Below are 72,089 nucleotides of genomic sequence, written 5' to 3' on the forward strand. Positions count from 1 at the left end.
TGCTGCTGTGCTAGCAGTGGAGCTCGCAGGTTTAATTGCAGATGAATTTGACTGTCATGTACGCTGTGTGGCTGCAGCAGGTAGACCCCAAAATGCAGAACTCACAGGCAAACTTAACTGAAAGGGTGTTTATTATGAAAAGACAAAATTACAAAGCTACACTGTGATGGACGGGTGCCAGAACTAAATATAAGAAAATGAAATGGATGAAGGAATGAAACACACAGCAGCAGGAATCATAGACAACAATAGGACAAGGAACACAGACAGACTGAGCACTTAAATACACACACACACACTAATCAGGGAACAGGTGAGGGACAAAGCTGAAGGTAATAAACCAGACGAGACAAGGGGAAGCAAAACTAAACACAAAGCATCAAGAACACAGGACTATCAAAGTAAAACAGGAAACACACACAGACACAGGACAGAGACGCAGGGGAGACAGGAACTAAAGGAACTAAACCAAAACTATAACAAACTGAGGACCTATACAAAAGAAAACTAATAAACATAATCAGAGAGAACTTAAACAGAACCAAGAGAACACAAAACACTGGGTACAAAACACCATGACATTGACCTTGAACTAGATTACACTACATTCTATAGAGACAGTAAAGTAGTCCTAGGTTATACCTACATTGAGACTAGGAGATTTTATGTCTATGTTAGTAACCGTGTAACCAGAATCCAGAGATCTTCTCAGACAAGTCAGTGGCATTATGTAGCTTGCAGTCAGAACTCCACAGATCATGTCACTCGTTCTGTCCCTGCATACCAGCTGCCTCTTAGTAACTGGTTTGCTTTCCATGACTTTTTGCTCCATGTCCAAAGGCTCCCAAATGACTCTTACGATCTTGTGGACCCTAGCATGGACTCAGATGTTAGACTCTCAAAACCACAGCCCCATTCAGGCACCTTGGTTCTGATGGATTCAGTAAGTTTTCCACCTGGAGGTCAGTAATACGTCCTCTTTCTAGACCACTGCATGACATCCACAACAAATCATCGCTAAGCAAAAGCAATGACTGCTGTGGTTGGCATTAGTGTGACATGGGACTTACTGTGAACGAGTCTAAACAAGCTCCAAACATTGTGATTTAAGCAGTACAGCAGGATGTGTATTCTGAAGAGATCAGGTGTGTACAAAAGAATGAGAAGCTACCCAGAACCAGTCCTCTCAAGAACTTAGACCCTTATCTGGATAAAAATTGACTCCTTAGAGTAGGAGGTCACATCGCTGTCTCAAACTCAACTCAAGGTGAAAAGAACCCACTTTTAGTTACAGGCCACCACCATGTAGTGGTTGTTCTCATAAAGCACTATCATGATCAGGTTCACCATCAAGATAAGATAAGATTGCTTTATTGTCACGGTACATTCAGAGAAATTTCCATTGCAACCACGTGTTATATAAAAAATGTATATACACTATACATAACAATAAGTAAAATACACAGTAAGTTAAGTTGGGATGTGTGTGGCTGCAGTGGGGGGGGGGTGTCTTGGTGTTGCTGCTGTCTGAGTGTGAGTGACTGCAGGGTGATGAGGTGTGAGAGTTGTGTGTGGCGCTGCGGGGGGTGATGTCTGGGGGAGAAACTGTTCCTCAGTGTGTTGGTGGTAGTCCGTATGTTTCTGTACCGCTTTCCTGATGCAAACAGTCTGTGGCCCGGGTGGCTGGGGTCCGAAGCGATGGCTTTGACCCGGCCTTCGTATATAGAGTCCAGGTTGGGGGGGGCAGCCTACAATGCCCTGTGTTGTTCTTACCACCCGGGCCAGTTGTTTCCTGTCCAGCTGCCACACCACACTGTCACACTGAGGCAGAGCACGCTTTCAGTTGTGGCCCAGTAGAAGTTCAGGAGCAGCTGAGAGGAGAGTCCAGCCCGCTTCAGCTTCCTGAGGAAGAAGAGTCTTTGTGTGTCTTCTTCACCAGGTGGGAGGAGTTGGTAGACCAGGAAAGGTCAGATGTGATGTGGAGGCCCAGGAACTTGATGTTCTCCACACGCTCCACTGCCTCTCCGTCTATGAGGAGGGGGGTGTGAGCCACCTTCCTGGACCTCCTAAAGTCCACGATGACCTCCTTGGTTTTTCCTGTGTTCAGCACCAGGTTGTTGGCTGAACACCACTGGGTGAGCTGCTGGATCTGTGAACAGGGTGAAGAGGGCTGGACTGAGCACACAGCCCTGCAGCGTGCCTGTGTTAATAAAGCACCTCCACCCAAGTACTTCTTGTTTATCCACAAACACACCACACACTGTCTCTATACTATACTGTATGCAGTGCTTTGATGCAAATGTGTGTATATATATTTTTTGTATATACTGTTTGCTGTTTTATTTCATTTTATTTCATCCTTCTCTGTACTTTAGCTGCTGTCATATGCAAATGTTCACATTGTGTGATCATTAAAGTTTATCTTATACTGTATTTATATACCTTGATCAGCATAGATTTAGTTAATCTGGCTTTACAATACCTCTAATGGAGATCTTGACAGAATTGTATAATAAGGCTAAAAGATCTCCCAGCCAACATGAAATAGAACAGGAGGACTGCTGTACATCAAACGCACTCACACCTCTTAACCATAAAGCAGAACGTCTCCACCCAAAACAAAACTTGGCTAAATCCACTAATTAGCTGAGTTGCAAATACACCAACTAAACAATCCAGAAGGAGCTCCCAATTTGTCAAACCTGGCTCGTAACAGAAAGGGTGAACACACCATTTGTCAAATTTAAAAAAAAAAGGTTTTATTGAACAAACTTAAACAGAACTAAAGGCAGATGAGGTGTGAAAATCAGTCGTGTATGATGTGCATGTGTGTAGAGATGTTTGTAAGTGTTGTGAATGTAATAAATAAAACATGACTGCAGGCTGGTGCACAGCACCCAGGAGAAGTTCCAGCCTCTGATTTGTTCCCTGGGAACACAGGGCCCAGGTGTTCCCAGTTGGCACAGACGATCCCTGCCCACCAAAGACCTGAAGCACCTGGAGACTGAAAACAGGTCAGGGGTCGTCACACTTTGAAATTTGATGCTATTATTTTAACTGTTAGTATTAAACAAAACCAATGATAAATCTAATTGTTTAACAATGTAAGAGGGTGTGAACTTTACCATCTTTGTCCTTAAAACAGTGGTTTCAGGTACATGGCCTCTGCCCTGCCACTTCCTCATGTTAGTGATTTAACAGCATTTTATATGAGATTTTTATGTTTATACATTTAAGTGTTGTTTTTAGTTTGATGCTTCAGCTTCCATCAGGAAAGCACAGCAAGGTGACAGCACCATAAAACATATGAAAACTATTACACAGAGACAACCTGAGTGGGTATAAGCAAGAAAAAATGTAGAGCTGTAGGTCCAGCCTTGTAAGACACATGAAACTTTCTTCTGTGAGAATTAATTCATTTCCTTTTGTTTATGCTTTTCAGGGTGGGTGGGGGTGGGTGGCTGGAGCTCATACCAGCTGCCATACAGGTACAGGTGTGAATGAGGTGTGAATGTTCCAACACTTACCCACAGCCTCTGGGAAGTAATGCAGGGATCTGAACACCTGAGTTTTAGTGAAACAGCTGTCTCTGTCATGGCCCTGGGTCCTCTGACTTTTGTTTTCACCTGTGTCTCCTTGTGTCGTTGTGTTATGCTGTTCACCTGTGTTTCCCAAATGTGTCTTCTTCCCTCATCAGCACTTGTGTATTTAAGTCCTGTGGTTTCCCTGCTTGTTGTCGTGTCCTCGTCATAGTCGCCGTGTGTGTTCCTGTTTCTGAGTTTCTGCTCCTGCTTCGTCCAGTTCAGCCCTCCCTGTTTGCCATAAAGCTGAGTTCTTTTGAGTTTACATCGAGTCCAGTGTCCTGCTTTGGGTCCTCACCTGCCTGCCCAGCACACCGGTACAGTCTCTGTGCCGTCCACGCTGCTTTCTGTCCCACAAAATGAATCTTTCTAGATTCCCTTTTACTGTCTACAGTAAATGTGATTGCTCACACTTTGAACAGAGCAGCCACAACAACAGTTAAGGACAAAAATGAAGTCTGGAGAAATCTCAAATATCCATCCATCCATTCTCTCTGACTTACCTGGGACCAAGTAGGGAAGGGGGGGTGTCTAAGCAGAGAAGCCCAGACCTCCCTCTCCCCAGCAACCTGTACCACCTAATCCAGGGGGACCCCAAGGCACTCCCAGGCCATCTGAGAGATATAATATCTATTTAATACAGTAATAATTAATACCTCATTAAAGGGTCTACATACTTTCTTACTGGTTGAAATGGAGACCAAAGGTTCATTACCTTTACCTGTTTATATTCTTTTATGAAGGGTCGATATTTAAAATAAATAAATAAAAAATTAAACATTTATGGTTTGAGGATGTTTTATTGGGTTTATTGAGTTTGATATTTTTGGTGTTATTGTTAAAGTGACAGTTATGAAAGATGAAGAAATGGAGAACTGGCCGTCCTACCTGTGTAGAAAAGAAAACCTTAGAACTGTTCATAATTTATTATTTGTCGTGTAATCTTTGATTCTGTGCAGTATAAATATTTGGAGTATATTAATGTTAGCAGTACTCACCTTCTCCTTGGTGTCTCCTCAGCAGGATGTGGAGCTCAATCACCTGCTTATGAGTCCATGGAGCAAATCATAGTTCCAGGTTAGGGGAGGTTAGGTTAAAGTGTTAAATTTATATATATGTAAATTTTATTTCTTTTTTAAAATATTTTGATGGTGTGTGATTATTGGACGTTCACTGGGTTTCAGCACCCAGACTTGGATTAATCTGGATGCTCACCTGTGGCAGGTAAAGTATAAAAGGAAGTTGCTGTTAGAGGGGTTGTTGTTGGTGTCAGTGAAATAATCTTATTTGTATAATAAAAAACACGAGTTGGTGGATGAATTTTAATCCAGCCTCGTGCTTTTTGTTTAAACCCCTAAAGACCGTCAGCCAAACTGTCACTGATATTTCAGTTACAAACAATTATTTACCCGAATTATGTTTTACAAGATTTTTTTTTTAATCTGACCCTTAAAAAAATTTTTATTGATGTTTTTTTATTGTTATTATTAAATGAAAAATCTCCCTGAGCTCAGTCTGTGACTCTGAGATGGAGGTGAAATGTGTGAACCTGGGCTGTGGTTTGCTGCTCTCTTCTTGTCACAAACACTGTTTGACATCTGTTCATCTTTTTGTTCAGGCTGCACGGATCATTTCTCACTGTGGGGAGCAGATTTATAACAGGAGCAGTAGTAGGTGGCTGAATGATCGAGTTTAATTTGATCTATTTTCAAATGTACATAACTGTTCTCTCCCTTCAGAGCTGAGAAATCCTTTTTCTGAGGATGGCTGTAACCTGAATCAACTTGACCACTATTCTTATTAATATTAAGAATCACTCTGAATGTTTCTGTTTCTTTCTTCTGGTACCAGTATATATAGCTGACACTACACTGTTCAGTCCCTCCACAGCTGAAGGAGACTTTGTCTCCAACTCTCCTGGTCAATGTTAAATCGTCCTGAATCAGCTGTTCTGCTGCCATGGTAAGCAGTGCTGCAGAGACACAGACAGATAGATGAAGGTCAGTGTGACAGTGTTTGTTCCAGGTTGAGTTTGTTGGCTCCTGATTGGCTGCAAACACTCACCTGAACACAGACAGCACAGAGCAGCAGCTGGGAGGAAAAGCATTGTGTGCAGTGGTGTTTCCTCTGGTGAACCTGGGGAGAAGTGGCGCTCTGATGCAGCCGAGGCCAAACGAGGACGAGCTGCCAGATCAGACGAGGGCCACGTGCTTTCTAACGGCTCCTCAAAGCTCCCGTCGGCCCCTGCTGTGGGCGGCCCACAGATAAGACTGCTGCTGCTGATTGACAGCTCAGCTGAAGCTGCTGTGTGCTTTCATGGTCTTCATTTGAATCTGACAGCAGATCCAAAAATCTGGGTCACATGATGCAGAAAGACTAAAAACATTGATGTTCCCACAAACACATTCAGCTTGGAGCTGAATTTAGTAACACAGACTGTTACTGCTGAATCATCAGCTCATCCAGCAGACAATAGATTTCATTGTTCACACATTTGTTGCTCTTGTGTTATTGTTTCATACTTTATGTGTAGTGTGGCAGCTTTGAAATGCTTTAAGTGGAAGGTTGCAGGTACAAAATACATTTCACTGTGCATTGTACTGTGTATAACTGTGCATGTGACAAATAAACACTATCTTATCTTATCTATTAAAAAATACATTTGATTTCACATTATTGTTTGAGCTGATTTAACACTTCTATCTTTCTAATATTAGTTCTTAAAAATGGATCTCAGCTGAAAAGCCTCCAACATTTAGAGCTCACAGCACCGACTAAAAATAATCAAACTGTCAAATAAAAATAAATATAGTGTTCAACAATTTTAACTTTAATTTTTAAATAAAAATATTCATGAATTGATCTAAAAGTTGTGCTGTACCTTTGTTAACAATATCTTTAATAATATATCAAACTAAACATTTTAATATACAGCACCAACTACAAGTAATAAAAATATAAAATATGCAGAGTTTTTCTTTTCCATTTATATTCTATTTTATTTAATAATTTTATTTAACTACCTATTTTAATTAATATTTTCAATGACATATTACATTTTTTTTACATTTTTTTACATTTTTTTACATTTTTTTACATTTTTTTATTGGCTCTAATGTGTTCAACATTTATAACCTACATTTACTGTTTATTTTAGTTTGGATATATAAAGTGTATAATTCTATTTAATGCATGTAGATATTTAAAAATTCTGATTAATTTTTGGTTCCTAGTATTAATGATCATGAACAGTTTTTGTATCAGATTTGTCCTGATGTGTGATTATTATTTAATATTATAATAATGGTGTTCACCAACCTCACTGAAAACAATTCAGTTCATTTTTTGACTCCATCAAAGTTCATTTGTCAGCTCTGAGTTGAGGATTTGAGCTGTTTCTCTCACAGGTGAAGAACACAGATCCTTCCTGGAATCCTTCTTTAAGCAGAGTTCATGCTTGTAACTGTCATTGTGTTATTAAAGTGCAAAGCCACAGCTAACGGTGTGGAGGCTGCAGAGCAGAAACCCACACAGCCCGTCTGCTGCAGCACAGGAAGTTTGATCTTCTAATAACCGCTGACAACAGATTCATATCTGCAGCTCAAACCATTTTTCCACAACAGATTTTGTAATGCAGCTTTAAAATGTCATTTATATTTCAGTCTGAATTCAATGTGATCAAGTTTGACTGTCAAACAGCAATTAATGAGCCGTGTGGCACACCCACAGTTATGATAACTATTTATTAATATTTGTAATTGTAATTTACTACAAGCAGAAATTCAATCAATGACTTGTTTGTTTGTTAAGAAGGGTGGACTCAAGATACCTTTGAAAGTGAGGAAGACTATACATGAAGTACAAAAAAATTACACAAGACCATAAAAATCTAATATAATCTATGTGTGACTGAAGTTACTGTTTAGTACAAGTACATTTAATGTGAAAACACTCGACACTACAGACTCAGTAACACAAACATGTGGATATGAGCTGAGAGTAAGACAAAGATCTCAGATGTGTGAATGGTGATCAAAGTGATGAATGAGATGAATGGATGAGATTTGATGGTGAGAAAAGGCGAGCAGAAAACAGTCAGTCAGCATGTGTGCAGTTGGTGGACGCTCCCTTGTTTCTGAGGATCATCAGCAGAGAGAGTCCACAGCAGTACACCAGACTCTTCACTATCAGCACTGTGGACAGCAGGCAGAGCAGCTTCACCCTGCACTGAGACTGGAAGGACCCTGAAGGACACACACACACACACACACACACACACACACACACACACACACACACACACACACACACACACACACACACACACACACACACAGTGGGGTTATTCCTGTGAGATGAAGGAGAAAAAGTCCAAATAGAAACAGTCACAGCTTCTTCTTCAAGTGGATGAATGGATTGATTTGTGCTTGTGTCCACTTGGGGGCAGAAGAACTCCACAAGCAGCTAACAAACTGATCTCTGACATATTATGGTCTGTGTGCTGTTTGGTGCTGAGCAGCTAGTGTACAGTGGCTTTCTCAGAGCTTGTTTGATGAAGATATGAATGAGTGGAACAACTTTGAGACTGAGTCCCTAAAGTTGTTCCAGCTCCCTCATTGGACATTGGAGCTGTCCATGCAGAGAGGCAGCAGGTGATCTTACAGTCAGCTGGCTGCAGAGCTGGCAGGTCTGCTGGCTCTCTCTCTGGAGGACAGGAGGCTGCTGGAGCTGGAAGCTCTGAAACACAAAAGGAGTCAAATGTTTGGAGCTGCAGTGACAAATGTCAGTCCTCTGCTCCTCTGCTCTCTTTGACAGCATCTCCACATGAAGCTGAATCCCTGAAGCTGAACACAGTCAGCGAGCCTTCATTACCTTCTTGTGTTTGGGCCTCCACTGTGCCCCCCTCGTGCTTGACGGAGCAGCTGTATTTCCATGTGCTGTTCTGAGGGATCAGTAAGATGGAGGCTCTGCGTCCCGGCTCTCTGAGCTCCAGCTGCTCTCCCTCAGCAGGGGGCAGCTCCTCCAGCCCGCCGTTCTTCTTCTTCTGTCTTTTCCAGGAGAACTGGACCAGAGGAGGAAACATGGCTGAGGCCACACACAGCAGGGAGCTGCTCCCCTCCAGGTGGGCTCTGGATGCTGCTGGGTACACGCTCACCACGGGCTTCACTACCTGCTCATCTGAAGTTTGACAGCAGCAACAAGCAGCACAGACACACATTCACACAGTCAGCAGCAGCTTCCAGCACTGCACTGCATTCAGTCTGATCCTGGAAACTACATGGACTCTGATCACTAAACTACTCATCAACAGCTAACATTTAGCTGTTGTGGTCAAACAGCTAAATGTTATGTTAGCTAAATATAACATACTCGATAAGTTTCAGTCTGGATTTCGTAACCTGCACTCCACTGAAACTGCTCTCCTAAGAGTCTCTAACGATATTCTAATGAAAAGGGATGCAGGTGAATGCTCTGTTCTTGTACTCCTGGACTTATCGGCAGCATTTGACACAGTAGATCACAACATTTTAATTGACAGGTTAAGGACATGGGTGGGCATCTCTGGATCAGCCTTAGATTGGTTCCGCTCTTACCTCTCAGACAGAAGCTTCTCAGTGGCTGCTGATAGTTTTACATCCTCATCTGCTGCTCTGTCCTGTGGTGTGCCCCAAGGCTCTGTGTTGGGTCCTATCTTGTTCACTTTGTATTTACTACCTCTCAGAGACATTTTGGGCGCATTTAAAGAGGTCTCATATCATTGTTACGCTGATGATATTCAGCTGTATATCTCCTTTTCTCCACAGAATGTTAAAAAACTATCTATTCTTCAGAACTGTGTTGAGGCTGTAAGGAACTGGATGGCTGCTAACTACCTTTCACTTAATACCGGGAAAACTGAAGTTCTTGTCTGTGCACCCGATAGCTTTGTTCCCACTGTGATAAACAATCTTGGTTTTTTATCATCAATGGTTCAGTCAAATGTTCGAAACCTAGGAGTTACATTTGACCAAGCTCTTAGCTTTGAGAAACATGTTAATAGCCTTGTGCGATCCTGCTTTTTTCATTTGCGAAATGTTGCCCGCCTCAGTCGAATGGTGTCCAAGCCGGAATTGGAAATTATTGTTCATGCTTTTGTCTCCTCTCGGTTGGACTACTGTAATTCTTTATACATTGGTCTCAGCAAATCGTCTTTGAATCGCCTCCAGTTGGTCCAAAATGCTGCTGCCAGGCTACTTAAAGGATCCTCTAAGTGGTCTCATGTGACACCTATCTCGTCATCTCTGCACTGGCTTCCCATAAAGTTCAGATCCCAGTTTAAGATCTTGGTGATGACTTTCAGAGCTCTGCATGGTCAAATGCCTGAATACATTAGTGAGCTCTTACACCCATACATAACGCACAGACTGCTGAGGTCTTCTGACCAAAATCTGTTGGTGGTTCCTCGCTCTAGGCTAAAAACTAAGGGAGACTGTGCTTTCGAGGTTGCAGCTCCTAAATTGTGGAATGCACTACCATCACACCTGAGATCTGTGGACTCTATTGAATCATTTAAAGAACAGCTCAAGACTCATTTGTACAGGCTTGCTTTTAACTAGTGGTTTGTGTGTGTTTTATTGTGTATTATTGTTTTCTTTTAAATGCTGTAAAGCACTTTGTGATTTTATCTAGAAAAGTGCTATATAAATAAAATTTTACTTACTTACTTACTTACAGCACAAAGTTCACTACATACACTGGATTCAGCTTCAGATCAAACACAGTCAGCACCTCATGTCAGCACAGCTCACATGAGGAGTAAAAAACATGCTTTTAGAAACTCAAATAAAATATGTTTCAAATTTATTTCTTATGTGTTTGTTTTGTATTGAGCCAAAAAATGAATCAGCCCAAATTTAAAATATATTTTTCATGTAGATAGATTCAACTTTATTGTCATTGCTCAGTACAAGTACAGGACAACAAAATGTAGTTAGCATCTACCTGAAGTGCTAATATGAAAACTGTGCAGCTCTTATAAAAAATTATACATTCAGCTGTTGTCTAATATACTGCATTAAAAATGGAAAAATTAATAATTAAATCCAAACAATGAAATTTACATTCTTACATCAGTTTTTAAAATGTTCTTTTTGTTTATTATACTAAATGTCAAAGTTCAAACTCGCCTTCAAGACTTTTTGTTCTTAAATTTTTAGTGCAATGAATGAAAACTCCTACACTGATCTTTTGTCATTGTTATTATTTTATCTTTTATCATCGATTATTTTTTTAATGAAAATATTAAATTAAGCAACATTGAACATGAATTTTCAAGGAGAACAAACAGCTTTTTTGTCAGTATATGAGTTAATTTATCAAAATTTAAACCACAAAATCCACAGAATATAACAATGTATTTAAGACAAAATGTTTAATAAAAGATATTTGATAATTTTTTTATAGTTTTACTGTCATGAGCAGATTTTTATTCTCATATTAAACATTCAAGAAATTAAAATCAGAGTTTAACTTCATATATTATTCAAAATGTTATTAATATTTCACTTCCTATTTTCATGATCAGTATATTTATTATTACATTTACACTATAACACTTTTTGAACTAAACAACATAAATAATTGACTATTAAAATGATTTTTAAAATTTGTTCCTAAACATTAAAGCAGTTAGCTGTGTAAGAAAGCAGCAGATGGTGCAGAATTACTGAGATGATCAAATCCTAAATATCTGTAACATCACTAATATTTGCAGAAATAAAGAATAACTTTAGTTGTTCAGTGAGATTTAAACATGTTTTCAGAGATTATTGAGCTTTTCTTATGGAACAATGGCTGCAGATGAATTCTCTACTAATTATGAACAAACTAACATGTAAAGCCTGAAGCAGCACAAACTGACTTTAAACACATTTTCAACTTCTACAATAAAACAACTGAAGGAAAATAAATGTTTGTTCTTACCTGTTACACTCAGTTTGGTTCCAGAGCCAAAGATGGGGTATCCTCCTCCCACAGTGAGACAGACTGATACAAAAACCTGTCTGCTGCTGAATGTGTCAGCTGAGGTGAATGAGTCCAAATGATGAAGCAGGATCATATTTCAGCTCCATGATGAGTTTCTCTAATGTTCATATCAACATGACTGTCTCTGCTTCTCTTTTCTTTTAGCCACACTAGCAGCATGGCTCTGATGTTAATGTCAGTCTGTTGGTCAGTCCACTACTTTAGTCCACATGGATTGGATCTGGACTAAAGGATGATGGACTGATATGAAGCTTTTCTTGGTCTCCAGAGGATTCACTTCATTAATGACTTTGTTAATTGTGACTTTTTAATGTAGTGAAACCAGCAGGTCAACATTTCAGGTTCAGACTGAAATATCTGTTTATTGATTTTTATTTATAGTGATTCAGACGTTCCTGCTCCCCTCAGGATGAACTGGAACCACTTTAGTGATCCTCGGACCTTTCATCTAGCGCCACCATGAGGTCGACAGTATAATAAAGAATTATACATGTGCGTGTATCCGCTTGTAGTAAATAGAAGCAAAGGTATCAAAAACATTCATTCAGTAATTACAAGGGCCCGCCCAAACAAGCAGTTTGTTAATAACTGGGAATCCTGATGCCTCGCCTGCCTGGAAGCAGCAGTTGAGCCACCTGTTGATACTGGGATGAAACACGCTGAGCCACGGTCACGTGACCTGGGTGACTGGAACCGTTGGAGCAGCGTTTTGAAACGTCTCCATTTCGGAAGTGAAGGAATTGATTATTGCTGATCAGGGAAAGAAGGTTAACAAGTCTAAAGGGGAGTATTTCTCCCACTGCATACAGCTGACAGGGGAGCAGAGTGTCTGTGTAGGTTCTCAGTCATCCAGGTCATATCTCTGGAGCTTGAAAAAAGGCAACTGACATCTTTTTGTTTCTTGAAGACATTTCACCCATAATCTTAAAGGCTTCTTCAGTTCTCAAACCAAATGGTGGAGAGACCCAGGTATTTAAGCTCCAGTGGGTGTAGTCCCCTGGAGGTGGCTATGACCCTCTATTGTTCATGTGCATATCCATATCAAATCCATCAAGGTCTGAAAGTAGGTGCAGCTCATTACAATCAGTGGTTTCAGGTGAAACCAATTTGGGACTTCACCCCATTCTATCAAGGCACCTGGGGAGGGAGCTCAGGAAAGCACTGTAGGTGGGGGGAAGTTGGTGATGTCGAAATTTGGTGGCCTCCCCGCCAGTGAGTCATGTACGCAGTGGATATATTCCGCGGGTTCTGCGTACCTTGCCACGGTTACCTTCTACCACGAACCCAGCCCTGGTCTCCCTTAGGATGGCATTGTTAAATGTGCATTCCATTACAAACAAAACTTTTATTCTGAACAATTTCAGTCCAAAGACCTGGATTTGATGTTTATGACTGAAACCTGGCAGTCTGAACTGGACCATGCCCCTCTCACTGAACTGTGTCCTAAGGATCACTCATTCCTCAGCACACCTCGTTCTTCAGGATGGGGTGGAGGTCTTGCTGCAGTCTTTAAGAGCAGCTTCATTTGCCGACATTTGAACACAGACACCTTCTCTTCATTTGAGCTTCAGATCATTAAAGTCGGAAGAACTCATTCATTTTATTGTATTTTAATTTACCGCCCACCTGACGCTTGCTCCCTGTTTTTTCAGTGAGGTCACAGAATTCTTGACTTTGACCTTGAAATTGTCAAAAGTCCTTACTGTGGGTGATTTTAACTTCCACATTGATGATGCTACAGATAAATTCATCAGTCTGATTGAATCTTTTAACTTTATTTAGCATGTGTCAGCTCCCACTCACAATTATTAGTCATCGTATGATTTGTACTCGTACTTTTAATCATCTTTCTGCAGATAAATTTTCTGCTCTTCTTAACGAAGCTTCCTTCTCTAACACTGATGTAAAGTTTATATGGTGCATTATTTTAATGATCTTATCTGTTTGAGACAAAGTGGCTCCTTTTAAAATCAGAAATATTTCCTCTGCCAAATCTTTACCATGGATGAATGACAGTATTCGTTTCAAGCGTAGCTGTCGGGAAGTGGAACGCTTTTGGAAACACACAAAGCTCCAAGTTCATCTCTGTCACTTAAGAGAGCTATTGCATTCTTTTAATAATATGGTAAAAAATACAAGGGCAGCATATTTTGCAAATCTAATCCATAACAGCCGAGGGAATCCTAAGGTTTTATTTGACACAAGCAGCAATATTGTCACACCACTTGACATTTTACCAGCTTCAATGTTCAAAGAGGTGTTTTGCACCATTGGACCATGTGTTCTTAGGATAATTAACAATTCTTGAACTTCTGGCTGCATCCCGTCATATTTTAAACAGGCTCTTATTGACCCTCTTTTAAAAAAGCCCAACGCTGACCCGTCTCTCCTTCAGAATTTTAGGCCAATTTCAAAACTGCCTTTTATCTCAAAAAATGTAGAAAAAGTAGCGGCCAACCAGTTAGCAGAAGTTTTAGCTGTTCATAATGTTTTCGATAAATTTCAGTCTGGTTTTCACCAAATGCACTCTACTGAAACTGCTCTCCTTAAAGTCTCGAATGATATCTTAACGCGTAGAGATGCAGGTGAATATTCGGTCCTTGTTCTATTGGATCTCTCTGCTGCCTTTGATAGCACTGACCACGGTATCTTTATTCAGAAACTTAGAACCTGTGTGGGTATCTCTGCCTTAGCTCTTCACTGATTCTGATCTTATCTTTCTCAGAGGAGCTTTTTAGTTGCATGTCCTCCTCTGCTTCCCTATCCTGTGGTGTGCCCCAGGGCTCGGTTCTGGGACCAACTCTGTTTGCTCTGTATATGCTCCCTCTTGGACACATCCTGAATAATTTTGAGGGCATTTGTTATCATTGCTACGCAGATGATATTCAGTTGTACATGTCTTTCAAACCCCACGATGTTGCTAAATTATATGTTCTTCAATACTGCATTCATGCTATAAAGAACTGGAAGGCAGCAAATTATCTATCTCAGAATACAAAAAACCCTGAAGTTCTGATCTGTGCCACCAAAACCCCAAATCTTGGACCTCTCTCATCTTTCGTTTGCCACACGGCAAGAAATCTGGGTGTTATTTTTGATCAGGCATTCACTTTGGAGAAGCATGTTAGTTGTCTTGTGCGAACTTGTTTTTATCACCTGCGCAGCATTGCTCGTCTTAAATCTATTGTATCTCAAAGCGAAATGGAAATGGTTATAGATGCATTTATTTCATCTCATCTTGACTATTGTAATTCACCATTCCTCTGAACAAGTCATTTAGGGATCGCCTACAAATGGTCCAAAATGCTGCCGCGATGCTTCTCACCAGATCTCCTAAAAGGTCCCATGTAACACCGATTTTGGCTTCCTTACACTGGCTCCCAATAAGGTTGAGGATTCATTTTAAGGTTCTGGTGATCACTAGAGATCTGCTAATCAGTACTTGTTGGCTGTGCCTAAATCAAGGTTAAGGATAAAGGGTGACTGTGCTTTTGAGGTTGTGGCCCCTAAGTTGTGGAATTCACTCCCACTAGATTTAAGATCTGTAGACTCTGTTGATACTTTTAAAAAGAAAATGAAGACCCATATGTGCAGGTTGGTTTTTATTTAATTCCAATATTCCATTTTAAATGTTTAATTTTATTATGTATTGTAAAGCACTTTGTGAACTTTGTTCTTGTAAAGCACTATAGAAATAAACTTTACTTGCTTACCTACATAATCCACCTCCTCTGTTCAATGATGGTTGTTCACAGTGGACATAGATGCTTCTTTCACTCCTCTTTCAAACCATCTGTCTTCCCTGTCCAAAATGTGAACATTAACATCCTCAAAAGAGTGACCTTTGACCTTCAGATGCAGATGTACAGCTGAGTCTTGTCCTGTCGAGGTGGCTCTTCTATGTTGTGTGTCTGTGAAGAGGCTGTTTGGTTTCTCCAATGTAGAGGTCCGAGCACTCTTCACTGCACTGGACAGCAGACACTACATCGCTGATCTTGTGTTTGGGGGGGTTTGTCCTTGGGATGAACCAGTTTTTGCCTTGTGACTTGGTTTGAAGTATACTGAGATGTCATGCTTGGAGGAAATTCTTCTGAGTTTCTCTGGCAAGCCTGACACATATGGGATGACAATGTTGTTCCTCTTGTCCTTCTTATTCTCTGTAGTTTGTGTTTGACCTTCATTCCTGTGCTTCTTGGCTGATTTCATGAAAGCCCAGTTGGGATAACCACATGTTTTGAGGGCTTTCTTAATATGTGTGTGTGTTCCTTTTGTTTCCCTTCTGTCTCAGAGGGAACGCTTTCTGCAATTTCAAAGGTACCTGTACATACTGATACTAAGTACTGCAAAGAAAATGGGTGTTCCATGTAAACATCAAACCAATTCCACAATACCATTGATATAAAGATTTGTTTATGAAACTGTGCAGCTGTCAGTGATGGAGCAAAATTATAATTATAATTGAATGTCTTATAATGTTCAGCACATGATCGGTACAGGAATCTATTTAAACATGACAACATTTTGAACGTTTGGTTAAATTTTTTCCATTAAATAATCGTGTCTTGTTCATATGAGAATGGCTGAAAAGCATCTTTAATTATATGATACCAACAGTTCCCAGCACTGATGGCAAACCTCAAACTTGAGCTGCTTGAGGTGCTTTTCCACTTTAAGCTCCCTCGTCTCAGGGCTAAGATGCTGCGTTTTTCCTCCAGCTTTAAGAGCGGCTGCCTCCTCATGATATTTGTTCTTCTGCGCTTCTCCTAATGAGGACCATTTTTGCTTAATATCTTTAAGTTTGCTTAAAAATGAAAGATAAATAACTAAATAAGAGTGTCTGAGTTTTCTTCTTTCATATACAATACAATACTGAGACCATTATTAGACAAAGCCAAGTGGTTCACCCACAAGCTGCACTCACTATTATGAACAATGACCTAGTCACTGTGTTGTTTCATCAGTTTGACAAATTACAAAGGGCTCAATGTACTTTAAATCCATAACATAATATTAGATGTTTAGCCTAGAATGTTGTTATAAGCTTTTCACAGAGCATCCCTTTGTGATGAAGAATAAAGAGCAGAGATAAAAATAATGACCAATATGAATAATGACATGGGGATGTGCCCTGCAAAACTGAAAGCAATAAAGGAAGCTCATTCCAGGGTGCTTTTTTGGTTTGTACCATCATATGTCACAAATTAGGCAAATTAGGCAGATAAGCACCTCCCATAATTCCATAAGGTCTGAAATTGCACAATTTTCTTCTTAATGAGACCTTATTTTCTCAGTTATATTTACACAGCATAAACTGTAAAACATATTTAGTTATAGTCAGATTTGTTTGATACGGATGGTATAACAGATGGCTTGTTACTGAGGAAAGGAATGTCTAGTGTGACTAGAAAACAGGCTAAAAAGTAAAATACAGAGCAATACACATTATATACAATAATGTAACAAGCATGATAAGACTCTTAAGAGACTTAAAGAATTAATAACTTTAAGCTCTGATATCAGCCCTGTTATATGCATATGAGAATGTTTGATATATGATGCAATACCTGTCAACATGACAGCTGTAAGAAATATTCTCACCCTTGTTTCGCAGCAGATCCCTGCAGAAAAGATTGTAAGCTCAAAGACCACGACTGTGATGTTTGGTCTTTTGAGGTGTTGGTCCAGAGGGCTCTTTAAGAGACCTTCTGTGGTTGCCAATCCAGTTCTGAAAGACAGATAAAGATCAAGACAACATCCATGCATTTCTTTCCATGTATCCTTTTCAGGGTCGCGGGGGGCAGAAGCCTATCACAACATAATAAAGATAATATAATGTAACTGTGTTCCAGGCTGATGCTATTTTCATATCACAATAGTTCACTTGATATAAAATGTATTTGCAGTAATAACACACATGAATCTTACATTTATAAAGTTTGGTGCCAAACCAGTGGCCTCTGCTGCTGTGGGGATCATTGGAGAGCCAACACCCCTCATTCCTTGTTGGAACGCAGATTTGAGGATTTTCTGTTGCTCCTCTGTTATAACTGTTCTGTCTTCTCAATAAATGATAAACACAAAGCAAATCAGCACTGACAAAAACAACATTAAAGAGAAGCACTAATTTGATATCATTTTGCAATATAAAACACCAAAAAAGCAGCGACACATACCTCTGCTTGACATTAGGTCTAAAAGAAAGAGAGAAGCACTAACATGACTAAACAGAAGAAACAAACACAGGTTTTTCTGTTATATGCTGCATGTATATTTGTCAGATATGCTACTCCTTTTATGAAACAGGTATTAAAGTATAAGGGTAACCTACTATACAGATACTGGACAGCACGTGATGAAGCAATACACAAACACTGACAAGAAAAATTGATTAAATTGGGACCAGCCTTCCTGGTCTAGCTAAAGGTTAGCAGCAAGGACCTGATGAGACAGAGGATATTTTCTAGTGGTTAGCACTGCTGCCTCACAGCTCGTATAACATCTGGAAGGCCTGGGTTCGATTCCACCTTGACTCAGGCCTCTCCCTCTCTCTCTGTGGAGTTTGCATGTTCTCCCCGTGCTTGCGTGGGTTTCCTCCGGGTACTCCGGTTTCCTCCCACAGTCCAAAGACATGCACTTACTGGGGTTAGGTTAATTGGCTACTCTAAATTGCCCATAGGTGTGAAAGTGAGTGTGAAAGGTTGTTTGTCTCTCTGTGTTGGCCCTGCGACAGGCTGGCGACCTGTACAGGGTGTACCCTGCCTCTCGCCCCATGACAGCTGGGATAGGTTCCAGCCCCCCCCACGACCCTGAACAGGATAAGAGGAAGTGAATGGATGGATGGATGGATGGGTGGATGGATGGATGGATGGATGGATGGATGGATGGGAAGTAAAGTCTAACTGTACATTAGTGACGCTATTCATTTTAAAAGCATGTCATGCAACACTTTGACGTTAGCATCACTTAAAGTAATACAGCAAAAACAAACAATTTCCAGGTTACACTAGCATAAAAATACTAATGTTCTTTATGATAACCGTTTCTGTTAATGACAAAATAATGTTATAAGAGGCTAAATGCACATTTTGGTGGTTACCTGCCATGTCCCGGACCTTGTTCCGGTGTGACATGAACTGGAGTGGATGTCTGGAGTGGATCTGGATTCATCGTTGTCCCTCCCAGCAGCCAGCTACTGATGTAATTAGTGATAACGACCTACTGAGCCGGCTAGCAGGTGCAGGAGGGCCAGTCTGAACTACACTTACGGGACTGATAACTGATAATAACGTCCATTTAATGAACTGACAATATTCAAATCAGGTGAGCAGGCTGAGCACATGTGAGGGAACTGTGGAGAGGAGAGAGTGCGTTCAGATGTTTTAGACACATGTGTCTCCTGTAGAAGAACAACATCTGCCTTTAAGGCTTTTAACCAATTAAATATTTTTAGTCTCTTTTCCCTCGAACCAACTCTGTGTACATTCCATGAGACAAACCTCAGTGTGCTCATGTTTAAACTAACTGATAAACTGTTGTGTGCTCACTAAAGATGTGTGTGTGTGTTTGTGTGTATGTGCTGTATGTTGGTGCAGTAAATTGTCGCATTGCAAGTGATGTAAGCATATTACTGAGTGCAGAAAGAAAATACGTGAAAAAAGTGACATAAGGCCGAAATACCTAAACAACAAGAAGAGGTAAAAACAAACAAACAAATGATCACGGCACTATGCTGATTAATTGGCATGCAGGGACTTCTGAGTGGACCTGGAAAACTGCTGAGTCACTACAAACAGCAGCAGCTGGAAAAGCGCCGGTTCCTCCCAAAGATGCTTCACAAATACAACACCACACTTCAGAGTCACAGCCTGACTCTGGAGGAGGTTCAGCCTTCTGATTGGATATTAATTTCACCATCTGCTAAATTCGAAGTTTCAGTTAAGTTATTAAAATTAAGTCATCAATTTTCTAGATCCTGGGGTTTAACTGCAGAGAAACATTTGTTACAATTGTGGTGCTAATGCAAAGGTCACAAGGTCACTCTGTTAGGATTCATCCTCTGGGATCCACAAACATCCACAGGAAGCTGATGGAAATGTGTCCGACCAAATCAGCGTCCTAATGAGCCGCTGCTAGAAGCCCAAAATCCTGAGCTGACATCAGTCCAAGATTTGTCTTTCAAATGTAACAAAGTGAAAGTGTCTGCTTAAATGTGCTGAAAGGTGTTAAACAACAAGTGCTGCTGGAAGAGTTTCATTAAGAGAACATTAACACTGTGAATGAGGGATGGACTTTTCTTCACTTTGACACTTTGATCTGTTTTTCTTTGAATAAATGTTTTTGTGGGACTGAGGATACATTTGTTTAGATTTGGAGCTTTGATGTCATCTGTTCCTCTTGTTTGTGTCTGAAAACATGATGAAAAATCTGTGAGAAACAGAAATCAATAGAATTGAATTTCTGACAGCAGTCAATAAAAATGTCCCTGAGCTCAGTCTGTGACTCTGAGATGGAGGTGAAATGTGTGAACCTGGGCTGTGGTTTGCTGCTCTCTTCCTGTCACAAACACTGTTTGACATCTGTTCATCTTTTTGTTCAGGCTGCACGGATCATTTCTCACTGTGGGGAGCAGATTTATAACAGGAGCAGTAGTAGGTGGCTGAATGATCGAGTTTAACTTGATTTATTTTCAACTCACAGGCACTTTCTTTTTTCTCAGCAGAGAAATCATCTTTCTGAGGATGACCATAACCTTTAGTAAGGGTGCAACTACCACTACTCAGAGGTGTCCGCCCAATCACTCTGAATGTTTCTGTTTCTTTCTTCTGGTACCAGAACACATAGGGTATACTGCTCCAACACTGTTCAGTCCCTCCACAGCTGAAGGAGACTTTGTCTCCAACTCTCCTGGTCAATGTTAAATCGTCCTGAATCAGCTGTTCTGCTGCCATGGTAAGCAGTGCTGCAGAGACACAGACAGATAGATGAAGGTCAGTGTGACAGTGTTTGTTCCAGGTTGAGTTTGTTGGCTCCTGATTGGCTGCAAACACTCACCTGAACACAGACAGCACAGAGCAGCAGCTGGGAGGAAAAGCATTGTGTGCAGTGGTGTTTCCTCTGGTGAACCTGGGGAGAAGTGGCGCTCTGATGCAGCCGAGGCCAAACGAGGACGAGCTGCCAGATCAGACGAGGGCCACGTGCTTTCTAACGGCTCCTCAAAGCTCCCGTCGGCCCCTGCTGTGGGCGGCCCACAGATAAGACTGCTGCTGCTGATTGACAGCTCAGCTGAAGCTGCTGTGTGCTTTCATGGTCTTCATTTGAATCTGACAGCAGATCCAAAAATCTGGGTCACATGATGCAGAAAGACTAAAAACATTGATGTTCCCACAAACACATTCAGCTTGGAGCTGAATTTAGTAACACAGACTGTTACTGCTGAATCATCAGCTCATCCAGCAGACAATAGATTTCATTGTTCACACATTTGTTGCTCTTGTGTTATTGTTTCATACTTTATGTGTAGTGTGGCAGCTTTGAAATGCTTTAAGTGGAACAGCTTTTATTAAAAATACATTTGATTTCACATTATTGTTTGAGCTGATTTAACACTTCTATCTTTCTAATATTAGTTCTTAAAAGTGGATCTCAGCTGAAAAGCCTCCAACATTTAGAGCTCACAGCACCGACTAAAAATAATCAAACTGTCAAATAAAAATAAATATAGTGTTCAACAATTTTAACTTTAATTTTTTAATTACAAAGATTCATGAATTGATCTAAAAGTTGTTATCTTTAATAATATATCAAACCCAAAATTTTAATATACAGCACCAACTACAAGTAAAAAAATATAAAATATGCATTTTTTATTGTTTTCAATTTCTAATATTTTCTATTTTATTTATTATTTTTAACTATTTATTTGGATATTTTTCCATTTATTTTAATTAATAATATCCCATAATTTCAATTACATATTTAAAAATAAATAAAAATTAAATTAATACAGGTAAAAAATCTAAACACAGAATACATGAAAGACTTAATATATTAATGTAACTTATTTTTAGCTTTTAAAATTTTTATTGGCTCTAATCATAACCGACATTTACTGTTTATTTTAGTTTGGATATATAAAGTGTATGATTCTATTTAATGCTGGTAAATACTTAAAAATTCTGATTAATGTTTGGTTCCTAGTATTAATGATCATGAACAGTTTTTGCATCAAGTTTGTCCTGATGTGTGATTATTATTTAATATTATAACAATAGTGTTCACCAACCTCACTGAAAACTATTCAGTTCATTTTTTGACTCCATCAAAGTTCATTTGTCAGCTCTGAGTTGAGGATTTGAGCTGTTTCTCTCACAGGTGAAGAACACAGATCCTTCCTGGAATCCTTCTTTAAGCAGAGTTCATGCTTGTAACTGTCATTGTGTTATTAAAGTGCAAAGCCACAGCTAACGGTGTGGAGGCTGCAGAGCAGAAACCCACACAGCCCGTCTGCTGCAGCACAGGAAGTTTGGATACAGTCAGTTTGTGCTTCACTCACACAGCTTGTTGTTGATCACACAATCAAAGTAGAATCCAATTCAAAAGCTTCAAATCTTTATTATTTCAACTTAGAAACACAACTGCACTGTTATTGCTGTATGTTGGACTTTGATCACCTTTCTGCACAAATCAAAGAGAAACTGATGATAAAAATATGGCTGATACCTGATGATTTTTGTTCCTACAATAAAAGTCACAATAAGTCCAAAAAGAATTCTAACTCAGAGCAACAATACATGTAAAGATGATTGATTTCAGATGATCTTCTAACTATGGAATCAAAGCAACAATAAGCACAACACATCATAACTCAGATGTGTGAATGGTGATCAAAGTGATGAATGAGATGAATGGATGAGATTTGATGGTGAGAAAAGGCGAGCAGAAAACAGTCAGTCAGCATGTGTGCAGTTGGTGGACGCTCCCTTGTTTCTGAGGATCATCAGCAGAGAGAGTCCACAGCAGTACACCAGACTCTTCACTATCAGCACTGTGGACAGCAGGCAGAGCAGCTTCACCCTGCACTGAGACTGGAAGGACCCTGAAGGACACACACACACACACACACACACACACACACACACACACACACACACACACACACACACACACACACACACACACACACACACACACACACACACACACACAGTGGGGTTATTCCTGTGAGATGAAGGAGAAAAAGTCCAAATAGAAACAGTCACAGCTTCTTCTTCAAGTGGATGAATGGATTGATTTGTGTTTGTGTCCACTTGGGGGCAGAAGAACTCCACAAGCAGCTAACAAACTGATCTCTGACATATTATGGTCTGTGTGCTGTTTGGTGCTGAGCAGCTAGTGTACAGTGGCTTTCTCAGAGCTTGTTTGATGAAGATATGAATGAGTGGAACAACTTTGAGACTGAGTCCCTAAAGTAGTTCCAGCTCCCTCATTGGACATTGGAGCTGTCCATGCAGAGAGGCAGCAGGTGATCTTACAGTCAGCTGGCTGCAGAGCTGGCAGGTCTGCTGGCTCTCTCTCTGGAGGACAGGAGGCTGCTGGAGCTGGAAGCTCTGAAACACAAAAGGAGTCAAATGTTTGGAGCTGCAGTGACAAATGTCAGTCCTCTGCTCCTCTGCTCTCTTTGACAGCATCTCCACATGAAGCTGAATCCCTGAAGCTGAACACAGTCAGCGAGCCTTCATTACCTTCTTGTGTTTGGGCCTCCACTGTGCCCCCCTCGTGCTTGACGGAGCAGCTGTATTTCCATGTGCTGTTCTGAGGGATCAGTAAGATGGAGGCGCTGCGTCCCGGCTCTCTGAGCTCCAGCTGCTCTCCCTCAGCAGGGGGCAGCTCCTCCAGCCCGCCGTTCTTCTTCTGTCTTTTCCAGGAGAACTGGACCAGAGGAGGAAACATGGCTGAGGCCACACACAGCAGGGAGCTGCTCCCCTCCAGGTGGGCTCTGGATGCTGCTGGGTACACGCTCACCACGGGCTTCACTACCTGCTCATCTGAAGTTTGACAGCAGCAACAAGCAGCACAGACACACATTCACACAGTCAGCAGCAGCTTCCAGCACTGCACTGCATTCAGTCTGATCCTGGAAACTACATGGACTCTGATCACTAAACTACTCATCAATACAGCACAAAGTTCACTACATACACTGGATTCAGCTTCAGGTCAAACACAGTCAGAACCTCATGTCAGCACGGCTCACATGAGCAACACACAACATGCTTTTAGAAACTCAAATAAAATATGTTTCAACTTTATTTCTCGTGTTTAATTTTTTTTCAGTTTTGTATTGTTGTTCTTGAAAGTTCAAAATGATTCAGTACAATAAAAAATATCAACATTTACCTTCATAACACTGAAAATATATTTTCCATTTTAGTCTTTCTCTACATATTTTAACAAATTCTTCTTCCAAAGAATTAATGTCATTTTATAAAGTACTTTATTACACATAAAACAACATCATAGTTCAGCATTTGTTAAAATAGAATTCAGCATAATTTAAACACTGAAATTCACGTCCACAGATTGTTCAAAACACTGTTTTAATAACATGTACAATATTAATTTATGCTACATGTGAATAAACAGCTTTTTGGTTTTATTTTGTCATCAAAGGCTCCACAATCTGAATAATTGGAAGGAAATGGATGGATTTTTCTTTTCTTTTAAAAAGAAAAGTAATTTCAATGATAGAATTTTAACATTGTATCTATTTTTAATCACAGAGTTTATCATTCAAGATAAAATATTTCTGCCTTTCAAACAAAATTACAAAGATTACTGATATTTTTCATCTTTGTATTTCATATCATAAATCTCTAATCTTAAAACAATTACACTATCATATATATTTGCATGTAAATATTACTGAACACATGTTCACTGAAACTGATAACAAATAGACATCATGATAAACACATAAATAATGTGTTTGAACCTAATTTATCCATCAATATTTAAAGAAATCATGTGTCCATAAGTATTTTAATTTATTAAGTTTGTTCTGTTTCATGTTTTAACTCATGATAGCTCACAAAGATTTATGACCTACTTAAACAAATCTCTAAAACACATTTGCATATTTTACACTCTGCTAAACTTTCTGGACTATTTTCAAAAACTAAAAATTGTGCAGAAATAAAGAGATGATCAAATCCTAAATTATTGCAGTGTTGCCAAAACTAAACTTTTAGGACTCTTCAAACCTGTCCTTAATAACAGTGATTACAGATGAACTATCAACAAATTCTGAAAAATATGACATAAATCCAGGATCAACTTTTTACTTTAAACACAGTTTCTGCATTTTCTGCTTCTACAATAAATAACAGAAGGAAATTTTATATTTTTTCTTACCTGTTACGTACAGTTTAGTTCCAGAGCCAAAGATTTTATTCACAGTGAAACAGACTAATACAAAAACCTGCTGAATGTGTCAGCTGAGGTAAATTTCAGCTGTGGTTTCTCTGATAATCACATCAACATGACCGTCTCTGCTTCTCTTTTCTTTCAGCCTCACTAGCAGCACATGGATTGATCTGGATTAACAGACTGACACTAAACATCTCACAGACATTCTCTGCCCCGAGAGAAGAAACTTCATTAAATGACTTTGTTAATTTTATCTTGAAATTCTAGTTCCATCCAAATATCCATCTATCATCCATCTGCCAGTCTATCACAGAGAGAAACAACATTTACACCTACAAATGTTATAAATGCAATTTAAAATCACCAATTTAAATGATCCTAATCCATGCATGTGTTTGGATTGTGGGAGGAAGTGGGAGTTCTCAGAGAGAATCCATGGAAGCACGAGGAGAACATCAGAGTCACAAATACTTCATTGATCCACAGGAAATTTGTTTCACTGCACTCACAGATCAAATATTAAATAATACAAATTTTATTATAAAAATGTCAGATTTTATCCTAAATTTTATGGGATCATTTCAGTTTGAAATTTATGTGTGAATTCAGATATTAATATATTTCCAAAAAGACTTTATTACCCAACAAAGTTACAGTAACAGTCAGAGCTTTAGACACCGATTCATTTTAATGGGTAAGTTTAAACATTTGACTGTTGCTGAATGTTGGACCATAAAAAAAAAAAAATCTTTATTTCTTATTCAACATATTTAAAATGTATTTTTCCCAATTTTGATGGTGCAGAATTACTGAGATGATCAAATCCTAAATATCTGTAACATCACTAATATTTGCAGAAATAAAGAATAACTTTAGTTGTTCAGTGAGATTTAAACATGTTTTCAGAGATTATTGAGCTTTTCTTATGGAACAATGGCTGCAGATGAATTCTCTACTAATTATGAACAAACTAACATGTAAAGCCTGAAGCAGCACAAACTGACTTTAAACACATTTTCAACTTCTACAATAAAACAACTGAAGGAAAATAAATGTTTGTTCTTACCTGTTACACTCAGTTTGGTTCCAGAGCCAAAGATGAGGTAGTATCCTCCTCCCACAGTGAGACAGACTGATACAAAAACCTGTCTGCTGCTGAATGTGTCAGCTGAGGTGAATGAGTCCAAATGATGAAGCAGGATCATATTTCAGCTCCATGATGAGTTTCTCTAATGTTCATATCAACATGACTGTCTCTGCTTCTCTTTTCTTTTAGCCACACTAGCAGCATGGCTCTGATGTTAATGTCAGTCTGCTGGTCAGTCCACTACTTTAGTCCACATGGATTGGATCTGGACTAAAGGATGATGGACTGACTCCAGTTTTCTCCAATGCATCATCTGAGTGTGAGTGTGAGCCTGATAGAAAGAAGAAAATGCTTCAAGGCAGAGAATAAAGTGCTGTTTGAATGTGTGTGAATCTCTGAATGTGCCTTGTAGGAAAAACTGCTTTGAGTGCTCAGAGTAGCAAATCCCTCTATAAGTACCAGTCCATTGATCCATCAGTGATGCTCCCACACCTTTCTGATGTGGTTTTGTTGCAGCCTTCAAACCACAGCTGCTGTATTTAGAAGTGAACCATGTTGGTCTGCACAGGCTCTTCTATTCTGAACACTGACAGGATTTCCTTTGCTGTTTCTGCTGCTCTGCCCATTTGCCTCTGTTAGCTGCAGCTTGATGGAGCTTCTGTAAAAACAGACCCAGAGTTATTTTTAGTGGAGCAAAGAGATGCTTCAGGGATGCTTCTGAAATGTGCTGCGGCAGGTCTGCTGGAATCATCGGTGTTGTATTGAGTGTCCTCGATCAGCTCCGGCAGCCTAGTTGGAGCACAAAGCGCCCATGCCTGCTGTTAAAAATAGTGCTTTGGAACAACCAAGTCCAACAGAGTCCAACAAAAACTGTGAGAAAGAGCTGGAAGAGAGCAGTTCATGAGAGAAAATCCAACATGTCAGAATTAAAGCTGCTCTCAGTAAAAATGGAGTCAAATTCTTCCAAACTGATGAGCTGGACTGATTATCAGTTACTGCAGGTGCTCCAGCAGAGGAGGAGCGGGAACCACCAGAACTGCCAAACCCCACTGACACACATCACACACACCACAAATACCACACTCACAGACACACAGCTATAGAAAACAGAGGCAGGAAAGAAAATAAATGAATGTGGTCATAAGTTTAAAAAGCATGTGTTAGAGAGGAGTCCTAAACACCTGATCCAGATCCAGCAGTTCTGTCAGGAGGAACAGGACAAAATCCCAGAAACCCACTGTGAGAAGCTTCTGGAAGGCTACAAAACTGCTTTTAACCCAGGATCAATTATTTTAAAACTGATGCTGTTGCAGTGGCAGCGTTAGGCATCTGGGTTCCAATTTAAGATGTCAAAAGAGGTCCAACCCCCCATTTATAAAGAGAGAGAAGAAAAACAGAAAAAAGTTAGAAATTCAGTTCATTAAATATATATTTTTGGATTTCAATCCAAATGTGTTTTGTCCATTTTTGCACAACAGAAAAGAAAAAGAAATAATCTGATGAATTTGCTGAATTATAATCTGAAATAATGCTGTAATTGTAGCAGAATGAGGACAAACATGGATATTCTCAAAGTTCACAGAAGGAAATAAAGGTATCATCATCGAGTCCCTCAAACTAACAAAAGTAACATTTAATTGTGCTCAGGAATTAAACGTGAGTAAATGAGCACAGAAGAAATCTAAAGGAAAATTCATCCTGCAAGCAGCGATGATCGGGCCCACGCACATCGACCTGCGCTCTGCTTGGAGTGTTAGAGCCATTTTTTTTTTGTTTGAAATAAAGTGTTTATTTATGTACATAGATTTATATTTGGGAATAATATTTTGCAGAATTTTGGGCTTATTTGGACACTTGGGAATTGTCGTGTGCATGTTTAGTATTATACGAATTAATTTTGTATTTTTGAAGTTTTACCTAGATGCTAAATACTGTGGTGCATTTTGATTGGCTATTGGTTTAATATAAAACCGTCAGGACGCATGAAGAACGTCAGTGGAGAAGCCGCGAACCCTAGGAGCACCACAGTCTTTTGACCGTCACATTTCAGATAGATATTTAGATAGGAGTTTTGAATTCATCTTTTGTTTTGTATGATTTTCAGTTACTATAAAGAAAGACATCAAACTCAAGTTTTGGATTCAAGACTTTTATTTCTGTTTCGTGTCGCGTCCGAAAGTACTCAAGAGGTTCACGGCTAGTGAGTCTCCTGCACTCACATTCAAGTCAAAAGACTGCCCATCCACGAGGCTGCGTTACCGAGGCGAGTGGAGGACATGAGAAGTTGGATGCTGTCAGCTCAGTAGGAAGACAAAGCCAACTGAAATCGCCTTCCAGGTTTGAGAGGGACTGGAACAGTAAAAGAAATACTTCGACTGCAGTGCTGGCTAAAATAAGCTTTCCCTGGGTCAGGTATGATATTCTCTTCTCATTTTCGTTAGCCTGCTATGCTAGTTAGCGCGCTAGCTATCCTGCTAAGGTGACTGTGCAAAATCTCCAGTAAATGCCCAAAGGATTTCCAGCTCAGAAAGTCATTCATGTTCATGCCAAACGATCTTCCACAAGTAGTACCTCTTTTCACAAGTGTCTGTGAATGTGCTGGAAGAGTTTAGAAGCTGTGAGGAATTTCGAGAATAGTCACAGTTAATGTGTGAAGCTTTATCGGTGAAATAATATGGCTGAATTCAATGCTGAGTCAAACGCGGATGCGCTTGCGCTTAGTGACCAGAAGAGGGCACCAAAGCCCACGGAAAGGGCAGTGGAGGAGAAAATCAGGAGATTGAGAGATGAGAGAAGGGGAAAGTTGGCGCAGTTGACAAAGCAACGAAATGAGATTGAAACGTTGAAACAAGATGAAGGCAATGTTGAAAGCTTACAATGGGAAATTCTACCTAAGCTATAAAAATGTTGTGGAGAGTATAAACGTCTTAACGAAGAATTATGTGAGCTTATGAGTGAAGAGGAACGAAATACTGATCAAGAGACATTCCTAAGCAGATGTGAGGAATTAAATGCATACATAAACGAACTAAATGAGTGGATTGAAAATGTGCACACTTATTCTCATGAAGAGGAGGATAATGTTACAGCACAGGATAGTGTTTCGGAGACTTTCACAGTTAGGAGTCGTGCATCTCAGCGATCTAACACCAGTTCAGTGCGCTTGAGACTCACAGCAGAGCACGAAGCACTGCTGAAGCAAGCAGAAGCAATGGAAAAGAAAAAAGAGCTTGAGGAAGAAGAAATGCGTTTGAGAGCAGAACAAGCACGTTTGAAGGCAAAAAAGGATCAGTTAAAGCTTGAAACTGACATTGCTGCTTCACAAGCTAAATTAAAAATTTATGAAGAATATGAAGAAGTGCAGGAATCTGTTTATGATTTACTGGGCCCAGTAACAAAGCCTAAAGCTGAATCTAGGTGTTTGACAGAAAGTAAAGAGGAGTTTACTAGTCATGATTATGGACACATTGGAGGTGCAAAACCACGATATGATGTCAAGCCTAAATCAGCTGCGCCAGTTATCTCTTCACGGAGAGGGCAATCATCGGGAAGGCACATGACTGGCAACACTCAGAATGCCAATTCTGCTGATGACCTGTATCGGGTGCTACAGCGTCAAAATCAAGTGACTGAAATGCTCATCAAGCAACAGAGTCTGACTCAACTGCCTCACAGAGACATACCAGTATTTACAGGAGATCCCCTGACATACAGGTCTTTCATTAGAGATTTTGAGCACGCTATTGTTAGCAAGACGGACAGTCAGCAAGATCGCTTGTATTACCTGGAACAGTTTACGAGTGGGGAGCCACTTGAACTCATTCGCAGTTGCGAGCACATGAGACCAGACAAGGCTTACAAAGAAGCCAGAGCGTTACTCAACCGTCATTATGGTGACGAACTGACAATTGCAAATGCTTATATCAAGAAAGCAATGGATTGGCCACAGATAAAGCCAGATGACAGGAAAGGATTGAAAAATTATGCCTTGTTCCTGATTGGATGTAGTAACACAGTAAGTGACGTGGACTACATGGACGAGATGAACAATCCTAACACTATGAAGAGCATCTTGTCCAAGCTTCCATTTAAGCTGAAAGAGAAATGGAGGGGCCATGCCTACGATATTTATGAAAAACAGAGAAGAAGAGCCAGATTCCCCGACCTGGTGGACTTTGTGTATCATCAAGCCAAAGTCGTCAATGACCCACTGTTTGGTGATATCTTGGACACCACCGCAGGTAAACAGGTAGACACACGGAAGAAGTCAGGAAAAGGTGAGTCAAAGCGAAGCAGCTTCACTGTAAATGTGACTGCTACTGAGAAGAGCGCCCCCAAAGGCCAAGCTGAGAAGAAAGCAGGTAAGTCAGGCAGCGCTTTCCAAAGTCCCTGTTTGTTCTGCAAGAAGAACCATTCACTCAACTGCAATAAGATCAAAGAAAAACATCAGAATGAAAGAATTGACTTTTTGAAGTCACAAGGGCTTTGTTTTAGCTGTCTGACAGCAGGACACCTATCCAAGGATTGTAAGAAAATGAGCTCATGCCCTGAGTGTTCCTTTAAGCATCCTGCTATCCTGCACGTTGTGAAGGAAGAGTCCACACAAGAAAGGAATAGTGCAGATGACAGCGCATCGAGTGCAGCTGAAGAAACGAACGCTCTCGTGTCAGCAGGATGTGGAAGATGTGATCACATTGGGGCCGGGAACAACGCATGTATTCTTCCCATCGTACCTGTGCAGATAAGACACAAGAAGGGCTCAAGTGTAATCAAGACGTATGCGTTCCTGGATCAAGGAAGCACTGCAACTTTCTGTACTGAGGACTTGGCGAAGAAATTGAACGTCCGAGGAAGGAAGACAGCGTACATTCTTCACACCATGTCACAGGAACAGAAAGTCAGCAGCTATGTCCTAACAGATCTGGAGGTGAGTGGCTTAGATGGACAAGACTACATCAAGCTGCCCAACGTATACACACACCCTGACATACCTGCAAAGAGAACCAATATACCACAGAAGAAAGATTTGGAAAAGTGGTCTTACCTGAACCGAGTCCATCTTCCAAAACTGGAATCAGAGATCGGCCTACTCATCGGTTCCAATGCTCACAGGGCTATGGAGCCATGGGAGATCGTTAACAGCCGAAATGACGGTCCTTGGGCCGTGAAGACTGCGCTAGGGTGGGTGTTGAACGGACCTGTCAGCAGATGTCCAGAGAAAGAATCCGGTAGTGCTGAGGTACAGAGTTTCTCAGTGAATCGCATCTCTGTTCTGAGCATAGAAGACATGTTGATGAGGCACTATGAGGCTGACTTCCCCGAACGCCGGTGTGAGGACAAACAAGAGCCATCACAACATGACAAACAGTTTATGCACACTGTGTCGACATCAGCACATCTGACCGGTGGACATTACACCATCAAGCTGCCTCTCAAGGAAGACTCTGTGAGGATGCCATGCAACCGTGGTATAGCTGAGCAACGGCTCAACTCCTTGAAGCGAAAGTTTATCAGAAATGCAGACTTCTTTCAAGAGTATAACAGCTTCATGAACAACATCCTGGAGAAAGGCTACGCCACCAGAGTCCCAGATGAGCAGCTGAGTCGCAGTGATGGGAGAGTGTGGTTCATCCCACACCACGGGGTGTACCACCCGAAAAAGAAAAAGTTGAGGGTCGTGTTCGATTGCGCGGCAACAAACCAAGGAGTGTCGTTGAACGGCAGACTGCTACAAGGCCCGGACCTTACAAACACGCTAATTGGAGTGCTGCTGAGGTTCAGGCAGGAGCCTGTCGCACTGATGGCGGACATCGAATCCATGTTCTACCAGGTGCGGGTTCCAGATGAAGACACAGACCTGTTGCGCTTCCTTTGGTGGCCAGGCGGCAATCTGAACGAACCAGTGGAAGAGTACAGGATGTGCGTGCACCTATTTGGGGCCACGTCGTCCCCCAGTTGCGCTTCATATGCGCTCAGGAGAACAGCACAAGACGCAGCCACAACTACTTCACCAGAAGCGGCAGAGACAATCCTCAAGAACTTCTATGTGGACAACTGTTTGAAGTCAGTTGCCACTGAAGAGGAAGCTGTGCATCTTGTGAAGGAGCTGACGAAGTTGTGTGCCAGTGGCGGGTTCCACTTAACCAAGTGGGTAAGCAACAGTAGGGCCTTGCTGTGTTCCATTCCTGGCAACGAAAGAGCAGCTGAAGTTAAAGATCTGGACTTGCAGCAGGACGAACTACCAGTAGAACGAGCGTTAGGAGTGCAATGGTGCACAAATTCCGATAGCTTCAAGTTCAAGATTCAGCTGCCTGACAAGCCATGCACAAGACGAGGCATCCTTTCGGTTGTTAGTTCGGTGTATGACCCGATGGGTTTCTTGGCACCGCTACTCCTGCCCGTCAAGCTCATTCTGAGAAACCTTTGCAAAGACAAAACAGGGTGGGATGAGGAAATCCCGCAGAAGCCACAACAAACATGGAAGAAGTGGCTAGCAGACCTTGACAAGCTGTCGGAGCTCAGCGTGAGCAGATGTTTCAAGTCCAGCTCATTCGGACTAACCAAGGTTGCACAAATCCACCATTTTTCAGACGCAAGTCAAGATGGATATGGGGTTGTGTCATACCTCCTGCTGACGAATGAGCAGGAACAGAAACACATTTGCTTCTTGATGGGAAAGTCCCGAGTCGCTCCGCTCAAACAAGTTACGATCCCAAAAATGGACTTGACAGCTTCCATGGTCTCAGTCAAGGTTGACCGGGTGCTGAAAGAAGAACTCCAAGTTCCCTTGACACATTCCATCTTCTGGACAGATAGTACGACCGTACTAAGGTACATTGAAAATGACGCTCTTCGTTTCAAAACGTTTGTGGCTAACCGTGTCTCTTTCATTAGAGAAGCCACCACAAGAGCTCAGTGGAAGTATGTCAACACCTCCCAGAACCCAGCTGATCAAGCTTCAAGAGGCTTAAAGATCGAAAGTTTTATGTCAAGCGACAACTGGTTTCAAGGGCCTAGCTTCCTGAGCGATCCAGATGACTGGCCAGAGCAACCTGAGCATTCTACTTACCTGTCAGAAAGTGATGAAGAGGTGAAGACATTCGCTGCTGTATCATGCACGAATCCAGTGGTCGACAACACAGATCCAGTGAACCAACTTGTGGAGTATTACTCTAGCTGGTACAGACTAAAAAAGGCAACTGCTTGGATTCTGCACCTAAAAGAGATACTGCAACACCTGCGTGAGAAAAGAAAGGAATTAGAGAGCGCTGTGAAAGAATCTGAACATGACACAGGGAAACACAAACCAATGGTTGAAGAACAAATGAACATCTGTAAAAAGAACCTGGAAAAGCGAATGCTCACAGTTAAAGAGTTATCCAGAGCAGAAATGGAGCTGATCAAGTACAGCCAGAGACAGACTTACGCTGAAGAAATAAAAGCTCTACAGCAAGGAAACAAAAGTGTGAAAAGAACCAGCCCAATTTTTAAATTGGATCCATGCCTGCAAGATGGTGTTTTGAGAGTAGGGGGCCGTCTGAACAGATCAGCGATGCCTGAGGAGGCCAAGCATCCTGCCCTTCTGTCGAAACAGCACAGAGTAGCCTACCTCATTCTCCACCATACACACCTAGAAACCGGATGCGGCGGCAGAAATCTTGTCCTGGCAAGATTACGACAACGATACTGGATACCTAGAGCTAATGCAGCAGCCAGAACAGTGATCACAGAGTGCAACCTCTGCAAAAGACTGCATGCAAAGGCTGGGGAGCAGAAAATGGCAGACTTGCCACAAGATCGACTGCTACCTGACAAACCGCCTTTTACCAACACAGGCATGGACTACTTTGGTCCTTTCGAGATAAAAAGAGGACGAGCCAAGGTCAAACGATATGGAGTGCTCTTCACATGTCTGACAGTCAGAGCAGTGCATATAGAAGTTGCATACTCCCTCGACACGGACTCGTGTATCAACGCTCTGCGTCGGTTCCAAGCCAGACGAGGCCAAGTATCAATCATTCGTTCCGACAACGGCACTAACCTGGTCGGCGCAGAGAGGGAGTTGAGACAAGCCTTGAAAGAACTGGACCAGACCCGTATCAATGAAGCTATGATGCAGAAGTGAGTGCAATGGCTGTTCAACCCGCCTGCTGCATCTCATCATGGCGGCATTTGGGAGCATCAAATTCGTACCGTGAGATGAGTGGCCGCGGGTCTTCGTAGGTCTTGATGGTCTGCTGGTGGCCTGGGCTTCCTGGGATTCTCTTTGCCTGCCTCTGGGTTCTGATGGGCGGGGCTGCGGCTTTATGCCTTCATTGGTAAGTACATTTCATGACACAAACACATACACCCACATAATAACACAAAATGGTTGGTTTGTATCACTATTCTTCTTTTATTTTTATTTATTTATTTATTTTTTTTTTTTCCCCCACACAATCTTTAATTTTGCAGATATTGTCAATATCTTAAGTTTAACAAGTGGCTAACTATTTGGTTTACTTACTTGCACTCTTTCCTGTTTATTTTTTCTATTTTCTCTCCTTTTTTTCCCTTTCTTCTTCTTCCTCTTTCCCTTTCTCTTTTCTTTCTTTTCTCTTTTCTATTTCTTAAGCCTGTCATTTCTGGCACAATTTGATAAATAACATGTTAAAAATAATTCAAATAAAATAAAGGGTTACACAGTAACAAGAGGAGCCTATAGAGAACCTATAGAGCTCATCTTGAAATAGCAAATATGTTTGGCACAACAATGCATTCAGATCACAGTTCTGTTTGCAAGATCTGCCAGACATGACAGGCAAAAAAAAAAAAAAAAAAAAAAAAAAAATTTGTACCGTGAGGAAGGTCTTACGCTCTGTTGTGAGGCAACAATCATTAGACGATGAAGGACTACAGACCTTTCTGTGCGAAGTTGAGAGCATCATCAATGGGAGACCAATTACCACCAACACAGATGACCCCAACGACCTTGAGCCGTTAACCCCAAATCATCTACTCCTGTTGAAGGCGCAACCCAGCATGCCACCTGGTGTGTTCAGTAAAGATGACGTCTATGCGCGGCGGCGCTGGAGACAAATCCAGTATATGACGGATTTATTCTGGAGGAGGTGGACCCAGGAGTATCTGCCACTTCTGCAAGAGCGGCAAAAATGGCTTGGATTGAAGAGGAGCTTCAAGGTTGGAGACGTCGTCCTTGTCATGGATCCATCCCTGGCTAGGAATTGCTGGATGCTGGGCAGAATCACCAAAGTTATGCCTGACTCCAGAGGGGTGGTCCGAACTGCTGAAGTCCGGACGAAGACCAGCACCATCCAAAGACCAATAACCAAAATTTGTTTATTGCAGGGAGAAGAATAAAGAAAGAAGGGAAAGACTTACCTGAACAGACATATACTTACCTGTAGATAAAGAAGATTAGACTTACATGAAACCTGAAAAGAGAGAAGAAAGTTAATGATAAGTTAATGGTGTAAGATATGTTGTAGAAGAATGGTAATGGCTCTGAGTTTAAGTTTAAGTTGATAATTGCCATGCTAAGGCCTAGTCAATTAGGGGCCGGGATATGTTAGAGCCATTTTTTTTTTTGTTTGAAATAAAGTGTTTATTTATGTACATAGATTTATATTTGGGAATAATATTTTGCAGAATTTTGGGCTTATTTGGACACTTGGGAATTGTCGTGTGCATGTTTAGTATTATACGAATTAATTTTGTATTTTTGAAGTTTTACCTAGATGCTAAATACTGTGGTGCATTTTGATTGGCTATTGGTTTAATATAAAACCGTCAGGACGCATGAAGAACGTCAGTGGAGAAGCCGCGAACCCTAGGAGCACCACAGTCTTTTGACCGTCACATTTCAGATAGATATTTAGATAGGAGTTTTGAATTCATCTTTTGTTTTGTATGATTTTCAGTTACTATAAAGAAAGACATCAAACTCAAGTTTTGGATTCAAGACTTTTATTTCTGTTTCGTGTCGCGTCCGAAAGTACTCAAGAGGTTCACGGCTAGTGAGTCTCCTGCACTCACATGGAGGTTTTTTTGATCGTGATGCTGTACAGAATGTCTGTAACCAATTTCATACATTTACAGGAAACTAAATCTTTTGCTCTCCATATAAACCCAATGCCATATTTGGAGTGTGGTCACAGATGCGGCATGCAAAATGGGGATGGGTCTGATTGACTTTTTTGATCAGGATTGTCACGGCTAACAGCCGAGGGCAAAAGGAGGACCCACATGCAAACTAGGACAAGACAGCAGGAGGTAACTGCACAATGTTTATTTACAACATCAGAAAATAAAGTCAGAATGTCAGGTGAGGGGAGGGGGGGGGGATCCCAGGGGAGCTTCTGGTAGGGCGTTCATTCACTGGAAACAAGGAGGGAACACACAGGTGGGGAGAGGATGCCACTCTGGATAGAGAGAAGGATAAGTTAATGTTTGCCAGCAAGAAGTTTCACAGACAATTCCAGGATGATGCAGAGGATCTTACTTGTCAATCGGTCTTGTGAAATCTGTGGAAGAGATATGGAGTTGCTGCGGAAGCCTTGAGGTTCTCCAGGAGGGTGGGCAGGCAACGGGTAGTGATGAGGTAGATCCAAGTTGGGTGGGAATATTCCAAAACACAGAGTTGAACCTAGCTGCACTGGTGCTGGAAAAACACAGAGGCATGAGCAGAAGAGCAAAATCCACAAGGAGGCCTGGAGTTCCTACTCCCCAATCGCAGACACTCTGGCAAAGACTGGGAAACCAGGCTGAGCCGTAAATGCTGCTTTGATGGCCACCAAACAAGAAACAGGTGAGACAGCCCTGACCACCAGTCCCACCCTAGAGGGGCGGAGGAACTCCATGCTGCCTGCCTCCTGGAGGGAGTGCACCACAGCAACAACAATACCGCATCCTGACAAGGATGATGTCAAGAATGTTGAAATTAATTCTGTGGACCACCGTACAAATTTTCATTTGCTTCTGTAGGGGGAACTATTGCCTCTATAGCCTTGAATCTGTAGTTATGGGTTCAGCCTGGGTCTGTACATGAGTGATTACATGTCTGTGAAAAGCACTAAATAAACTTTATTTACAACAATCGCTCTATCACCTGAATCCTGCTGCTCCTATGTGAAAAGGTGATGCATTGACTTATGGTATATTGCAAATTTCATTTGGGCTACAACTATCAATTATTTTAGCAATCGAGTATTCTATCGATTATTCCATCGATTACCCGAGTGACTGGATAAAAAAATACTTTTTCCGTATTAACAGTTCATCTGCATATTTTAACTTCCATACTGCAGTTTTTCCCTGTGTGAAACAAACAGGGTGGATGGAACAGCTACAAAGTTCTCTTTTCTTCACTTACTGATCAGTTGATTGATGAAGGACCTCCAGCTGTTTCCCAGTGAAGGTTTAATGGAGGTTACAGGGGGTAAAGCTTCATCTGTACATTAGAAAAACATTTCGTCGGCTTCACCCAAGCTCACCGGCTCCGCCTCTTTGCCCTTGTGCAGACTGACTGCACGTAAATCAGCTGATTGCTGCTGTTGTGTTCAGTGTTGCCAAGTTCACTTATTATAAGCGACTTTGGGCTTGTTTTTTTCTAAAGTCGCTTGCAAATCTCGTGAGTCGCGGGTTGCGGTTTTTTGGGCTTATTTTTGAACGTCAAGTTGCTTATTTGGGCTTGACTTTCTTTCCGAGTGAAACTCCTTGATATAGTAGTTTTTTGCCCAATAATAAAGCAAAAGATGAGTGGTAGGCAGTTTGTCCCTTCCAAGCCCCCGTTACCTGTTTATCCCTCCCGTACAAGTTGACCGAGCGCAGACTCAAACACTCATAACACCCCAGAGTGAGGAGGCAACGTAAGAATGAGCTCCAGTAAGTGGGGAAAATATAGAAAAATGCCACGGATGGCCGCTGCGCAGAGAAATGTTACAAACTTTGTTGTTACACTACATTGCACACTACACTTTATTTTATTTTATTATTTATTAGATTTTGGATATTGTATAATTCTTAAATTACACTGCAACTTCCCTTCCCAGACCTTTATTGTATATTGTGTATTGTATATTGTGTATTGTATATTGTGTAGCATTTAAGTTAAATTATAGGACACTGTATAATACTAGAGAGACACCATCAACCGGAACCAAATTCCTTGTGTGTGTAAACATACTTGGCCAAAATAAACCTGATTCTGATTCTGATTCTGATTCTGATAGGAAGGAGGACCCCAATATGCAGATTCAGTACGGGTGTAGTACTCTCACACACGTACAAAACAAAACCAAACCACAAGAGTCCAAACAGGAGTCAAAAACAGGTCGGGGCCTACTGGGACAGGAACACGGGTCCCAAAACAAAACAAAACCAAAAACAGTGGCACAGAGCCGGAAAAAACAGTCCAAACAGTCCATAATGTTCAGGGGGCCGCTCAGGCCGAAGGCCAGAACCAACAAGCAGGGGAACTCCGGGTCCATCAGGGGCCCAACCGCGCTCCCAGCGGCGGCGGCGGCGACGAGGAGACCAGACGGGAGGCTGACTGTGCTCCCAGCGGCGGCAGCGACATGGAGACAGAAGAGGAGACGAGACTGGAGGCTTGGACTGAGCACATGTTGCAGGACCCTCGGGCACAGGACGGGGCTCGGACTGAGCGATCACCAAAGGACCCTCAGGCACAGGACGAGGTGCAGGACGGGGCTCAGGCTGAGCGGGACCGTCCGGATGCTCGGACTGAGGAAGTGCAGGCAGGGGCTGCTTTGCGGATTGTTCAGGTGAGTCAGATGATGGTGAGGATGATGGAGACGGGGGCACTGACTGGGAGGCTGCTACAGCTAGCTGGGGCACTGACTGGGAGGCTGCTGACTGAGGTGGAACTGGAATCGGGGAAGCTGACACTAGGGAAGCTAAGGGGACCGAAGCTGACACCGGGGAAGCTGACACTGGGGGAGCAGGAACTGAAGGGACTGGGACCGGGGAAGCAGGAGCCGAGGGGACTGGGACCAAGACCGAAGGGGCTAAGATAGGAACCGAGGGGACCAAAACCGAGGGAGCTGAGACAGGAACTGAGGGGACTGAGACTGAACTAACCGGTGGAACAAAGGGGGTTAAGGAGCTAACTGTGACCCTGACCCTGCTGCAGCTACATCTAACTGTGACGGGGACACTGTGGAGCTTAGCTGAGGCTTGAGACCTGCTGCGTCAGGCGACGCTGAAGACAGTGGTTGAAGAGGCACTGCAGATACCAAAAACTGGCGTGGAGACTTGGATCTGGCTGCCCCCACCAGCGGAACAGGAACGGGTGCAGAGGTCAGCCCGTCCGTGGCTGCCCCCACCCGCGGCAGAGGAACAGGTGTAGATGTCAGCCCGTCCGTGACTGCCCCCACCCACGGAACAGGAACGGGTGCAGGGAGCTTCACACGATCATAGCTTGCCAATGTATCAGCAGTAATTGTTTTATCGGTTTTGGAAGGAAAAGGGAGTTCAACCCAACTCAGTATTTGCTCAACATAGCTGTTAGTTAATGGTGGTAATGAGTCTGTAAGCCAGGGATATTCTGTCATTAGTCCATGAAGTCTGTGTGCTATGTCCTTCCCCTGCTTGTCACAGGGTTGCCGAAACCACTGAATGCATAATTCCAAAAGCCACTTATTGGTGACCTGCTTAAACCCCTCACTGGGCTGTTTAAGCGGTTGTTTACAGAGGTCTGGAACAATGTCAACAAACTCACTTACTGCATTAACAGGCATAGCAAGAGTGTCACTCACGGAACCTGTAGACTGTGCATGAAGCGGTGACAGCTGTGTGGAAACCTGAAGCTGTGGTGGCTGACTCCGCTGCTTTATACCGCTCGGCTTCTGAGGAGAACTCCTCCGCTGCTGTCGGGAGCTTGGCCTCCCTCCCTCAGAAGCAGGTAGCGGTGAAGCGGAAGCGCTAGGAGTCCAGGGACCCCTGTGTCCCAAGAACTGAAAAAAACGACTCCTCCTGAGTCATTCCGGGTGTCAGCTCCGGGGATATGTCTCTTTGCTTCCTCCGGGATCTCGTCCTCCGTGGCTGCGGCGTGGAAACCGCGGCGTTATACTGCACGGCGCCGGGGATGAATCACGCTGCTGCTGCCGGGGACTCCTCTTCCTCCATGGCTGCGGCGACTGCTGAGGAAGGGAGGGGCCAGCGAGCGGAGTGGCAGGTGAGCGAGCGGCTGGAGACAAAAATTCCACCAGTCCGAACAGTCTGCGGCTCAGGCAGAGGAGGTGAGTGGTGTCGCCGGGGATTGTTCCAAACAGCTGGTCCCCCCAGCACCAGGCGAGTGCCACTGTAGTGGTCAGAGTCTGCGGGATCCGTTCGTGGTTGCGTCATTCTTACACGGATTGCCGCTGCACAGGTAGGAAGCAGGACCCCAATACGCAGACTCGGTATGGGTGTAGTACTCTCACCAGGCAGTCCGCAGGGGCCGATGCTGTTGGATTTTTTTATCCTTCCCTTTTTTTTTCCCTAAGAGACCGGCCCACAATTTTGAGGGGGCGGCCCATTGGCCCATCTTCAATATAGACAGTGGGTGGAACCAATCAGGATATAGGATGAAAGCGGCCCCACCCCTTTTCTGCGTGGTGCCCTGTAACTCCCGCTAGTAGTTTCAGTGTTGAGCGCTTGTGTTAAAGGAGAGGCAACACGGAGAAACAAAAGCAGCAGAAAGAGGATGTGGAGAAGTTACGTGCGAAGAATTTTAGTGTCTCTGTAGATGCTACAAAATGTACAAAGATCACAGACATGTTTGCTGCTGTAGCCTCCACGTCCTCTGCAACAGCAATGCTCCAGCAACAGCAGGCTGTAGGCAGCGGCCCGAGGCATAGGCGACATATGCGGCTGCATAGGGACCTCTGACCACCAGGGGGCCCCCAAGCTCACCCACATTTGTCATGAAACTTTTTTGGTTTGTTTTAATTTTTTACAAATGCCAATTTCCTAAAAGAAAGAAGAGACTATTCTGTCTATATTTGTACACTTGTAACAACAGTAATTTAATCAGTAGGCTACACTCTAATATTTCTGTCTCAGAGAGATGCTGAAAAGCTAATTCATGCATTTATTACTTCTAGGCTGGACTATTGTAATTCATTATTATCAGGCTGTCCTAAAAGCTCCCCGAAAAGCCTTCCTCTGATCCAAGAGTAGAGGACTGACAGGGACTAGAAAGAGAGAGCAGATTTCTCCCATATTGGCTTCTCATCATTGTCTCATAATACCGTATCACCCGAACAGAGCACTTTGCTCTCAGACTGCTGGCTTACTTGTGGTTCCTAGGATATTTAAGAGTAGAATGGGAGGCAGAGCCTTCAGCTTTCAGGCCCTCTTCTGTGGAACCAGCTCCCAGCTTGGATTCAGGAGACAGACACCCTCTCTATTTTTAAGATTAGGATGACTGTTGGGTTTTCTCTGTAATTATTGTGGGGTCTTTACCTCACAGTATAAAGTGCCTTGAGGCGCCTGTTTGTTGTGAGTTGGCGCTGTATAAATAAAATTGAACAGAAAAATGTAATTGAAAAGCCTGAAACAGTAATGCATCCTAAAAAAATTAGTAATCAACTTTAACCCTCCAGCATTAATAACAGTTAAGTTCAGGGGACAATGAAGTGGTATGAAGGGGGTCCCAAATCAAATCTTGCTTAGGGCCCCTTCAAGGCTTGGGCCGGCTCTGCTGTAGGTGAAGACGGGGAGAGGAGCAGCCAGAGATGCAGGCTTTGGAAACTGAGGGACAGAGTGAGCGGTAAAATGTAGTATGTAAGCAGGATAATAGAGGGACTTTGAGGTGATGGAGGTAACATTAGCTTTATTACGTGAGAATGATGAGCAATGTCGATTGATTAATATCAGTATTTATTGGTATTTGCATACTTCCCAAAATCTGGCAGCCACGGCACCTTAATCTGATAAAATAGCAAACGGTCAAGGCTGAGAAGTGTTGGATGAGCAGCAAGTGCCCATTTTAGGCTACATCATAGCATTTTAGATAATTAGGCTAAAGGTGTGTTGAAAGGCTGCACAGTAGTTTGAATTTGTAGCCTCTATGCTGGTTAAACATGTTTTTAAAAGCAATCAAACAGGGAAAATAACAGATTTTAAAACTGCTAAATGATAAGTAAAAACTTTGCAATTTAAGCATTACTAAAGTAAGTGTAAAAAAGTATAAAAGTATTATTAGTAAAAGGTATGCTCACATTGAATAAGGATCTAATTCCTTCATTGTTATGCTCTTCAGTGCCAACACAGTGCAGAGCAGCTACCTAAACTCTGCTCCCAGTGAGGTCGATTATCTCGTCAATAGTTTTACATCCGCACTGCGTATAACTTTGGATACTGTGGCTCCTCTGAAAAGGAAAGCTTCAAATCAGAAGTGCCTGACTCCGTGGTATAATTCACAAACGCACAGCTTAAAGCAGATAACCCGAAAGCTGGAGAGGGAATGGCGTCTCACTAAATTAGAAGATGCTCATTTAGCCTGGAAAAAGAGTTTGTTGCTCTATAAAAAAGCCCTCCGTAAAGCTAGGACATCTTACTATTCATCATTAATTGAAGAAAATAAGAACAACCCCAGGTTTCTTTTCAGCACTGTAGCCAGGCTGACAAAGAGTCAGAGCTCTGTAGAGCCGAGTATTCCTTTCACGTTAACTAGTAGTGACTTCATGGATTTCTTTACAAATAAAATTTTAGACATTAGAGAAAAAATTATTCATAACCATCTCAAAGATTATTCTTCATGTTCGGCTGCTTTCAGCACTGCTGGTATTTGTTTAGACTCTTTGGCTCCAGTTGATCTTTTAGAGTTAACTTCAATAGTTACTTCCTCCAAACCAGCAACATGTTTGTTAGATCCCATTCCTACTAGACTGTTCAAAGAAGTCTTTCCAATTATTGATGCTTCAATCTTAAAAATGATCAATCAGTCTTTATTAGTTGGCTATGTACCACAGACCTTCAAGGTGGCTGTAATTAAACCTCTACTTAAAAAGCCATCAGTGACCCAGCTGTCTTAGCTAATTATAGGCCAATCTCCAACCTTCCTTTTCTCTCAAAGATTCTTGAAAGAGTAGTTGTAAAACAGCTAACTGATCATCTGCAGAGGAACGGTTTATTTGAAGAGTTTCAGTCAGGTTTCAGAATTCATCACAGTACAGAAACAGCATTAGTGAAGGTTACAAATGATCTTCTTAGAGCCTCTGACAGTGGACTCATCTCTGTTCTTGTCCTGTTGGACCTCAGTGCAGCTTTGATACTGTTGACCATAACATTTTATTACAGAGATTAGAGCTTGCTATAGGTATTAAAGGTACTGCACTGCAGTGGTTTGAATCATATTTATCTCATAGACTCCAATTTGTTCATGTAAATGGGGAGTCTTCTTCAGACAGTAAGGTTAATTATGGAGTTCCACAGGGTTCTGTGCTAGGACCAATTTTATTTACATTATACATGCTTCCCTTAGGCAGTATTATTAGAAAGCACTGCATCAATTTTCATTGTTATGCAGATGATACTCAGCTTTACCTATCAATGAAGCCAGATGACACACATCAATGAGTTAAACTGCAGGAATGTCTTAAAGATATTAAGGCCTGGATGACCTCTAATTTCCTGCTTCTAAATTCAGATAAAACTGAAATTCTTGTTCTCGGCCCCACAAATCTTACAAACATGGTGTCTAACCAGATACTTACTCTGGATGGCATTACTTTGGCCTCCAGTAACACTGTGAGAAATCTTGGAGTCATTTTTGACCAGGATATGTCCTTCAATGCACATATTAAACAAATATGTAGGACCGCTTTTTTGCATTTGCGCAATATTTCTAAAATTAGAAACATCCTTTCTCAGAGTGATGCTGAAAAGCTCATTCATGCATTTATTACTTCTAGGCTGGATTATTGTAATTCATTATTATCAGGCTGCCCTAAAAGCTCCCTGAAAAGCCTTCAGCTGATCCAAAATGCTGCAGCTAGAGTACTGACAGGGACTAGAAAGAGAGAGCAGATTTCTCCCATATTGGCTTCTCTTCATTGGCTCCCTGTTAAATCTAGAATAGAATTTAAAATTCTTCTCCTCACATACAAGGTCTTGAATAATCAGGCACCATCTTATCTCAAAGACCTCATAGTACCATATCACCCCAACAGAGCACTTCGCTCTCAGACTGCTGGCTTACTTGTGGTTCCTAGGATACTTAAGAGTAGAATGGGAGGCAGAGCCTTCAGCTTTCAGGCGCCTCTTCTGTGGAACCAGCTTCCAGCTTGGATTCAGGAGACAGACACCCTCTCTATTTTTAAGATTAGGCTTAAAACTTTCCTTTATGATAAAGCTTATAGTTAGGGCTGGATCAGGTGACCCTGAACCATCCCTTAGTTATGCTGCTATAGGCCTAGTCTGCTGGGGGGTTCACATAATGCACTGTTTCTCATTCACCTTATTTACTTTGTTTATACTCCACTCTGCATTTAATCATTAATTGATATTAATCTCTGGCTCTCTTCCACAGCATGTCTTTCTCTCCCCTCAGCCCAACCGGTCGCGGCAGATGACTGCCCCTCCCTGAGCCTGGTTCTGCTGGAGGTTTCTTCCTGTTAAAAGGGAGTTTTTCCTTTCCACTGTCGCCAAGTGCTGCTCATAGGGGGTCGTTTTGACTGTTGGGTTTTCTCTGTATTATTGTAGGGTCTTTACCCACAATACAAAGCGCCTTGAGGCGACAGTTTGTTGTGATTTGGCGCTATATAAATAAAATTAAATTGAATTGAATTGAATAAGAGTAAGACAGTGTCAAATGCTTTTAAGACATAGTTGTGGGCCGGTCTAAGCCAAAAATGCCAGGGCTGATTTTTTGTCCCAGTCCAGCCCTGCCTCTCACACACGTTTATTTACAAAATCTTACAAAAGTCATAACCATGAGCTCTCCCCGGAAAAACACCAGATGGGGGAGAGACGCGAAACCGACCAGACTTCATACACAAACAGCACAGCGGACAAAAACCATCAATGAAGCAACAACAAGTATGTAAAACACAAGACTTATATACACACGCAAGGTGATGGACAAATAGGAAACAGCTGGGAGGGAAACATAGGAAGTAAAACTAAACTCAAAGCACAATGACCACAGACCTACCAAAATAAAACAGGACATAACCTAACGTGGTACACACTGGCTTGACACCCGGAGATACTGACACAGGGGGATAACAGGAACAGAACACAGGGAGACAGAAACAGAGACCCCACAACAAAACAGAACCATACAAGAACACAAAACACTGGGCCACCGGCCCAGGGCCATGACAGAACAATATAATAAGGACTGGGAGAAAGAGAGCGCACTTAAAGAATGGATCCGAGCTCAGATGGGAGACGGGTGCGAGAAGTGGGTATGCACTATTTGCAATGCATAGGAGTGCCTCACAAGAGGGGGGTGCCAAAACGATGCTGCGAAATTATTTTTCTAGTTGGCATTTTCTGTATTTAACAGCTGTGCATATGATATTATCAATAACAGAGGCATGGCGCTGATTAGGCGCCCCTGTGCTCCTTTACCTCCCCTCCTCCTGTCGGCCCCCCCCCCCCCCCCCACCCCACCCTTATACACACACGCACACACACATTTTTTTTTTTTTATTTTGGATTGATGGAAAATAAACGCCTATAATAGAAGTCTTGTATTTTATAAGTCCATGAATAAGTGAGATCTGCACGCATGAACAGAAATCACAATGAGACAAAACAAAGAAATGGGCTATACTGCAATAGAACTATAATGTTCCAAAGCGGGCTAAGGTTTACAAATGTTGTGGGTTGCCAGTTGGGCTTTTTTTGGGCTTGTTTTCATAGAGCTGGTTGCTTGTGTCTGTCATGAGATCTGGCAACACTGGTTGTGTTATCAGTGTTTATGTTGAAAAACTGGGGGCTGTGTGAGCGTAATCTTGTAATGCTTTATATTCACAAGCATTCTCCTAAAGACGTTTCAACTGCAGGTCTATATTTAGTCACTAATCAGGGATTAAAATATCAAAAATATTTTGATGGGGAAGGGGTCCTTCCGGTACTGGGCAGTCACCAGTGCTAATAGTGGTGCTCGCTTGCAGTATGTCAGGGAGCTGAAGTAGAGAAAAAAATTACTGCTGAAACTTTCAGCACAGCGAGCACAACACACGAACACGCAGAGAGTGGAGGCGTGGTAAAACATGTCAGCGATCATCCACTCAGTGTTAAAGGGAATCCGTGGCAGCGACGGAGAACTTTATAGAATCTGAGGAGGGTTTTTTCTAACTCCTGATCCCCCACTCCGTTCCAGTAGGTGGTGGTAATGAGGCTCTAAGCTGGTTTGGTCAACCGCACACCCACAAGAAGAAGATGATGACCGAGAACGTCAATGCAGCTAATGTTGGTCCGATTAGATCAGATTACATTTTTTATTTCTTTCCGATATCCAATCAAGTAAATTAGGCCAGGATTGGACCGATACCGATACTGAATATCGGATCGGAGCATCCTTACTCTGTGTATCTAATAATGACAATAATAATGCATTAGTCTTATATAGCGCTTTTTCTAGACACTTAAAGACGCTTTACAATTTCATGCACACCTCAATCATACCTGGTGGTGTTAAGCTACTAATGTAGCCACAGCTGCCCTGGGTCAGTCTGACAGAGGCGTGGCTACCAATTTGCGCCTACGGCCCCTCCATTCACCACCAAACACACAACCACATTCACACTTAAGCAATGTGGGTTAAGTGTCTTGCCCAGGGACGACAGCTCAGACAGGGACTCGAACCAGCAACCCTTTGGTTGCAAGGTGAGCACCTGCCCACTGCACCACTGCCACCCACAAAATTTTGCAGGCTCAAGTAACATCCTAGGATGTACAAAAAAGTCTCTTGGACCCAAACCTGAAACCCAACAGGAAGCCAGGCATCTTCAAATTAAGGTGTCATTTTTGCAGCATTTTTCACCATTTTCAGGTCTGCTATTTGAATCATCTTCTCCTAGAGCATTTCATCCACTGATACAAAAATGGCTCCAGATCATCTACACAAGTAGCCCATCAAATGTTGTTGCCATGGAAACAACCACAGGTCACCAGATTGCCACATCTCAAATATACATTGTCCAATCTGTCCCAAACGTCACATGCTTCACGAGAGGGTGAGTGACACAGGACACACACATTTACCTGCTTTGTTTCACACATGCAATGCCACCTAGTGGCAACAGGAAATCAGCAGTACACTGATAATCATCATCCTATGATCATTACAATTGATTGATTACATTGATTGGGTGCAGGCATTACATACAGTATCATGACAGTTTAATCAGTGGGCGTTCACCCACACCACCTAGTTGACATGGGAGACGTTCGGTGGCCAAACTATGCGAGGTACGGGTAGCGTGCTGGGCTGACAGCATCTTGGTGAGCTCGCTATTCTCCCGTGCCCGACAACCTCTGGGTGCATTATGGGTCGAGTGCGCCAAGGGTCGACGCACATCAGCTGCGAGGGCCTGATCCTCACTGCTTGCGGTTTTAAGTTACATTTGGATTCCCCCTGGTGTGTAGATTAGAGAAAACAAATATGAAGCTGATAACATCCAAAACCTCAGAGTTCTTAGAGAAAGTATGAGGGTAGGAAATCGCTAAAATTTATTTCAAAATGACAGACTTCCTGTTGGGCTCAGGATATTGAACACAGTGGTCATTTTTGTTTGTCTGGACATGTTACATATTTATACCAAATTTCATAAATGTATGTGAAACACAGCAGTGGGAATTGCACTAAAGGTGGTGCTGTAGAGCCATTTTGAAAGGACCATGCCTGAAACCATTAAAATGCTTAAATTTTTTACCAGACTTGACATGTGTGCAAAATTTTGAGCATGTTTATACCCTCAAAAAAAGCAATTCATTTGCCTAAATTATCAAAAGCAGATACAATAGAGCCTTCACACAGGTCATGCTCAGGCCCTAATTACAGGTAATTTACTCCAAACAGTGATTTATGTTTGTTCAGCACCATGGACAGCTCACCAAAGGCCTAAAGAACAAACAGCACAGAGACAGAGAGGGAGCTGAGTCACACACTGATATTGGATTGATGAAGATATAAGTGGCCTTCTATCTAATACACACTGAGTAAAATAAGTCATTTATTCATTATTAATATTATCATCAGTCATGATATTTATGCTAAATGACTCACCATTTATTCAGTCTCATCAGGTCTCCCTGTGTAGAGCTTCACCCTCTGATATTTGGGTGCTCAGAGATCATTGATCAGCTTTTGGTATGATAAACTTCTCTCTCCACTTGCTACAATCATTGGTACTGACACCATGAGTTGTTCAGCGATGCTGAGTTAGTTTTACATGTGAAGCTAAATCATTGCTGCAAATGTAGTTCAGAATCTGCAGGTCTGTGATTTCTTTCACAGACACAGATCTGAACTCAGCCACTGAGTGTAAACTGTCCTCAGTATCCAGATCACCAAGTGTTCTCTTCATGTTTCCATGGCTGCCTTTCACTCTGTGATGCAGATATTTACCTTTAAAAACATGTCGTCCCCTCTGAATTACAAGGTTCTACATTCTGACCAGATTTGAGATATTAAGCTTTAATGTTTTTGCACTCTGTATAGCAAAAGTGACACATGGAATAAGTGTTGTTCACAAATGATTATGTCACACATCCTATATGTATTCTAAATCAGTAATATCAAAATCCTTTTAAATGTTCAAATGTTTTTCTTTGAACAAGTAAAATGCAGATAGAACCTTATAATTGTAATTGTAAAAATTTGTTTTTGTTTGGAAGTATAAGGTTCTATCTGCAAAATGTGACAACTACTACTGATTTTCAAGGTATGAAAAATAGCTGACTTATTATAGATATAACAGAGTGTCCACAAGTATGGTTAAATCAAATTTAATTCAATTCAATTCAGTTCAATTCAATTCAATTCAATTCAATTTATATAGCGCCAAATCAATACAAACAGTCGCCTCAAGGTGCTTTGTATTGTGGGTAAAGACCCTACAATAATACAGAGAAAACCCAACAGTCAAAACGACCCCCTATGAGCAGCACTTGGTGACAGTGGAAAGGAAAAACTCCCTTTAACAGGAAGAAACCTCCAGCAGAACCAGGCTCAGGGAGGGGGGGTCATCTTCCGCGACAGTTTGGGCTGAGGGGAGAGAAAAGACATGCTGTGGAAGAGAGCCAGAGAGTAATAAAATTAATGAATTCTGTTAGATTTTTTTAAGTTTCTTCTTTCATGGCAAACTGTTTTTACGCACATACTTCCCTTCCCTTTACTTGAAGAAGATGACGCTTGACAAAGTTTCAATGCTACAACATCTCCATCCATCCTCTTCTGCTTATCCTGTTCAGGGTCGGGGGGGTGGAGCCCAGCTATGGGGCGAGAAGCACGGTACATCCTGTACAGGTTGCCAGGGCTAACACAGAGAGACAGACAATCATTCACACCTATGTGCAATATAGAGTGACCAATTAACCTAACCCCACTAACTGCATGTCTTTAGACTGTGGGAGGAAACCCACACAGAGAGGACCGGGCCAGGGTGGAATCAAACCCAGACCTAGATGTCAATCTAGCTGTGAGACAGTGCTGCTAACCACCACACCGCCGTGCTGCACAACATCTATTACACAATTTTAAAATTGTACAATTTAAAAAAAAAAAAAAAAAAAATCAAACATTTCATTAAACTCATGTTGGCAGACTGAGCCCTCATTTTTTCCCATCCTTTATTTTTCCCATGTTTTCTTTAGATAACTCAACATAGAATTATATGAAAACCAACAAGTAAAAATAAAATTTAAAATAAAAAATAGAAAAATAATATACACATAAATAAACTCAGATTTTCATTAATTTGTACAGAGAGTCAAACAAATTCTGGATATTTTGCCACAATGGTTTTTCCCATTAAACCCAGATCCTTTTAAATTTTACAAGCTGCAATCTACCTGAAAAAGTCATTTTTTAAAATACCGAATAAACATTTAGACTCTGAGTCCATCCAAATCCAAATAAAAACTCATTACACTTAAAGGTAGACTTTTAAACTTGAATCTTTAATCAAAATCATTCTGATATAAACATGTCACTGACAATGAAGCTTGATCATAAAGGAAAGTTTTAAGCCTAAAACTTAAACTCAGTACTTTGTAACATAACCTTTGTTGGTAATAGAGGTCAAAGGTTTCTTGTGAGTCTTCAGCAGGTTTGCACACACTGTAGCTGGTATTTTGGCCCCTTCCTCCATGCAGATCTCCTCTACTTCACTGATGTTTTGTCGCTGGGCAACACGGACTTTCAACTCTCTTCACAAATGTTCTGTGGGGTTGAGGTCTGGAGACTTGCTAGGCCAATCCAGGACCTTGAAATGCTTCTTATGGATCCACTCCTTCATTGCCCGAGCGGTGTGTTTGGGATCATTGTGATGCTGGAAGACCAAGCCACGTCCCATCTTCAATGCTCTCACTGATGGAAGGAGGTTTTGGCTTAAAATCACGTGATACATGACCCTGTTCATTCTTCCCTTAACACGGATCAGTCGTCCTGTCCCCTTTGCAGAAAAACAGCCCCAAAGCATGATGTTCCCACCCCCATGCTTCACAGTAAATATGGTGGTGTTGGGATGCTTGGGGGGGGGGGGGGGGGGGGGGGGGGGGGGGGGGGGGGGTTGGGCTACTGTGGGGCTGACTCAAACTCCCTCCTCAGCTAACAGTTCTGATAAGATGTAGAGTTCATCAGCAGCTGGGTCAGGGAGATCAGTCCAACACAGGTCAGAAGAAGACAGGACAGCGGGGGGGTAGAGCATCTGTTTACAAACATCCAGGAGACAATTTGATAAGCGGCAGTCCAAGAACATCAGGGAGCCAAATTCCTGATTCTACCACTTGTTTTGGTACAGACTGTACTGATTCATTTGTTGACAGCCTTCAGTCTTTCTGGCACCTCTCTGTGGAGAAAAATCCAATTCATCTGAATCTTCTTGGTTCGTTCCTTCGCCGTGCAGAAACAGATACATACATCTCCAAGATCTTACCCCTCAGAATCAGCTCCAGATATACAGAGTCTGACCAGATCCATAATTATAAATTCCATTTCGGAAGTTGTGTGAAGGGAGGCTCTAAAGCAGCAAAGCAGCAAAGCAGAGGAGAAAGAAAGGGCTGGGGAGAGAAGAAAAGTGCGACCGTCTCCGCTGAGAGCTGAAGAAAAAAAACCCAAAAAAACTCATCAGGTCCCTCCATGTAGTTCAGGGATTTTTGCTTACTGTTCTCATGATCATTTTGACCCCATGGGATGAGATCTTGTGTGGGGCCCCACATCGAGGGAGATTATCAATGGTCTTGTATGTCTTCCATTTCCTTACAATTGCTCCCACAGTTGATTTATTCAAACCAACCTACCTGCCTCTTGTAGATTCACTCTTCCCAGCCTGGTGCAGATCCACAATGTTCTTCCTGGTGTTCTTCCTCTTTGGTCTTGGCCATGGTTGAATTTGTGGTCTGACTGTTTGAGGCTGTGGACATGTGTCTTTTATACAGATGACGAGGTCAAACAGGTGCCATTAATACGGGTAACAAGTGGAGGACAGACGAGCTTCATAAAGAAGAAGTTACAGGTCTGTGAGAGCCAGAAATCTTGATTGTTGTGTACCTATTGTACCTATGGCTACATTCACACTGCAGCCTGAAGTGACCCAAATCCAATTTTTTTGCCTTCATGCGACCTGTAGCCGATCTTTTCATGCCAGTCTGAACAACACAGATCTGATTTATTCAAATGTGACCTCTGTATGTACGGCCAGGTTGCATTTATCCGACCTGCACGTCAATGATACTTGACAATCGTCACTATTCTGCGTCCCGTTACGTGGACGTAGGAAGGAAAACGTGTGACTTCTGCAAACACTGAGCACGCTCGCTACATGTGACGTTATCATGTCCTCTACTGCGCATGCAGGACACTTTCAGGTTTGTATCCTGTTCACACACAGATCACATCCAATGTGAAATGTGAGTGACCACGCAAAAAAAAATTGGGTTTCACAAAAAATTGGAATTGGGTCACTTCAGGCTGCAGTGTGAACGTAGCCTATGATGGGAATTACAGACCTCTCTCATCTTTCTGTGTAGGAGAACTTGCACAATCAGTGGCTGACTAAATACTTTTCGCCCCACTGTATAAACAGTTACTGTTGGTGAATCAGTGTCTTTGTCTATTAAAATACTCACACAAAATTCACACAAACATACAATTCATATGTCTGACAGCTCATCTGCTATTTGTATGAGGACTAAAAAGTCTGATGGCTGTGAGTACAAATGTGTGGGTACATCTAGTACTGATGTTTTTTCCATAAAGATGTTATAAAGCAGATGATCAGAGTTGTTCAGCTTCTAATGTCTTTATTGAGCATTTTTCCATTTTTCCAAACTTTCTCGCTGGTTGTAATGAAGAACAAGGAACACACATTGATGGTTTGAGAATTTTTTATTCATGTTAAGTTTTTATTTATTTTTGGTGTTATTGTTAAAGCGACAGTTATGAAAGATGAAGAAATGGAGGACTGGCCGTCCTCCCTGTGTAGAAAAGAAAACCTTAGAAGTGTTCACAGTTTATTGTTTGTCGTGTAATCTTTGATTCTGTGTAGTATAAATATTTGGAGTATCTTAATGTTAGCAGTACTCACCTTCTCCTTGGTGTGTCCTCAGCAGGATGTGGAGCTCAATCACCTGCTTATGAGTCCATGGAGCAAACCAAAGTGCCAGGAGAGAGCAGTTTAGGCTAAAGTGTTTCTAATAGAGATATAAAAAATAAATAAGTTTAAAAAATCACGTTATTGGATTATTTATAGGATTTTTTATTTATATGTAATTTTTCCTTCTTTGTGTTATGTTTTGTTGGGTGTTGGTGAATATGATTATTTAGTTTTAACTTGGTTTCTACACCCAGGCTTGGATTAATCTGGATACTCACCTGTGGCAGGTAGAGTATAAAAGGAAGCTGGTTCCTGTTAGAGGGGTTGTTGTTGATAACAGTGAAATAATCTTACTCGTATAATAAAGTCCTCAAATTTGTGGATGATTTTGATTCCAGCCTCGTGCTTTTTGTTTAAACCCAAGAGAACGCCAGTCAAACTGACACTGATATTTCAGTTCTGAACAATTATTTACCTGAATTATATTTTATAAGATTTTTTTAAATTTGATCTTAAAGAAAAAATTTTATTCACATTTATTATTTTTATTAAATGAAAAATGTCCCTGAGCTCAGTCTGTGACTCTGAGATGGAGGTGAAATGTGTGAACCTGGGCTGTGGTTTGCTGCTCTCTTCCTGTCACAAACACTGTTTGACATCTGTTCATCTTTTTGTTCAGGCTGCACGGATCATTTCTCACTGTGGGGACCAATCTTCACACAGGAGCAGTAGTAGGTGGCTGAATGATTGAGTTTAACTTGATTTATTTTCAACTCACAGGCACTTTCTTTTTTCTCAGCAGAGAAATCATCTTCCTGAGGATGACCATAACCTTTGGAAAATGTACAACTGCCACTGCTCTTGGGTGTGTACCCAATCACTCTGAAAGTTTGTGTTTCTTTCTTCTGGTACCAGAGTATATAGCTGTCAGCACACTGTTCAGTCCCTCCACAGCTGAAGGAGACTTTGTCTCCAACTCTCCTGGTCAATGTTAAATCATCCTGAATCAGCTGTTCTGCTGCCATGGTAAGCAGTGCTGCAGAGACACAGACAGATAGATGAAGGTCAGTGTGACAGTGTTTGTTCCAGGTTGAGTTTGTTGGCTCCTGATTGGCTGCAAACACTCACCTGAACACAGACAGCACAGAGCAGCAGCTGGGAGGAAAAGCATTGTGTGCAGTGGTGTTTCCTCTGGTGAACCTGGGGAGAAGTGGCGCTCTGATGCAGCCGAGGCCAAACGAGGACGAGCTGCCAGATCAGACGAGGGCCACGTGCTTTCTAACGGCTCCTCAAAGCTCCCGTCGGCCCCTGCTGTGGGCGGCCCACAGATAAGACTGCTGCTGCTGATTGACAGCTCAGCTGAAGCTGCTGTGTGCTTTCATGGTCTTCATTTGAATCTGACAGCAGATCCAAAAATCTGGGTCACATGATGCAGAAAGACTAAAAACATTGATGTTCCCACAAACACATTCAGCTTGGAGCTGAATTTAGTAACACAGACTGTTACTGCTGAATCATCAGCTCATCCAGCAGACAATAGATTTCATTGTTCACACATTTGTTGCTCTTGTGTTATTGTTTCATACTTTATGTGTAGTGTGGCAGCTTTGAAATGCTTTAAGTGGAACAGCTTTTATTAAAAAATACATTTGATTTCACATTATTGTTTGAGCTGATTTAACACTTCTATCTTTCTAATATTAGTTCTTAAAAATGGATCTCAGCTGAAAAGCCTCCAACATTTAGAGCTCACAGCACCGACTAAAAATAATCAAACTGTCAAATAAAAATAAATATAGTGTTCAACAATTTTAGCTTTAATTTTTTTAGATAAAAATATTCATGAATTGATTTAAAATTTGTCCTGTACCTTTGTTATATGTTTAATAATATATCAAACTAAACATTTTAATATACAGCACCAACTACAGGTAATAAAAATATAAAATGCTGATTTTTTTCTTTTCCATTTATATTCTATTTATTTTAACCATTTACTTTAATTAATATTTTCAGTGACATTTAACATTAAATAAAATATAAAATAATTAAATTAAAAATATAAATATAAAACAAATAATATTAATAGCTTAATATAAATTAATATTTATATTAAGCTAAAAATATTATTTTGTATTTTATATTTACATTTTTTCTTGTATAATTATGAAATTTATTTAATAACTTTTAGGTTTTTACATTTTTTTATTGGCTCTACTGTGTTCCACAATCATAACCTACATTTACTGTTTATTTTAGTGTGAATATATAAAGTGTGTAATTCTATTTAGAGGAGAGAGAAATTCATGCCTTCATCACAGTCGTCTGGACTATTGTAACTCTTTATGTGGGATGTGAACAGCGTCTTTCCGATCGCCTACAACTAGTTCAAAATGCAGCAGCGCGGCTGTTGACAGGCACTAAACGGTGTTTCCACATTTCACCCATTTTAGCCTCTACACTGGCTTCCTATTTCTTTTCAAATCCAGTTTAAATACTATTTCTGGTTTTTAAGAGTATAAATGGATTAGTTCCTGTTTATTTAACTGAATTGTTGAGGCTCTACATCCTGATTAGAGATACTGAGGTCCTCCGATCAAAAGCTATTGATCAGATATAAATCTAATTGAAGAGTAGAGGAGTTAAAGCCTTTGCTGTGGTTGCCCCTAAACTCTGGAATGACCTTCCTCTCCACATGAGAGAAGTTCATTCAACTACTTTTAAAAAACTTCTTAAAACTTATTTATTTTCATGTGCATTTCTGACTGGTTGATAGATCTTAGATAGAATAGAATAGAATGCCTTTATTGTCATTATACAGGATGGACAATGAGATTGGAGGGCCACTCCTGTTAGTGCCATGTAACAGAAAATCAAACTCTCTAAAATATAAATATTAGAAAAATATTATAATCTAGTATGATCAATATAATCAAGAGATATACAGAAATAAACAATGTGTAAAATATACAAAAAATAGTATAAAAAATGTATAAAAATATATATTATATTATCTTCTTGGCATTACTATTACGGTCCTTCATTGTTTATTGCATTGATTATGGTTTTATTGTGTTTTTATTTTTGTTTTATGTTCTTATGTTTTATATTATTTTATTTGTTGTTTTATTTGTTTTGTGCCCTGTGAAGCACTTTGGTCAACGGCTGTTATTTAAATGTGCTATAAAAATAACTGATTGATTGATTGATTGATTTAATGCTTGTAGATATTTAAAAATTCTGATTAATTTTGGTTCCTAGTATTAATGATCATGAACAGTTTTTGTATCAAGTTTGTCCTGATGTGTGATTATTATTTCATATTATAACAATGGTGTTCACCAACCTCACTGAAAACAATTCAGTTCATTTTTTGACTCCATCAAAGTTCATTTGTCAGCTCTGAGTTGAGGATTTGAGCTGTTTCTCTCACAGGTGAAGAACACAGATCCTTCCTGGAATCCTTCTTTAAGCAGAGTTCATGCTTGTAACTGTCATTGTGTTATTAAAGTGCAAAGCCACAGCTAACGGTGTGGAGGCTGCAGAGCAGAAACCCACACAGCCCGTCTGCTGCAGCACAGGAAGTTTGATCTTCTAATAACCGCTGACAACAGATTCATATCTGCAGCTCAAACCATTTTTCCACAACATATTTTGTAATGCAGCTTTAAAATGTCATTTATATTTCAGTCTGAATTCAATGTGATCAAGTTTGACTGTCAAACAGTAATTAATGAGCCGTGTGGCACACCCACAGTTATGATAACTATTTATTAATTTTTGTAATTGTAATTTACTACAAGCAGAAAATTCAATCAATGACTTGTTTGTTTGTTAAGAAGGGTGGACTCAAGATACCTTTGAAAATGAGGAAGACTATACATGAAGTACAAAAAAATTACACAAGAGCATAAAAATCTAATATAATCTATGTGTGACTGAAGTTACTGTTTAGTACAAGTAAATTTAATGTGAAAACACTCGACACTACAGACTCAGTAACACAAACATGTGGATATGAGCTGAGAGTAAGACAAAGATCTCAGATGTGTGAATGGTGATCAAAGTGATGAATGAGATGAATGGATGAGATTTGATGGTGAGAAAAGGCGAGCAGAAAACAGTCAGTCAGCATGTGTGCAGTTGGTGGACGCTCCCTTGTTTCTGAGGATCATCAGCAGAGAGAGTCCACAGCAGTACACCAGACTCTTCACTATCAGCACTGTGGACAGCAGGCAGAGCAGCTTCACCCTGCACTGAGACTGGAAGGACCCTGAAGGACACACACACACACACACACACACAGTGGGGTTATTCCTGTGAGATGAAGGAGAAAAAGTCCAAATAGAAACAGTCACAGCTTCTTCTTCAAGTGGATGAATGCATTGATTTGTGTTTGTGTCCACTTGGGGGCAGAAGAACTCCACAAGCAGCTAACAAACTGATCTCTGACATATTATGGTCTGTGTGCTGTTTGGTGCTGAGCAGCTAGTGTACAGTGGCTTTCTCAGAGCTTGTTTGATGAAGATATGAATGAGTGGAACAACTTTGAGACTGAGTCCCTAAAGTTGTTCCAGCTCCCTCATTGGACATTGGAGCTGTCCATGCAGAGAGGCAGCAGGTGATCTTACAGTCAGCTGGCTGCAGAGCTGGCAGGTCTGCTGGCTCTCTCTCTGGAGGACAGGAGGCTGCTGGAGCTGGAAGCTCTGAAACACAAAAGGAGTCAAATGTTTGGAGCTGCAGTGACAAATGTCAGTCCTCTGCTCCTCTGCTCTCTTTGACAGCATCTCCACATGAAGCTGAATCCCTGAAGCTGAACACAGTCAGCGAGCCTTCATTACCTTCTTGTGTTTGGGCCTCCACTGTGCCCCCCTCGTGCTTGACGGAGCAGCTGTATTTCCATGTGCTGTTCTGAGGGATCAGTAAGATGGAGGCGCTGCGTCCCGACTCTCTGAGCTCCAGCTGCTCTCCCTCAGCAGGGGGCAGCTCCTCCAGCCCGCCGTTCTTCTTCTGTCTTTTCCAGGAGAACTGGACCAGAGGAGGAAACATGGCTGAGGCCACACACAGCAGGGAGCTGCTCCCCCATCACTTCCTTTAATTGTAATTTTTGTCTTAGACTTTTAAATTGATTTTTATGTTTAAAATCTGTTGAATTTTAGTTCAGTTTCAGTGTCAATCAGGATCTTTTCTCATTTATGTTTTTAAATATTCTCAAGAGAAAAATATTTGAGTCAAATCTCCAACTGTGGATGAATTATTTAAACTGCGTCAGGAGTTCATCTTCCTCTCAGGATGAACTGGAATAACTTTGTTTTCTGGTCCTTTGCAGTCATTGATGGTTTTATTTGTTCAGCATTTTCTCACCAAACTCTGATTTTCTGTTTGGTTTTTGGAAGAAGCTCAATATTGACCTCAATGCTTCAATCTGTTTCTTCACTAATTTTTTTATTCTACTTTTCTTTTTCAGTTCAAGGAACTTTTATGAGTTCTTCCTGATGATCTGCCTTCTGTTGCTCTTCCACAAAGTTCTTGTTGTTACAGGATGTTTCATCTTCACTCAGAGGCTTTTTTCCTTTATCATCATTATTTTTGTTGTTTCATTTTTAGCTCTCCTTAAACCTGATGACCCAAACAGCATACTCTTTGTACTGAACCTAAGAAACAGAGTCAGATATAACAGAGGTCTGCTCTACGAAGCAGGATTTGGGCTTAATCCTGAGTCCGCTCCATAACAAAGGCGGTTATTATTATTGATAACCTGGGATTTTTGATGACTTTCCTTCCTGGTTTCAAATAAGCCAAACTTTATTAATACATCAGGCCTTTTCCAGTCTTACTGACATGAATGCTTAAAGCACAGACACATGCATGCAGATCTTTTAATACTACATACAATGTTTTTCCTGTTACAGACACACCACTGATCTGGCTGCAGCAGCTACGTCTGACTTATGATAGCTTAGACATGCACAGGTGGTGAGGAGGGCTCCTCTTCAGCAGTGCGTGTCTCCACGGGGTCGCTGGGAGGCCCGCGGCCGATGTTGTTGACAGCCATGATGTGAAACTCATACTCAGAGTGTGGAGTAAGTCCATCAATCCTGTACTGATTGGTAGTCACACCTTCCACATCCTGGAAGTCCCTGTCAGAGGATTTGGCTCTGTATTGGATCGTGTAGGAGGAGACAGGTTCTGGGTCTCCAGAGTCCCACGTGAGAGTGACACTGGTGGCTGTGGTCTCAGTCACCATGAGTGAGGTGGGGGGCTTTGGTAAGGCTGGGGAGGCAGAAGCAAAGTGTTAGCTCTGATTATTAGGAATGATCTGTGGCCATCATTGACCATCCAAGAAAACTGCTCTGCTGTGTTGACTGCAGACAAACAGAGGGTCTGCATCATGGCTTCATTCAAAGAAGCTGGTCCAGACTGTTGTGATTCATCATCACTGACATTTAGTGTAACCATCAGTAGGCTTGTAAGTGAAATCAATAAACTGATAGATGACACAGTCACAATGATGCAAACACAGAGGTGGTTACAGTCACACACACACAGACCAAAAACAAACCAACATGCTGAAAGAAGAACATACAAGCCTTCATGAAGGTCCTAAAAACAGACTGAAACCAGAACATGTTCATCTTTTCCTCCTCAGCATCAGTAACATATGCTCTGATGCACTGAGGACAAAAACACTCAGAGACATTTAAATGTGGCTGATTCTGCTTAAAACAGCAGAATCCACACTGCTGTGGAGCCTCACAGAGAAACAGAAGCACTGCTGTGAAAACAGCTCTCACCTTTGACAGTCACCTGAGCCGTAGCTTCAATCATGCCCACAGAAGACACGGCCACACACGTGTAGTTAGCTGATTCTCGAATGTTGGTGAGCTCCAGCTGATTGTGCCCCAAGGGCCTATCTTCTTCTGGAGTCAGGTCCACCAGGCCCCTGGTCCACTTGATATAAGGCATCGGTGAGCCCACTGCCACACATGTTAGGGTGACACTGCCGCCTGCTATCACCTCCTGGTTGGAGGGTAAAGTGGAGAATCTGGGCGGGACTCTTCGGACTAAGGAAATGAAAAGAATAAGGACGTAACAGGAGTCAACAGAAGGGCTCAAATCATACCATACCGGGGGTGTACGGGGCATTTAAGGGGAGAGTTTAAAGGCTGCATGATTTCATGAGATAACAGAATGATATTAATGATTAACTTGTTGGTGATATTTCTTAAGGTCTCCATGTTCCTTTTGTTCAAAGAGTCAAACCCAATTAAATCCAGAGTTTCCAAAAAATCACTGTTATGAGCAGGTTCTGGTGCAGGCTGTTTATTAAACATATTAGTTACACACAACACAAAGACAGTAACATAGTTTTTTTTTTTTTTTTTGCCCACAGCGGCTTTTGTCGACAGTGGAGAGAGACAGGAAATGGGGGAAAGATACAGGGGAAGACACGCGGGCAAACAGGCCGGGACGCAAACCCGCGCCGCCCACACCGCAACACGGCATGTGTATGAGGTCGCCGGCTTCACCACTAAGCCACCCAGGAGCCCGACAGTAACATAGTTAAGACTGAGATACACACAGAGCGACAGAGAGAGAAGAAGAAAAGAGAGAAACAGAGAAAGATGCAGAAACAGGAAAAAGGAAAAAGAGAGGACCGGAAAGATAAAGCAAACAAAGTAAGTGTGAGACAAAGAGTGGCAAACATTTCTATATTAAACATGATAACTGCCCACTTGCCTTTGACCCCTCCTAATTTACACAAAGTCTCAGCCCAGGAAACCTGAACCCCAACCAATCACCTGTTGAGGCTCTGCCAACTCTTGTCCCACGCGGGCTAAAGAAATCAGGGTATCTCATTGGTTTACGACAGTGCAGGTGTCATAATGAAAGATCTTCTTTCTCTTAAAACCTCTGGTAAGATAACGCTTCTAGTGCCCACTTAGCCAGATTTTATCTCCCCCCTAATTCATGTTACAAAAACACAGGGAAGGCCTAAGGAACTCCATTTTTGGAGCGTATCTGTCATAAGACTTTACAGAAATACAACCATGGGGTTACAAGAGTCATGTGAAGGAGAGATGTTCCCTGCCTCCCACCAAGGCCTTGAGTACATGTGAGCATCAGCTATAACAGACCTTTCCTTCACCCCAGTAATATTAAAGCCTACAGCGTTCATTAATTGAGTGTGTGTGTGACTAATATACTTTTATTACGTGATATAAAATAGTGACAGTAGATATCAGTATAAAGGTGAATTCTCAACACGCTCCACAAATGACTGAGACATTTGACTTTACCGCGTACGTAGAGATTGGCAGGAGCAGAGTATCGGGTCCCAACGCTGTTCACAGCGACACATTCATATTTCCCTGATCCAAATCCTCACTGTTCTCCATCTGCAGAGCTCCTGTGTGGAGGATCAGTCCATTAGTGGCTGTGATAGTTCAGTGACCTCCCTGTTCATGCTCAGAAACAGCTTCACAAAGAAATACTTAAAGCAATAAAAAGCATTTAGCAGGTCTGGCAGGTTTATAAAACCTTTTGCTTTAAAGAGGAAAAATGACTCTGGGTCAGTCACAAATCAAACCCATCATAGTCACATTAAAATAAATAATAATTCAAAGAGACTGTGTGATAAAGGCCGAGTTTATGCTGCAGAATAAACACATTAAAATGAAAAAAAATCCTAAATGCAATGGAGCTGCATTTGAATGAAAAGTAATTAATTCAATTCATCTCAATTACCACAGGATTGCTGGTCTTTGAGATGGTGATGAATAATTTTTCTCTAATGTCTAAAATTTTATTTGTAAAGAAATCCATGAAGTCACTACTAGTTAAAGTGAAAGGAATACTCGGCTCTACAGAGCTCTGACTCTTTGTCAGCCTGGCTACAGTGCTGAAAAGAAACCTGGGGTTGTTCTTATTTTCTTCAATTAATGATGAATAGTACGATGTCCTAGCTTTACGGAGGGCTTTTTTTTATAGAGCAACAAACTCGTTTTCCAGGCTAAATGAGCATCTTCTAATTTAGTGAGACGCCATTCCCTCTCCAGCTTTCGGGTTATCTGCTTAAGCTGTGCGTTTGTGAATTATACCACGGAAGTCAGGCACTTCTGATTTGAAGCTTTCCTTTCAGAGGAGCCACAGTATCCAAAGTTATACGCAGTGAGGATGTAAAACTATTGACGAGATAATCGACCTCACTGGGAGCAGAGTTTAGGTAGCTGCTCTGCACTGTGTTGGCACTGAAGAGCATAACAATGAAGGAATTAGATCCTTAAACTTAGTTACAGCACTTTCACAAAGACTTCTACTGTAATAAAACTTATTCCCCACTGCTGTGTAATCCATTAAAGTAAATGTAAATGTTACTAAGAAATGATCAGACAGGAGGGGGCTTTCAGGGAATACTGTTAAGTCTTCAGTTTCTATGCCATATGTCAGGACAAGATCCAGAGTATGATTAAAGTGGTGGGTGGGCTCCTTTACATTTTGAGAGAAGCCAATTGAACCTAACAATAGATTAAATGCAGTGTTGAGGCTGTCATCTCAGCATCTACATGGATGTTTAAAATCACCACTATAATTATTTTATCTGAACTGAGCACTAAATCAGATAAAAAGTCTGAGAAATAGGACAGAAACTCTGAGTAAGGACCAGGTGGACGATAGATAATAACAAATAAAACAGGTTTTTGATTTTCCCAATTAGGATGGACAAGACTAAGAGTCAGGCTTTCAAAAGAATGAAAACTTTGTCTGGGTCTTTGATTAATTAATAAGCTGGAATTGAAGATTGCTGCTACTCCTCCTCCTCGACCTGTGCTTCGAGCATTCTGACAGTTACTGTGACTCGGGGGTGTTGATTCATTTAAACTAACATATTCATCCTGCTGTAACCAGGTTTCTGTAAGGCAGAATAAATCAATACGTTTGATCAATTATTAAATCATTTACTAATAGGGACTTGGAAGAGAGAGACCTAATGTTTAACAATCCACATTTAATTGTCTATTCTTTGGTGCAGTTGAGGAAGCTGTGGCTCCCATAAAAGGGACCCACAGCCTCCGTTTATGAGAAGCTGTAGCTCAGAAGGAAGAGCAGGTCATCTACTAATTGGAAGGTTGGTGGTTCAATTCTGGCTGCTCGAGCCTGCATGCCAAAGTGTCTTTGGGCAAGATACTGAACCTGATGTGTTCATTGGAGTGTGAAGGTTAGAAAGAGCTTAGATGTAAAACAAAAAAAAAAAATGCAAACATGGATAAAGTGCTTTGAGTGCTCGACCAGAGAAGAAAGTGTCATAAAACGAATCCATTCACCATTTATGATAAACATGCACAAATGAAATCACACAAAAACAAAGAATCAGAATATCCTCGTGTGCAAAATGACTTTTGTGGTTGTATGAAATATTATCAATATGCCATAAAACCTTCAACATATTAAATCAGATCAAATTAAAGTGGACCTAGCGAAGCTGTTTGATGCGCCCGTTGCTGCTGCTGATATTCACAGGAAGCATGTCCTTGAACCACGAGATCTCTGGCTGCGGGTCTCCACTGGCAGTACACAGCATTGTGGCTGTTCTGTTCTTTTCAACCACTTTAAGCTGGGGGCCCACATCAATGGAAGGAAAACCAAGAGGGATGTTGTTCTCTGAAAAATTGCAAAAGGCAGATTTACTACAGCCACAGACCCTGAGAGCTCCACAGATGGACAGACCAATCAACTCAATAAGAGAGCAAATACATTAGAGGGCTACAGCCCACAGAGTAATCAGACTACTGCAAGAGCAGAAGATACTACTGAGTAATACTATAGAAATAATGCTATAGATCTGCTACTGATTTGGATTAGGTTGGGAATAAGACTGCTGGTTAAACTTATTAATAAAAAGGAATCTAATCAGATGTCTCATAAAAATCCTCCTGTAGTAAAAACATGATTGGTCTGATTTTCAGCTTGTTCTTAAACTGCTCGCGTTACATTTACTGACATGCTGCCTCTTTTTTGTCTGCTCTGTGACCTGCTTCCTGGCTGAGCAGAAAGTTCCAACATGTTTTAAATCAACTGTGATTGTTAGAAATCTAACCCGAGCTGCCCGAACAACCTGTAGCATTAACACCAGCTATCATGAAAATATTTGAATGCTTGGTATGTAGACACCTCTCCACTATCAGCCTAGAACATATCAGTCTGCATGCAGGCGCAAATAGCCGGCACTCTATTCTGCAACATCTGGAGCACATCTGTCAGACTCAAGGCCCACAGGCCTGCAAAATAATTACTTTCAGCCCTCAAGATAATTTCATTTGGATGCGATTAATGGCCCGCCGGCAATAGCACTCCCACCACTTATACTGCAGTGCAAACAGCTGCGCGCAGGTCAAGATCTGCACACTAACCAGTTTTCCTGTATTGCCAATGATCATTGATCAGTGATCAGCCAGATTTTAAAAACATCGTTCAGCACTTTTTACAATAACATTTAAACTGCCCCGACCCCCCAAATACAGCCAAATGAAAAGTGGCCTTGAAAACAGGTGGGAGGCAGAGGACCTGTTTCTGCTGCCATTGGAGGCTTTAAAGAAAGTGCATCAGTGTGGTGTGGCCAACAGGAGCTTGGTGCAGTTTATTGAGGAGCTGTGGAGACTTCTGCTGTAAGCGTCTGTGTCTGCAGAGGAGGAGAGGCAGCTGAACATGGTGGTCCACGCTGCATCCAAAATTAAGGAGTGTGAAGTCCCAGTCACTGAGTTTATGAGGACAGGTTGGACAGGAAGTGCCTGCTGAGCTTAAAGGCCCCTCCCACCAGGCTAACGGCCTTTTGAACTTTCTCCCCTCACAGAAAATCCTTGAGCAGCATCAACACAAAAGTGACCAGATCCTGAAACGGTGCTAAGTAACTCTGACTCAGGCTGCCCGACTCCTCAACACCTCACAGATATTTTAAGCAAAACAACTTGAACTGTTCTATAAGCAATACTTATATATGATTTCACTTTGATGCTGCTATTCCCTTTACAGGAGTTTTAGTTTTACTGTTTTAGTATTTATTCTGTTTCATGGTCTCGACTTTTATTTATTAATTTTTTTCAGGCGTTTATTTATCTATTGCATCACACAGAGTGTTTGTCAGTCGATAAGTCGACATGGCAATAAAATATTGAACTGTGTGTGCGTGTGTGTGTGTGTGTGTGTGTGTGTGTGTGTGTGTGTGTGTGTGTGTGTGTGTGTGTGTGTGTTGTGTGTGTGTGTGTGTTGCTGTATTTGATACAGTTTGGACTTTGCTGCCTTTTTATTTTTGTACCTGATCAGCGAGTGCAGGCATTGTATTTATTCTTGAACCTTATAGTTTAGTACTATAGGGTTTAGTATTAAGTATTAAGAGTAATAGAAATAAATACAGAGCTCACTGTGTATTATCATCAACCGTGTGAGTTCTCATTATCATGTTTTAAATGAAGATGAGCTCCTCTGTGACACTGCCAGCAGCAGGAACAGAGTTGAAAACAGGACGGCAGTGAAGTCTGATGGAGAGACGACTCAAAGAGGACCCATCTCACCCTGAAGCACTCTGAGTCTGGCACTGGTGCTGACCTCTCCAACACTGTTACTGGCCGTGCACTCGTAAAAGGCTCATCTCTGGATTCACGCAGTGGCTGGATCCGCAGTACGGAGCCCGACCCATCTTCAAATTCAGTCACCTCAGAGAGGCAAAGCAAAGAGGAGGGAAGTTATTTTAGGCCTCTTTTTCTTTAATAAAAACATGTTTGCTTCATTACAAGATTTGATCCAGTCCATCTCACAGCTTACACACAACTGATGTCAGAGTAACTAAATTCATATTTCTGAACAAATATGAGGTTATTAAAGCAGTCTGAGCCCCACCTCAGTAAACATTTGTCACATGTTGTGATTGGACATGCTCTGAGATGTGAAAGTCATGCATGAGTGTCCACCTCAAATCGCTGGGAGCTGATCTTCTTGCCTTTCTTCATCCAGCTGATCCTGGGCGTTGGCTCTCCGGTGGCCTGGCACACAAATGAAGCAGTTCCACCCGAGACGCCCGTCTGATCCTTGGGAGAGTTGATGAAACGTGGCAAGCCTGATGAAGATGATGTGAAGGAGGTAGAACAAGAGAAATAAGTTACTGCCAGGCGCAGAGGTTCAGAGTGACGGGAGAAGTTATGAAGTTATCATCACTGTGCATGTGACAGCAGAGTGTGTGATTGACCAGGACACCAGGAATCCCCGTCATCCTGCAGCAACGCTCAAACCAGGACACAGCATCAGGTTTGGCTGTGTCCCTGTGGCTCTGCTGCAGAGCTCTCTGTCATGTTGAAGGCTTTTTCTTTATGTGCTCACACTGAACATGAGCCACAGGCTGACCCCAGACCAGCCAGAATTTTCTATAAGATATATTGTAGCCCCTACTCATGCACATATCTAAAATAAAATCCTCAGGGTACATTTCTATATCAAATACATTTGTTTTTATCTATTATCCAGCAGCTGTCTGACACACACAGATGCAGTTATTATAGGTAATTATAATAATAATGTATAGTAATTATAGGTGTAACAGAGCAGAATTCCACAGCAGGATATCCCAGATAACAGGTGTACCACCAGGAAAGTGATGAATCATGCTGCACATATTAGTTTCTCTTTGTGACAGTTATTCATAGAAGAGAATATACATTCTCTTACATTTAATTAACCAGTTTCTTTCAAACAAATAATTATGTCAGTACATGTCTGTGGATAATCCAGTACAGTCAGTATTTGATTTGAGCCAATCAAACTGGAAGCAGAGTAAAGATGAATTTTCCAGACCATAAAAAGAAAAATAAAATACAGAAGTGCAAAAACAAGTTAGACTTCAGAGTGATACTGGACAAAAACCAACACCACAAAAGAAAAGAGAACAGCACAACTGGTGCTTCGAAGGATGGAGCACAGCCAGTCAGCTGGGAGCAGGAGGGGTTGAGGTACAGTTAAATTACTGTAGGTGAGGTCCCTGACGCTGTCTCAGCAGGGCGGTGCTTCCCGGCTGCCCCCGACACTCTGAGGGCTCACAGAGGTCACAAGTATCTTCAAGCACTTTCTGTCCATCACTCTGATCAACAACCAGACTCAGAGGTTGATGGATCGCTGCCTGAACTCTGCACCTAAGTTTGCTGTTTGCTGGAATCCATGAATGTAAATGAAATCTATTCTGTATTCTACTTTAACTGATTCCATGAAGCAAACAGATGCTTAAGCTCTACAGTTCAGAGCTTCATTTGAAGTCCAACAATTAAGAATGTCAAGTTCAACTTTAGATTTCTGTCCTTTTAAATGAAAATAACCTCTGAATCAGCTGATCCACAGAACACTGCACAAATTAAAGCCCAAAATTCACTTTGTGTTAAAATATTCATGAAGCTTTGAGAGTTGTTGGATGATGAAAAAGCAACGTACTGTCTGCCAGAGAAGAGGACACCATGCAGCTGAGTGAAAGCAGGACCAGCAGCGCCCCTTTGGGCAGGAGGGGCCCTGCACGGTGAATATTACACCCCATGTTACAACTGCACTGCACCCTCCCTCAGTCCCCCGGTGGACACGTCCCCTGTGACAGGAGCCAAGACCAAAGACCTGGGAGAGCAAACACGTGATGAACAGCAGTACCAAAACATGAGCAATCAAACTTACCATATGTTTGAACTCACACTGCTTAAAACATTAAAGTCAGTTAATGTTCAGCTGTATCAATCAGTCCTGTTAAATATAAACCACTATGAATCCATTTCAGCTGCTTTGGAGCAAATCAGAGACTTCACAGGTGAACTGGAGAGGCAACAAGACAACCCCCAGAAAGTGAACGATTCAGCAGGTGATGGAAACATCTCCCTCCTTATGCCTTCTGACTTTTCTCTAGTTTTATTTGTATTAGTGTCCTTCTCACTGCATTCAGGTTCATCTATACGTGCCTCCTATCCCGGACACCAACACAATCAGGGTGATGGTGGATCATTGAAAAGCTGGGGAAGCATGCCCATCAAGCTGCACGGTGCAAAAGGATCTCAGTGCATCTTTGTAACCTCAAAGGTTTAAATGGCAACCAGTGGAACAGGTGCTGACTCACCTGGAATTTATATGCTTCCCATTTGTCTAATTTCCCGACCTGTTTTTCTCCTTTGGATCATGGATCAAACTGAGGTTACAGTCAGGTAGACTTTTGGAAGAGCTAATCAACTCCTCACTGCCACACACACACACACACACACACACACACACGCGCACACACACGCACACGCACACACACACACACACACACACACACACATAAACACACACACACGCGCACACACACGCACACACACACACACACACACACACACACGCACACACGCACACACACACACACCATAAACACCACGAGAGAAACAGGATGTGACAGTGCCAGAAATTCAGTAGTTGGTCCAAATACCAGCAGGATGCCACAATTATTCATACCTAATTTGACTCCACAGTTATGAAATCTGTGAAGTCCTTTGGAATCACTGACATGCTGGTGGCAAAATGTTCATTTAAATTTTCAATATCAATTATTTTGAGGCTGAAACAGTTCAGTCACATGGTTGAAGCTCTAATCAGTTTATAATAAGGTGGTAAAATAATGCAGAGGTCATTTGTTTCTATTAAACCACTTTGAAAGTCCTGTTAACTGCAGTGGATCTGCTGATAGAACCAAGAATATTAAATAAAGAATATTAAACATACGAACACAGAAACATCAGAATCTGTGTTCAGGTCTGATTCTGCTGTAAACACGTCTTTGCTCACAGGTGATCGTTCGCTTACAGAAACCTGAAAGTTTACCTTCGCCTGAGAGCAGGGACATAAAGTTAGGGTTATTAGCAGGTTATGCAGATGTTTATAAGCCGGGCAGCTTTTACAGGCTGCGCTCGCAGGTTCTTGGTTTGACACTGAAGCACCAACAGCATTTACCTGTTAACGGCATCACTTTAGATTAGATTCAACTTTATTATCATTGTACACAAGTATACAATGAAAGTACGTTCCAGAACAGCCATCCAAGGAGACTTCTGTCTGCAGCCGTTAAACAGGCGTTTTCTACCTATTTGCAGGTTTAAAGAACAGGTTTCATCAGAGGAACTTACAGACTCAGAGCTGCTCTGAGGTTCAGGAGGACATTCAGAAAAGATGACGTGAACTTACTGGATCTCCTCTTCGTCTCCTTCTCTCAGCGTTTAGTCCTTACTTTAGTTTGGAGCCACAAACAGGTGAACTGGCAAGATCGTGTGGGCGTGGCTTAATGTTCCAACTGGTATTTGTTTGTCATCCACTCTGTGATCCAGATGTTGCTGTCTGCAGTCATTTCCCACTAACAGCAGCTCAGAGATGCCAGCATGTGTAATGTTTGACCCGATTAACAAAGTTACCATGACTGATCCCTGCTCCTGCACTGTTCCTCACAGTTTCTCCTTATTAAAGTCAAATTCTGGTTCATTTCATCCAGATAAAACATTGTAGCTATGAGTTTTGCTAACTGTGCACCCTCCTCCTCATCAGCTCACCATCCAACAGCTTTTTCAGCATCACTTTAAACAGACATTCCTGAGTCTGACCCACAGTGAGCACAGTGTCTGCCTACAACAGCCGTCCACCATCAGGGACGAGCTACCGGCTGACAGACACCCTGCACAAAGAAGCTCACAGGACAATCACATTTTAGCTGCTTTGGCTTCATCCTTGAGTGACAATTTCAAAATAACATGTCAAATCGTTCATGAGATGTTGTTAATTATGCACAAAAAAAGAGTATTGATGTGCTTTGTTAGTTTTTGCACATATTTTCAGGCATTTAGGAAAATTACAAATAATGATTGGAACAAACAGTTTCATATTCATATGATCATATTTCTATCAGCTAAAAGTAGAAAAGTTTATCTCAATGGCAAACGCAGCCAAGCCACAGCTGTGTGTCACTAATATCACCATTATAAATGTATGAGCTGGAACCTGCAGGAGAGGCTCAGGGACAGAGGAACCCAGGCTCCTGCAGCTTTGGTGCCATCAAGACTGGCAAGATTTTGTGATCTGAAAGAGAGAAAGAGCTTAGAGCTTTATTTGTCACTACATGCAGTGAGATTCATTCTCTGCATTTAACCCATCACACACATGGAGTATGTAGTACACACAGCACAGCATGGAGCAGGGGGCAGCAAAGGGCACCCGGGGAGCCAACCTGGGGGGGGGTGGGCTTGCTCAGGGACCCACAGTGGATGCCAGCCCGAGGATTTGAACCAGGGTCCTCTCAGTGATGAACCCTCTTCTTCTCCCCTAGGCCACCACTCCCAGAACAGCTTAATTAAAGCTTCTGTGCAGCTTTAATCTGAGCAGTTATGTTACATCTCCCAAAATGTAAACTTCAGATTTATAGGAGAATATTTTAGTAATTTCTCAAAAATGTCATAAACTGGAGAATTATATGATGTGACTCTGAGACGGCGGTGAAACGTGTGATCCTGGGCTGTGGTTTGCTGCTCTCTTCCTGCCATCTGTTCATCTGCTGCCTTTTGTTCAGGCTGCACGGATCATTTCTCACTGTGAGGAGCAGATTTATAACAGGAGAGCAGCAGGTGGCTGAATGATTGACTTCCTGAATCTCTAACTCAAATTTCATATTTGTATTAGTACAACTAAACTTTTTGGACCAGAATACCTACTCAAGTCGCACTGTTCAGTCCCTCCACAGCTGAAGGAGACTCCTCCTGGTCAATGTTAAATGGTCCTGAATCAGCTGTTCTCCTGCCATGGTAAGCAGTGCTGCAGAGACACAGACAGATAGATGAAGGTCAGTGTGACAGTGTTTGTTCCAGGTTGAGTTTGTTGGCTCCTGTCCTCCCTCTCTGTACTTTGTCTTTTCTCTTGTTGTCTCTAACCCTTTTTTCCACTGAACCTTCCACCCACACAGAGCTGCACTGAGTCCGATCGCCCACCTGAAGCTCAGGTCCTGCTCACAGTTCTTTGGGATCAGAGTTGAAACAATTCAGTCCCTAAAAATGAGCCAAATGTGACTTTCCTTCATGTTTTAATGAAATACAAATCTTTTAATGCTGACAAAAAGAAAACAAATTACTCACAATGTCTGATAAACAACAAAAAAACAAAAAACAAGTTTACTGCATTGAGAGTACTTACAGACATTATTAACACTGCATGAAGAGAGACATGAATCTCATTGTTAGCATCTTCCTGTTTCCCTGAAAGTGAAAACTTGCTGAACCTCATGAAATGGAAATCCTCGGGTGGTTTTGCTACGCTCGCCCTTTGACACATAACATACAAACTCTACCCACAAACAAAATTCCCCTTGCAGTGTTACTCAAACATAATGATGATTGCTCCTGTTCTGAACACATTTAAAGACAGCAGATATGTGCGAGATGTTTGATGTGAGGTACAATAAAGTGTTGGTCTAAACAATATTCCAGTGATGATGTAATGTTCATGTTCATATTCAGTTTTACTTCAGAACACGTTGGTGCTGTTTCTCTGAATCTGCACAAACACACTGATCAGCTGCTGCTGATGTAATAATGAGTAAACAGTGATTGTAGTTTTATGTATACATTTATACATTATGTTTGAAAATGGAATAGGTCAAAAGGTCAGAGTGGTTACATCCATGAAATGCTGCTCTGAGGAAACGCCCTAATTTAAAAAGTAAAATAAAAAATAAATTTTGGGTAAATGCAACAACCAAACCCACAAGGACAAAAACACAAAATATTAACGTTTAGCCGTAAATGGTTTTTGGAAATAAAGTTTCATCAAAACAAAAATGCTGATGTGTTTTATTACTGATTACAGAAAATTTATTTACCTCCTTAAACAGAACGTTCACAAACATGAGAGAGGATCTTTTTAAGTATATTAGATTTTTATTTGAATCATTAAACAATACAACAAATCTGAAAAATGCAGATAAAATGGACTATTTCATTTTTTGAACCCATGTTCTTTGCTCCTCATGTGAGCCGTGCTGACTGTTTTTGACCTGAAGCTGAATCCAGTGTATGTAGTGAACTTTGTGCTGTATTGATGAGTAGTTTAGTGATCAGAGTCCATGTAGTTTCCAGGATCAGACTGAATGCAGTGCAGTGCTGGAAGCTGCTG

The 72,089-nt window shown here is 41.6% G+C and overlaps 2 protein-coding genes and 2 pseudogenes across 2 annotated transcripts; all 4 read right to left on the reverse strand.

Moving 5' to 3' along the window:
• Positions 1-7,446: 7,446 nt before the first annotated feature.
• On the reverse strand, positions 7,447-11,679 carry LOC115777674 (uncharacterized). The gene is made up of 4 exons (XM_030725622.1): positions 11,544-11,679; positions 8,454-8,759; positions 8,244-8,318; positions 7,447-7,825 (listed from the first exon to the last, which is right to left on the reverse strand). The coding sequence occupies exons 1-4, from the start codon at positions 11,677-11,679 to the stop codon at positions 7,677-7,679; spliced, it is 666 nt and encodes a 221-aa protein (XP_030581482.1). The 3' UTR covers positions 7,447-7,676.
• A 10,610-nt stretch (positions 11,680-22,289) lies between these two features.
• Positions 22,290-54,066, reverse strand: LOC115777693 (immunoglobulin lambda-1 light chain-like). The gene is made up of 6 exons (XM_030725639.1): positions 54,024-54,066; positions 53,605-53,931; positions 25,017-25,070; positions 23,348-23,650; positions 23,138-23,212; positions 22,290-22,701 (listed from the first exon to the last, which is right to left on the reverse strand). The coding sequence occupies exons 1-6, from the start codon at positions 54,064-54,066 to the stop codon at positions 22,553-22,555; spliced, it is 951 nt and encodes a 316-aa protein (XP_030581499.1). The 3' UTR covers positions 22,290-22,552.
• A 4,778-nt stretch (positions 54,067-58,844) lies between these two features.
• LOC115777675 (receptor-type tyrosine-protein phosphatase F-like) lies at positions 58,845-61,294 on the reverse strand (annotated as a pseudogene).
• Positions 61,295-63,369: 2,075 nt separating this feature from the next.
• On the reverse strand, positions 63,370-67,465 carry LOC115777672 (receptor-type tyrosine-protein phosphatase F-like; annotated as a pseudogene).
• Between the last annotated feature and the right edge of the window lie 4,624 nt (positions 67,466-72,089).

The sequence above is a fragment of the Archocentrus centrarchus genome, unplaced genomic scaffold (genome assembly GCF_007364275.1).
Source record: "Archocentrus centrarchus isolate MPI-CPG fArcCen1 unplaced genomic scaffold, fArcCen1 scaffold_64_ctg1, whole genome shotgun sequence".
Taxonomy (NCBI): domain Eukaryota; kingdom Metazoa; phylum Chordata; class Actinopteri; order Cichliformes; family Cichlidae; genus Archocentrus; species Archocentrus centrarchus.

Bases quoted from the DNA above. Each gene is read 5' to 3' on its own strand.
- LOC115777674 (XM_030725622.1), bottom strand. From the start codon at position 11,679: ATGATCCTGCTTCATCATTTGGACTCATTCACCTCAGCTGACACATTC. The intron at 8,760-11,543 runs GTAAGAACAAAC...GTCAAACTTCAG, and splicing joins AACCAAACTGAGTGTAACAG to ATGAGCAGGTAGTGAAGCCC. The intron at 8,319-8,453 runs GTAATGAAGGCT...TTTGTGTTTCAG, and splicing joins GGAGGCCCAAACACAAGAAG to AGCTTCCAGCTCCAGCAGCC.
- LOC115777693 (XM_030725639.1), bottom strand. From the start codon at position 54,066: ATGCTTTTCCTCCCAGCTGCTGCTCTGTGCTGTCTGTGTTCAG. The intron at 53,932-54,023 runs GTGAGTGTTTGC...GTGTCTCTGCAG, and splicing joins TCTGTGCTGTCTGTGTTCAG to CACTGCTTACCATGGCAGCA. The intron at 25,071-53,604 runs GTCCCCACAGTG...TTTTTGTATTAG, and splicing joins CTGCTCCTGTGTGAAGATTG to TCTGTTTCACTGTGAATAAA.